At 37.7% G+C, this 71,763-nt stretch overlaps 9 protein-coding genes and 1 long non-coding RNA gene across 13 annotated transcripts in view; 4 read left to right on the plus strand and 6 right to left on the minus strand.

The window, feature by feature from the left end:
• Positions 1 to 4,128: 4,128 nt before the first annotated feature.
• Positions 4,129 to 4,845, minus strand: LOC136264705 (uncharacterized). The gene has a single exon (XM_066059482.1). It carries the CDS (start codon positions 4,843 to 4,845, stop codon positions 4,129 to 4,131), a length of 717 nt encoding a protein of 238 aa, XP_065915554.1.
• A 2,689-nt stretch (positions 4,846 to 7,534) lies between these two features.
• On the plus strand, positions 7,535 to 10,670 carry LOC136263623 (palmitoyltransferase ZDHHC11-like). Of its 2 annotated transcripts, none has more exons than XM_066058253.1 (7): positions 7,535 to 7,631; positions 7,678 to 7,787; positions 7,848 to 9,147; positions 9,741 to 9,842; positions 9,899 to 10,164; positions 10,209 to 10,297; positions 10,353 to 10,670. In XM_066058253.1, the coding sequence occupies exons 3-7, from the start codon at positions 9,071 to 9,073 to the stop codon at positions 10,554 to 10,556; spliced, it is 738 nt and encodes a 245-aa protein (XP_065914325.1). In that variant the 5' UTR covers positions 7,535 to 7,631; positions 7,678 to 7,787; positions 7,848 to 9,070; the 3' UTR covers positions 10,557 to 10,670. The 2 variants fall into 2 exon arrangements, with proteins under 2 accessions (XP_065914325.1, XP_065914327.1); XM_066058255.1 differs by having other exon boundaries at positions 7,852 to 9,147.
• LOC136263622 (uncharacterized) lies at positions 10,579 to 14,083 on the minus strand. 3 transcript variants are annotated; one of them, XM_066058251.1, is made up of 7 exons: positions 13,946 to 14,083; positions 13,767 to 13,856; positions 13,654 to 13,716; positions 12,888 to 12,954; positions 11,997 to 12,067; positions 11,282 to 11,400; positions 10,579 to 10,847 (listed from the first exon to the last, which is right to left on the minus strand). In XM_066058251.1, exons 1-7 carry the CDS (start codon positions 14,018 to 14,020, stop codon positions 10,595 to 10,597), a joined length of 738 nt encoding a protein of 245 aa, XP_065914323.1. In that variant the 5' UTR covers positions 14,021 to 14,083; the 3' UTR covers positions 10,579 to 10,594. The 3 variants fall into 3 exon arrangements, with proteins under 3 accessions (XP_065914323.1, XP_065914322.1, XP_065914324.1); XM_066058250.1 differs by having other exon boundaries at positions 13,654 to 13,719; XM_066058252.1 differs by lacking the exon at positions 13,654 to 13,716.
• A 9,603-nt stretch (positions 14,084 to 23,686) lies between these two features.
• Positions 23,687 to 24,391, minus strand: LOC136264706 (uncharacterized). Its single transcript, XM_066059483.1, has one exon. It carries the CDS (start codon positions 24,389 to 24,391, stop codon positions 23,687 to 23,689), a length of 705 nt encoding a protein of 234 aa, XP_065915555.1.
• A 3,776-nt stretch (positions 24,392 to 28,167) lies between these two features.
• On the minus strand, positions 28,168 to 28,863 carry LOC136264707 (uncharacterized). The gene has a single exon (XM_066059484.1). The coding sequence runs from the start codon at positions 28,861 to 28,863 to the stop codon at positions 28,168 to 28,170; it is 696 nt and encodes a 231-aa protein (XP_065915556.1).
• A 4,868-nt stretch (positions 28,864 to 33,731) lies between these two features.
• LOC136264708 (uncharacterized) lies at positions 33,732 to 34,427 on the minus strand. The gene has a single exon (XM_066059485.1). It carries the CDS (start codon positions 34,425 to 34,427, stop codon positions 33,732 to 33,734), a length of 696 nt encoding a protein of 231 aa, XP_065915557.1.
• Positions 34,428 to 52,776: 18,349 nt separating this feature from the next.
• LOC136263333 (uncharacterized) lies at positions 52,777 to 53,877 on the plus strand. The gene has a single exon (XM_066057850.1). The coding sequence runs from the start codon at positions 52,814 to 52,816 to the stop codon at positions 53,558 to 53,560; it is 747 nt and encodes a 248-aa protein (XP_065913922.1). The 5' UTR covers positions 52,777 to 52,813; the 3' UTR covers positions 53,561 to 53,877.
• Positions 53,878 to 56,590: 2,713 nt separating this feature from the next.
• Positions 56,591 to 57,664, plus strand: LOC136263027 (mammalian ependymin-related protein 1-like). Its single transcript, XM_066057470.1, has 5 exons — positions 56,591 to 56,751; positions 56,822 to 57,009; positions 57,068 to 57,248; positions 57,313 to 57,406; positions 57,461 to 57,664. The coding sequence occupies exons 1-5, from the start codon at positions 56,691 to 56,693 to the stop codon at positions 57,525 to 57,527; spliced, it is 591 nt and encodes a 196-aa protein (XP_065913542.1). The 5' UTR covers positions 56,591 to 56,690; the 3' UTR covers positions 57,528 to 57,664.
• Positions 57,665 to 57,717: 53 nt separating this feature from the next.
• Positions 57,718 to 58,747, plus strand: LOC136263028 (mammalian ependymin-related protein 1-like). The gene is made up of 6 exons (XM_066057471.1): positions 57,718 to 57,859; positions 57,937 to 57,971; positions 58,029 to 58,166; positions 58,219 to 58,399; positions 58,449 to 58,548; positions 58,601 to 58,747. Exons 1-6 carry the CDS (start codon positions 57,793 to 57,795, stop codon positions 58,665 to 58,667), a joined length of 588 nt encoding a protein of 195 aa, XP_065913543.1. The 5' UTR covers positions 57,718 to 57,792; the 3' UTR covers positions 58,668 to 58,747.
• An 11,673-nt stretch (positions 58,748 to 70,420) lies between these two features.
• LOC136264687 (uncharacterized) overlaps positions 70,421 to 71,763 on the minus strand; it is a 1,536-nt gene continuing 193 nt past the window's right edge. Inside the window, exons 1-3 of the long non-coding RNA XR_010705275.1 lie at positions 71,760 to 71,763; positions 71,610 to 71,664; positions 70,421 to 70,595 (exon numbers count right to left, since the gene is read on the minus strand). The exon at positions 71,760 to 71,763 is cut by the window's right edge and continues 193 nt beyond it. This is a non-coding gene — a long non-coding RNA (uncharacterized lncRNA). The remainder of the gene's footprint in view (positions 70,596 to 71,609; positions 71,665 to 71,759) is intronic.

Here is a 71,763-nt window from a genome sequence, read left to right on the forward strand (position 1 = left end):
CCATGGTATACCCCATGAAATGACTTTCATAGTACATTCCTTGGGTACCATTTGAAATTTCATGGCAAAACATTTCACGGTAAAAGCATTGACATTTCATGGTATATACTTCTCTGGCATTGTATTCTCACTCACCCCTGACTATCACTTCACATGTACAGATATTAAACACAACTATTCTGCAACATATACTTCTACATGTTGCAAGTCACCAGTGAATCACTGCTATCTCAACTGATCATTTTAATGGCTTTCCTACCACAACTTCTATTATACTCCTTTCATATGGTCACTTTAAACCAGGTTAACGCTCGGGTTGAACTCAGTTTATGGCTTCAAAAGTGAGTTGCGGTTTTTAATGAATACATAAAATGCACAGAAGACAATTATCACTCAATGAATACCATCATGTGATGATTGCTTGTGAACAGAAACTGGGTTGAATGTGGGTTACTTAACCGGGATGAACCCACTTTTGGGTGGCCATATGAAAAGGGTATTAGTTGTTGCTAGGTGATAACTATCACAGTTATCACTGTATCTGTGCCTACTTGTGTACTTGTGGCCTTCAATAAAGTGTGTACATTAATGAATCGATGGCCTTGTGTACATCAATGGCCTTCATCATGAATTTCTAATCCTGCTGCTGTCTGAAGGGAACTATGCACAGCGTGTCAGTACTCATTGATTATTGTGCAATCTGCCCTCCTTTTAAGAATTACTCATGGTAAAGAATTCTTTATTCACAGTGTGCTTTAGTTATTGATAAGGAAACCTGGTGGAACACAAAGGCCAACTTAGACAATGAAATTTACCCAGTTGAGTTCAAACATGCAACATAATACGTGGATATTATTCCTTGGGGTCTGGGAGCTTGGCCACGGCTCCCCTAGCTCCATTTCAACCTCCTAAGAAACCTACATCCCCTGAAATAGATATGACTTTAATGAGCACATGTATGCTCTATTAGAGTAGTTGACTACTTTGTTCAATTTTCAAAAGTGAAGTAAAACCACTACCCCTAAAATAAAGACAGTGGAAGAGCTCTAGCCTACCTCCCTTCTGCGATGTTATTGGATGTTGGTTCTTTGCAGTTAGCATACAAAAGAATCTAGGATATGTAGCTACAATAATTACATTAATATAGTGTGCTCCAAATCTTTAAAAGAGGAAAATTTATATATTGTGTGTGGAGCTAAGTATAGAATGTGTAGCAGAGGATCTGGGGGGCTGTGGCTGTTACAGGCTGTATAGCCCTAGCTATTAGCTTTAAAAATAACAATTCACGTTTTAGTTGCAATGGGTGGGTGGCATTTCAACTGAAGCATCAAGTTTGTAGCTATAATATACTCATGGCCAGGTTGATATTGATGCTCTAGCCACATGGCTATATGCTGCCTCACACCATACACACACACACACACACACACACACACACACACACACACACACACACACACACACACACACACACACACACACACACACACACACACATACACACACACAACACTCGTACAGTATACACACACATGCATACATACATCCACAGGTTTTGGTGTTTGTTAGTATGGTACCTAACTGGTAAAGAAGCATGTAAGCACTCTCTTCAGTATAATATGTTATGCAGAATACATCCACATATATGCTTGTATACACTTTAAACAGATTTTGACAGGGGTGTGCTTGCAGAAAAGATATACTTGCATACCATGTTGATCCTTGCATGTATTTTAATAATTAACTGCCAAATAGCTTAAGGGTATTTACAAGAAGTGTAGGTCTAGTGAGTGTGAAGTGAATAGGAAACATTAAGTAGGGTCTTTTAGCATTGCCAAAAACCCTTATTCAGTATACTACCTCTGTATTACTAAATTATTGCCCTTGAATGGATACTGTACAAGAAAACACTGATCACAAATAAATGGAAACATACGCAGTAAGTGGCAAGGCAATAAAGGAAACATTTACACTCAGCTACCCCTAATGTAAACGTGCAGTATATTATGATGCCATTATATAGTCGGTATTTTCAATATTTCAGTATCACGGTTTTGATTTTGGGCCTCAATATATAAGTACTGTGGCTTTGTTAATACTATGGTATGACTAAATGTATGTAGGTGTGTTGCAGAGCTCTAACAACAAGTCAACTTTTATAAAATAAACTTAAGTTTCATTTCCACTACAAGGAAATCTGTCTGTGGACTTTTCGGGAATAAATGAATGCTGCGCAGCCTTCCTTACTATTTATATGTCCTTCTCCATGTCCATTACATAAGTGTGCATCACAATGATAACAACCGTAGTCCTAAAGTTGGACTAATGTTATTGGTTTGTACTTGTGAGAAGCTATGCAAATCTGGAGCCTCAAGTTTATGCATTATTATTCCTCTGGTCTGTTCACATTTATGCAAATGTTCATTTGAAAACTCTATCATGCAAGAGTTTATAATATACAATTATGAACTCTTGCTAATACCAAATTCATGAGCAGCAATGTTGCTGCTTACCATTTCTTGTGCAGTGATCCGTCATGCTGCAAGTGGTTCCCCGCCACAACAGTCTGGCCAGACTAAGTAGCATGTCTCAAGTAGTCGGACCAGACAATGTAAGGTTGCTGCAGGTGGTCTACTCTGCCATAATTAGTCCCCCTATTAAAGCCTCCACAATCAGCCTTCAAATATTCCTCCTTCTAAGTTAATAGTAGGGTTGAAGGTAAATAACAAGACTATGGCATACACCAGTCCATACTGCAGTGGAGCAAATGCCTTTGATGCACGTTCAAAGGCCATGGCACTTTGCAAATCTTTCAGTTTACACAAAATCTCTCAATCCAGCAGTTAGTGCGACAGCATGCATGCAAACAGTGACTGACATATACATGCATCAGTATGTGAGCTAAACCTACAGGTAAATTGCACTGGCTAATTCTGACAGAGCAGCATGTAGCTACATACCTGTAGGTAATAGTCTAATAGTGTCTATTGAGGGAACCACAATCATTTATGGAAGAGGGGACAAATTGTGGTGCCACAATTTGTATGGGGAGGGGGGGGGGACAAGGGGACTAACTACTGTTGCTGTAACTGGCCCAGGGGGACTGATTCTATGGAGATCAATTGTAGCATGACAGATCGCTTATACGCTGACAAAATCTGCATGCATATGGCATGTGGTGTCATAAAATTTCTACACTTGAGTGTCTAACACGTTTTCCCATAACTGAATTACATACATAAGGAAAAAAATCTTGAAACATGGGAATAAAGATTGATAATAGTCAAACAAGTCAGCATCAGGAGCTCATCGAGTCCTGTCAGCATGTTAAACTGTTATTGAAATACAATTGAGCATGTCAGTCAAATCCTTCTAAAACTGAATACTTGAAAATGTCTCTCCCAGATCTCTAATTGGATTTAATGGAAAAGGCAACTAGCTTTACCATAAAAGTATATGGCATTGTGTAGCATTAATCTCTGGATATGTACTCATCTCTAAATACTGAATAATCTGATCTCTGAATCCCAATCAGTGTTTTACATGATTACAAATAGGTTAATCATATCCAGCATCATCGATCGAAACATTTTCAAGTGTTAGATATATGTATGGCACACAGTATGCATATATGCATGTGATCAGTTCAGTACTAAACAGCTGTATATTACACAGACACTTGCTACATAAATACATACGGGTAAGTCTTTTTGAAGACTGTTAATCGCGAGGTTAATCGGCACCTCCACATGATGACCCCTGGGCAGTGTTTGTTTTGCAAACACTGGCTAAAGCCGACTAAGGCTCTAAGGATCTAATTTCTTGTGGTTTCTCATACTGATTTAATCAGTGGCCACTTGAATCTTTGGAGCCTTGCACTACAGTGGTGTGGCGAGCCCTTAGTGTTTTCCATCACAACTTCGCTTCAGAAGCTGCGTGTCACATTATATACACCAGCACAACAATATGCTATACACACCACATATTACAGACACACTGTACACACACATGCAGAACTAAAGAGCTCACATAGCTACTGGTAGCTATATCTGCCACACATATAGCTATTTATGAGAAGGGAAAAATTTCATTACATGATAGGCTTGAAACTATACATAGGTCTGTGTTTTACTGTTTTAAGTAATCATCATAATAACTAGTCCACTCAGAGTCTTCAAAACTACGAGTGCTACCTTCCAGTGGATCTACTCCGCTCTTTGTATCATGGAGGAATGACTTCAACACATTCCAGTATTGTGGAGCTGTCTTGTGAATCATTTCAGCACTTACCCATGTAAAATCATGAAAGTCAAAACCTGGTGCTACAGCTTCTCCTATCAAAGTGTACATGTTCTTCTTTGTTTCTTCATCAGATGATTCAGGAATTAACATACGACCACACTTCCATGTTCCACCTTTTACTGGCAGTTGAAACACTTGTCCATCCATCACATCTCCTCCTAGTACCACTCTACTTAACTCTCCACTGGTTGGGTCAAACAAGATGAACTCAAATGGGACACCTCCATGATAGTAATGTACATCATCAGACAAGTTAATTGATAGGTTTAAAATTGGAAAGTGTCCTCTTGGCATCCAGTAAATAGATGTAAGAGCATTTCGACGACCATCTCTGTCTTGTCTCTGACCAGTACGATTTGTCATCACAAGGTCTTGTTCTGGTACAGTTAAATCAGTTTCTCCTCTGGCGATCATTGGCCGCTCACTTCCTGAACGATGAGTCTCCAAGAAGAAACCACCTTCTGGATGGGCTATGAGCCCTAATTTATTGACCAACATTTCCACTATCCCGCTATTTACTTGATTTATTGCTGCAAGTGCCATTATAGCCTGATATTCGTCTAGGCATGTAATTAATTAGCTATTAAAGCCAAGTGCTATATTGGCACCTCCGAGATTGTAAAGTGGGCGCGCGACAACGAACTAATTAGCTTGTGCGCAGTAACTAATCGCGCAGCCCGTCCATTTTTGCACCCTTCAGTGAGAGGCGTAGGAGTGGATTCAGTGAGAGCCTGGATTCAATGGTGTGCATACATGAAAAAGGACTTTAATACATATATCTAGACAGACTACAGAGTAGCTACACTGTAAAAAATGGGGTGTTCCATTACACCCCACTGGAGGTATTATATATACACCCACGCCTCAAAAGGTGCTTGTGTACACCGACAGAGTGTTTAGATACACCCAAGGGTGTTATGTAAAAATTGTCCTACAGGAGTCGTTTAATAGGCACTGTTAGGGTGTAATCTGAAGTAGGCTCTCATACACTTTGGTGTTAATTATTGTGAGATAAGAGTAAACATAATGTGGGAATTATGCTCCTTATGACATTATTTGTGTTACTTCACCTCTTCAGTAAATTTGCCTTCTTGTATTTAAACCCACAATTGAAAGTGGTATTTGTTGGCTACGATATATATACAAATCCAGAATCTTTAAAAGACAAGGAAGCCATCGCTGGAGAGAATTGTAGTATGTAAGTTATACCTGTGCCAAAAACAGCCCAGCTGTAAAAAAAGGCGAGGCCAAGAATGCACAACTACATGTTCATGGAGTAACCAAAAGACGTGATATCAAAATCTGGCCAATAAAGCATTTACAGTATAGGCACTTTTGTGCATTCATTTTCTATATGCTTCACATTATCACATCCAGCTAGCTGTACATGTGTGCTTGCAATATAAACAATACTACTGAGATGATAAAAGATATTACACTGCATTGTTACCAAAATTAATTTAACTAAAAATTTACAATTGGTTTCTACTTGGCCATCTTTTTGCACTGTATATGCTTTCTTGGCCAGATTTTGATATCATGTCTTTTGGTTACTCCATGAACATGTAGTTGTGCATTCTTGGCCTCGCCTTTTTTTTACAGCTGGGCTGTTTTTGGCACAGGATATCACTACTTTTTGTTGACTAGAGAACATACAGCTAGGTATTATATTATACATACACTGTAAATCCAGAAGTGTGAAGGTCACACTGTTGGTATGACTCCTGCGGTCGCTTAGTGCTATAGGAGACACTGCTAGAGGTGTACCGATATGGGTTTTTGGCATGTACCTATATCCGATATTGATGCAACCAAAGAAGCCGATAACCGATAGTCGATCCGATATTTGAATCAATATTTTAAGTATACACGAAAATGTACAATTACCTACCCTATGTACAACATGTGCATGTATTCATTGCTAGCTATACTGTACCTGTGGTGGTATACAGTTTGAGTTTCTGTTGTGCAATCCAGACAATTAGGCACCCACAAATATTTTTATGTATACTCCCATGAAGCCTAAAACGGATATATCTGCATTACTCCGCATTCTAATGGCTTGTGAGGAAGTAGTCTGGCGCCGCCCGCCCCTTCGCAAAAAGTAAGGGTCTGGTGAAATACAAATACCTAATCATTTCAAAAGGAATTCAATTAGACAGTGCACGTAATGCTTGTTACGTCAGATGATTGCACTTCAATTCGAACAAAAGCATTGTGTTGCCAAGGCGATTTCTGTTTGAACGTCATTGGCATGCACTAATTGGCTAGCGCCGAATCTGGGCGCTAGAAATGATTTAGTATCTGTATTTCACCAGACCCTTACTTTATGCGAAGGGGCGGGCGGCGCCAGACTAGTGAGGAAGCTGATCACAGTAAGTTTCCTTGGTTATCCTGTGACCCTTCTTTTATTACAAAGGTACTCTATAACTGCTTCATTTGTAAAGACCGAACACTAGAATCGCGTGCATTTATATGGCTTCTCGTAGCGTAGCGCTTGTTGCAGAGTGAACAATAAGCCACTGGCACTAAGGCCAATGAAACTTGATTACCAGTTTCTCGCTCAGATTTTTGAAAAATTGATGCGGGCGGGCGGTTATTATTCATTATTCATTATTTTCTAAAAGCACAACACCCACCCCAAACATGAAGATTTCTGCCAAAAAAAACAGGGAGATCTACATTGCATTAAATTGTTAAAGTACGTTACTAATCCATATAAGAATATTCAGCTATCTAAACAAGTGATTTTCCCATTAGAGCTGATTGCTCTATTAAAGTAAAAATGACTGCTCTATTAGAGTATTTCGATCAAAATTACCAATAATGAAATTCCATGCGGGTATATAAACAGTATGCGGGCGATGACGCGAAACTACTAATCAAGTTTCATTGGCCTAATGAACCTCATGAATAACGTAGAAAACCAATGCACAATCCGTTTATGTACAAACCATTGCTACTGTATAAATATCGGTAGCGATATCGGTCCTCCTGCTGTTCTGTACCGATACGGATATTGGTAAAAAATGCCATATCGGTGGCCGATATTGTAGCCGATCCGATTATCGGTACACCTCTAGACACTGCATGCATGCATGCATAATAACAGCTTCAGCAACAGATTAGCTAGCTAAATTAGTAGCAAAAGCTTCCAAGTTCAGTGTTTAGAAGCACTAATAAAAGTGACTTGTTCAGAGAAAATTCATTCAAACTGAAAATAATGTTCAAATTCCCACAAGGACTCACGTGATATCTCGCGTGATGTTTCACGTAAGATAAGAACCGGCAAAGTCGAGGCTACAGTCTTAACTGTTCTTGCTGAAGCAGTGGGTTGGTGATATAACTAGTGTAGTCAAAATCTGTGCGTGGCAGGTGGAGCCGAATCAGCGGCGAGTTGTTGCTGAATGTATACCTCGGACTGAATGGACATGAAACCTGACGGCACTGAATGCATCACGCTATTCTCCCAGCAAATTTCCCGGGTAAGTTCGTGTATAGTTAAGTCATTGTAAATGGCTATATAACTACCGTCGTATTTTTAGACAGGAATCTCCCATGCCATAGTAGCTTCCTGGGATTATATACTATCAAGAGTTAATAATATGCTTGTGCATGTAGGCCAGAGCAAGGGGGTGTCACTCGGGCTCTTGCTGTAGGTCGATCTGCGACCGCGGTCAAACTCTAAGGGGTATCGCTCTTTTCACCCTATTTCATAACCCTACAGAACTTAGAAAAATAACGGTGAACCAAAAAGGCGAAAAAAAAAGTGCGGTATTGAAGAGGGATCGAACCCAGGATCCCAGTGTGATGGTCCAGTGTGCTACCAATTATGCTACCGCTGCTAGCTCCCTTGATTCCCTTCCTTTGTATCTTATAAATGTGACTAACGAAATAAGCTGTATATAGTAAGAAGAACCTAACCCTAAAGGTGAAGAAGAAACCAAAGCTGAACTCTAACGCTAACACTACTAGACGCTTCCCCTAAAGTCTACTACTCGTGGCAACTACTGGACGCTTCCCCTAAAGTCGACTACTCGCGGCAACTACTGGACGCATCCCCTAAAGTCGACTGCTCGCGGCAACTACTAGATGCGTGCCCTAAAGTTGAAGAGAGAGAGCAACAACTACAGTAGGAAGTCTGGATGCTTTTGAGCTTAATATTACGTAAGGGTTATGAAAGGTGGTGAAAAGAGTAAAACCCAACTCGAAGTCAACGGTCAAGGCCACAAAATAGCTCTTACAGTGGGTCAAGAGTCAAGACGATACGGAAGATTTGAAACACACAATCAAAAACTATACGTAGCTACTATCAAGTTTACGGAATTATACGTAACTCACAAGAAGTAAGGATCTCCAAGAAGATGTTTTATTGGTCCAACAGGCATTTCGCCGTAATTATAATGATTTTTCTCTCCCAGCTGCTGGTAGCACGCACTAAGAAAGTATCATACTAGGTTACAAGTGCAGGTGTGTATAGGAAAATAGAGAAATAAGTGGAGGTCAAAAGTTCAACAAGAAACCCTCAAGTCACGATGATAAATGCTGCAAGTCAAAGGTCAAGGTGAAAATTGGTCAAGACTTTAACCGCGGTCGCAGATCTACCTACAGCGTGAGCCGACGTGACACCCCCTTGCCAGAGCCTCGTAGCTGGCTTGTTCTAGCCGCGTGGGTCAGACTGCAAACAAGTTGAGCTGAACTCTAAGAAAACAGCTAAAAATGAAAGAGGATATTTTCTCAACATTTCAACCAACCAAGATGGTTGGTGATGACAACAAAGATGGTTGGTGATGACAACAAAGATGTCAAGAGCAAACAAGTGTTTCCACCAACAGTTCAGGAAAGGTTAATAGGCTATATCCTATAATGTATGGTGAAAGCTTTGGCTATAAATAATGTGTTAGGCATTTGAATGATTAGTGGGTAAGTCAATACTACAAATGAGTTAATATTTTTGAGGATTCAACTCAATGCGTACATACAGTAGGCCGTAATTACTATGCATCAATTGATTGATGTGATAACAATATAAGCAGATCTGAGACAACCATGGACCCTACTATATAGTAACTGGGCAGATATATAGAGTTATGTATACTCTGATATAATTGTTGAGTGTTGTAGTTTACCAATATTCAAAGCTAAATTAACCATTTTAGACAGCTTTTTGTGATGTTGAAGGTGTAATGAATAAATTTTTCCTGCACCACAAAAAACAGTGAATTTTCAGAAAATGCTGTTCTACTGAACTAAAGTGGCTAGAGACATTTACTTTTACATGGATTTGAGTACACTACATTCTACACTGATATTGTTTGTGTATGTAATGATCAGGAGTCCATAAGCATCACTTTTTTTTGTGTTCCTGACACAATAGAAAGGCATTTTGTATTTCTTGTACAACTCTTACTGTCTAGTTAGTGACATACTGTGTGTAGTCTTGTAGATACAAAGCACTGCAGAATATGTAACAAATGTATTGATGGATTTGATCATCACTGTGTGTGGCTGAATAACTGTATTGCAGCCCGCAATTATCGGTTAGTACACATTACCTATTCTGTCTGTTAAGTGTGTGTGTGTTCTTTTTGAACAGACCATTCTTGGTAACACTATCAACCGGATTTATCATTGTAACACTTTTTACTATTTTCATGTTCGTTTTGTTTGTGATGTTCTTTGCTGCTCGAGATCAACTTTGTTACTTGGACTGTTCATCGTCTAACTCTACTGAACACCTGAGGTTATTTGGAGCAAGAGTATCCGATCCAGTTTTCCCCATCATAACAGGTATAATAATTCTACCATCAGTGATAGTTGATGCGTTACTGGGACACCTGCTGGGCTTTCATATCTACTTCAGTAAGTTAAACACATTACAGAATAGTAACCATGGTATCTTGTAGTTACCAAGGGTATTACCACTTACGACCATTTTGTGAGGATAAAAAGCCAGAACCAGAAACATCCATTCTTATTTTGTATCTGTCCTAAGGTACACAAAGAATACAAGGGTGTTCTGCGTTATTTGTGTTGTGTTTGTTATGCAGAAAAGTAATAAAATAGCTCCAGCAGAAAATGATCTACAAAATGGAGATGGGTGGCTGGCAACATTGGACAATCACCTTATGGGATCACAAGATTTAATATCACCATCACATGATCCTGATACCAGATCACATGATCCTGATACCAGATCACATGATCTAGAATCTGCATCACATGATCCAGCTGATGAATCACATCACACTTGATTACATAACCCCATACCCAATCCATTGTTACATGATAATTATTTAACTGTCGATAACTCATTTAATGCCCACTGTTTGTGTGCTATTTCTGCTAACAGTTGTTGATATTCTTGAGCCAGGTTGGTGAACTGTGATCCGCCCACACTGTCATACATTGCCAACATCTGGGAAGCTGTACTGATTTCGTTCTGCAGTTGCTTCTTGACTGCAGCCAAACTGGCTTGAATTTCCTTCAATGCCATCACTTGTAACTGTTGGTAGGTCATCAACAGTACTTCAGTAGCCAGTAAACTACAAAAGAGCATAAGTGAATACAATCTGATTGTGTTTACCTGATTACCTAGTTTGTTTCTTAATAACTTCAAGTATTTGCTAAAGCAATTAAATTAAGTAACACCGCCAGAATTTATTATTTAAAAGTACTACAGTGGACCCTCAGTTATCCAAACCCCAATGTGTTTATGGTAAAAGTGTTCAGATAAGTGAATTTTTCAAGCCTAAAATTTATATACTGTACAGAACTCTGTTGAAATACTCTAATAGAACATACACCTGTACAAAATTCTCTAATAGAACGGTCATTTTCAATTTTGGATAACTGAGGGTCTACTATATCATATGAACAAGAACGAAATCAATGAGTTCTGAGGCTTCAAATTAATCTTCCATTAAAGAACAAAACCATTAGAGAACACAATTCAGCACAGGTGAATGTAGACACCTACTTCATTTTTAAGACAATGGCATCATTATGACTGCTGGCATATTTTCGTTCGACAAAGTCTTCCTTTAACTGGTGTTCATCAATTAGAACTTGTATGGAGTTGATGGTATCCATTAGCAACTAACAACAAATCATCATAGATGATATAGTATAAAAAGGGTTCACAACAGTGATGTCGCTATGGACAATCCTTGTTACGGGTTTGACTTGTCTTGGCTACGGGTTTAGTAGTTGACAGCAGTTCATGAAATATATCTTTTATACAAATCTTCAATCACTGTGGACTTAGTTAATGTAGAAGACACAGATAAGTCCATGAAGCATCCATCGTTATGCCAAAAGGCACCTGTCAGGCTGAAGCAGTGTTAACAGTTCTTGTACCTTGTCAGGGTCCTTAGTAATAGCACCTCAAAAACAATTGGTGTCATGCCTGACAACCATAATGATGAAGTTCGAGAGTCAATCGAAACAAACTAGCTCTGTACTGCATGATTTAATAACATCACCCGATGTAATAGTGAAGAAGAAACTGTCAAGGTAAATTCACAAAGAACCAAAGTAGAATTATGGCCACTCAAAGTCCAGATCCACAACAAGGATTGCCTGGACATAAAACTGTTAGTTTCTATGGGAATGATGTCACTATTGCGAATCCTTATTTATGCTATGAAATCATGTACATGTAGTGAGTGTAGTTTCAGCTATAGTGGACATACCTGATTATACTGGGATTGAAATGAAGTTGCATTAGATGACTGGTCAGATATAGCAGGGAGACCTTTTGTCACTAAAAGGACATGAAAATTGAATCATACAAAATAGCATTTTGGCGAAGTGGACATTAGAGGTGTGAACAAAATCATTGGTTTTTAATCATTTGGAAAAAAGTGGTTGTGAGATGGTGGATTCATCTATTCTAGACACTTTAGGATCATCCTTATTAAGTGAGGTATCCTGATTATCAAGGTGTCCTTACTGGTGAGGTGTCCTGATTTCAGGGGTCTAAATGTGTGTACACTAATACAAATGGGACTGTGGACAAGTGTCCTGATTATCAAGGTGTCCTTATTAGTATGTTTCATGGACTTTTTACCCTTTAGTAGTGACCCGGCAGATTGTATAACTATTTAGGTATAACATTCAACTGTAGCTACTCTGACTGTTTTATTAGAGTATATACAGTGGGACCTGTCTAAGACTGTCACCTGGCCAAGTAGATTTTTAAATAGTTCATACAGGGAATTCGTAAGTGGTTGTTTTAGAGAAATGGTCTTTTCTATACAGGTGGCCGTTAAGACAGGTTCCACTGTATGATTATTCTATCAGATCAGTCATATTGTACTGTATCTCAATCTTTATAGGTGCAGGAGCTAACATCATTCTGAAAAAAATGTAAAGAAGGTTTTTTCCCATTTCTAGCTAAACCTATGACTACTTGCACAAGTTTACATTAGTGCTCTTGAAGTAATCATGGTCTGGTCATATCCACATTTCAGGGTGTTCTTTTGAAGGGCACACTATAGCTTCACACAGACACACCCACCCACCCACGCATGCACACACACACACGCACGCACTACACACACACACTACAATATATGACTCACCTGTGTTGACCTTGTGCCACAATTGAAGAAGACTGTCACAGATTTTGTGGACAATTTCAACTTTGCTCTGTCATACACAATACAGAAATAAGGTACAGATAATCTATGAATAAGGCCACTTCAAACAAGATCTTAGTTTGTGTGTTCGGATTATTTTACAATAAAATGGGTCAGTCGGTGGGGCTAAAAAAACCTTTATGTTAGTTTCAGACATGTTTATGATTTCTGGTCACAAAAATAGATCAGTAGGTCAGATTAAAAAATTAGTATGCAGACATGTCAAATAGCTAGAAAATAAACACAGCTAGTTACATACATAACTCAGGATTCAGCCCAGAAATTCCTGAGTGATGGCCTAAAGTTAACATGAACTGATATGCTGTGTGTTATATTAGGGTATATTGTATGCGTATCAGTGGTATATGTAAGACTTGTACTGGGTGATTTCAGAGGGTACTGGTCGGTTTTTAGAGGTACTGGTTGCTTTGAACCACTGCTGACCAGTGTGGGCAGAACCCTGATAAGTCAATGAGCTATAGATGGCATGGTATAGATTATCTTAGCCAGCGGTGGGAGACACTCGATCTACACCTACAGAAAACATTACTTTTGAAGCCAATTTTACCCACAGACTGTTCTATTAGAGTATCTCAATTAAAATTCACAAATTAATTCCCAGGTGACGTGTGCAAAATTGGGTCAGTCGGGTCTGAGCAACAACTTATAGCCTTATCAGTCATCCATTCATATGCAAAACTACGCATACCTGATGTGCCAGTGGAGTTCGATAGCTATGAGACAATAGTGGCCCTACCAGTGACAACTCCATCTGCTTTTAGTAGCATATGTGGCATTGTACAAGACTGCAGTGTACTATACCTCACTGGATAAGACTGTCTCTTGTATAATCGTGTTGAATAGGTGTTCTTTAAGGTAAGCACATTGTGCTTGTCTGCACTCTCCACTTGCCTAAGGAACAAGCGAAGGATTAATACAAGTGCATTAATGACGTCCCTAAAAATCGGCTATTGGTTGTCGGAGCTTAGACCTTGACTTACTTGTGAGAGAATGGCTTTGTTCTTCACTCTACACACATCCTTAGCTAAGGTAACCAATTCCATGCCTCGTTCCATGCCTTCGTTGCAATTTGCCTACATTTTTTGAGGAGTAAGTTGCGCGCCAATATAAATTCCAAGATAATTCTTTTCTAAGGCGTTAAGTGTAAGCATAAAAATTGCTAATCAGTTATTAGCTTTAGCAAAATGAAGGTGTGCATTGGCAGGATGGTAAAAGCCTTCAACAAACTGTTGATCAGCATTACCTATATAGAATTTTCTGCAGATAGCTAAGTGCAACCATAGAATATATTATCTATGCCGACTATGGTGCAACTGACTGACAAACCACTGAGTCAAAGTGGGCCCCATCCAGAAGCTGATTTCTTCTTGGAGACTCATCGTTCATGAAGTGACCAGCCAATGAGAGGAGAAACTGATTTATGTAGTTAGCTGCAGAGAAAGATATCGTAACGACAGATTGTACTGGTCCGGCAGAGACCAAGACAGTCAAAATGCCCTAAACTATTGGGTACCAAATGGAGACTCTCCAATTTTATACATTGCAGTATAGTAGACCTGTCAGATCATGTACATTACTATCATGGAGGTGTCCCATTTGAGTTCATCTTGTTTGACTCTACCGTGGAGAGTTGAGTAGAGCCGGTGGTACTATGAGGAGATGTGATGGGTGGACAGGCATTTCAGTTACCTGGAAAAGTGGTCACATGTTACTTCCTCAATGAGCCAATGAAGAATCAAAGAAGGACATGTACACTTTGATAGGAGAAGCTGTAAGTTAGCATCAGGTTTTGATTTGATTTGATTATAACTTTACAGTACTGCATGCAGGTGTACGATAATTGCAATAATAGGTATTGGGGGTACAGTACTGAAGGTCCGCTAGCTCTGGGCTAGCAGCCAAGACTTTTTAATGATTTTACATGTGTAACTGCTGAATCATTCACAAGATGGTTTATTAATAGTGGAATTTGCTGAAGCCATTTCTCCATGATGTAAATAAACATCAAAACACTTGCATGGTTTTGAGGACTGTGAGTGGACCAATTACTATAATAGTTAGGCCGTAGCTACCTATTTGAAAAGTTAGTGTTTCTCTTGAATTTATTTCACAACAAAATGGGTGTCAGTACTCAGTAGGCAAAAAAAAACCAAAAAAAAAACAGTTAGTTTCAGAGTTTTCTGCCATATTATATTAGCTATTTCAAAAATAGATTAGTTAGATGAAGCATTTATATTGTATTGTATGCATACAAGCCACATAGTTTTTATAAATACAGCTACAAAATGAGATATGGGATTTTTTTCTGCATTCTTCAATGTTTTAGTTATGTGCATGTTTCTGACTCCCTGTATTCACAGGCTTCAGCCTTCTCACAGGTCACCAGTGGGATAGCATTCACAGACAGATGCTAGAGATCCCACTGATTGTTCTATTAGATTATCTCGATCAAATAATTTCCAGGTGTCTAATTTTTTCTTTTTCTTAATTGAAATCTGTGTAAAATTCAGTTGGTCGGATCTAAGCAACAACTTTTATAATAGGTATGGCCTTACTTGGTCTAAGCAAATAAAAAGTTTTCATTATACTATTGTCAATTACTGTAATTTGCTTTTTTTTTTGTAAAATAGTTCTTGTATGCAAAACTTGTACCAAAATTTCTTACATGAAAATTTTTACATAAGATCAAACTACTCTAATAGAGCAGTCATTCATGCACATAAATCATTTTTACATGAAACTTTTTGTATGAAAATATAGCAAACTACGGTAGCTAACTTCTTCAAGACATAGCTAGCTAAAGACCCTTACATCATTGGTCTGTTATTTAATTTTCTTCTTTTACTGCTTGATGTTGTTTGAAGGAAAAACGCACATACATCTTTAAACAGAACCATGCAGGTATCCTACAGACATTCATCACTTGCAAAGCCTTAATAAATAAACAAATAAACAAATGTGTTGAAGTTAAAATTTGAGCATATAAACTTAGGTATGACTGTGAATACCAGTAGTTTTCAAACTATGCACCGTGAACTTAATTCAGTTAAAAATTATGGCAAGCTTGTCATAGATATGCACAAATTACACATGTCACGTTGATTAATTAAGGTTGTCTGATCAGTGGGCTCATAAGCATGCATGCAGCCCAAGCTATAAAGTTCCTATTGCTTGTTCTAGCAGAATAAAGTTGTAAATAATAAATTAAAGTACTTTAAATTTGCCACAGAATTCAGAGTATGTGTGCATGCAAGCAGATGAGGAAGAAATTTTAATCAGTGATCTGCAGATCCAGTAGTTTAGAAAGGGGGAGGGGTTACTAACAGGTGCTTAAGTTTAAAGTGGGGGGGGGGGGGGGGGGGGGGCTGAGCAACATGCATGTGGAGCATGCTCTATTAAGTGGGGCCCCCCACGCAGGAAAAAAGTTGACTCAAAAATTTAGCCTTCTGAGATTGCAATTAAATTTGACAACGATGTTGACTGAACTTTATTGCTCCAAATAAATTCTCTGTTTCCCGTCCACCGCCCGCATCTGGTTACTGCCAGCTCTAAATATTCCATTATTCCGTATTCTTCCATTATTTTCCGGTTATTCTTGCATACTGATAGGTTCAGTAAAAGCTATCTTGAAAGTGTCAGCTCACGTGTCAGCAGTGCTATCAAGTCAGCACAAACTTCACGTTTGTGTTATTTTTGCAACTACAAAGGAAGGAACAAGTTTAAGCATACCCTTTTTGGCTGTGCCAGGCAAATAATGGCTTGAAAATCTAGCCAATCTTATAATGAAATAATGGAAATGGACCGCCCGCCCGCATGCAAATATGCTTGAGTCCAGGATGGGAAACAGAGAATTTATTTGGAGTGGCCTAAGCATATGTATACATAACGAGTCACTTCATGATCATCAGTCTCCAGCAGTGGTAATGGATACTGCTAATAAGCTATCATATAAAAAACTCTGTATATATTCAGTGGCAGATCTATAGGTGGGTTTCTGTGGTTTTGACAGAAATCCCCTTTTAAAAGTAGCTCAGTGGAAGTCTTACTACCTTTATAATTGCTGCATTTTGTCATAGCAAACACTGAATTTCAGTAACATGCATGCAATTGCACTTAACTAACACCATTTATAGCTACTAAACCCTCAGCAGTACTTTGCATGCTTTTCACCTCCCACTGCATTAAAAATGATTGAGGTACTCTAATAGAAATTATACTACTTCCAGCAATCAAAGCTACAGTTTAGTCACAAGTTATACAGTCAATGTTTACAGTTGAATTTACAGTAATTATTAACCTGGCTAAATCTGATTTCAGAGCTTGTATAATCTCAAAATTTTTCTGGAGAAATGTCCTCAGATGTCTTATTTTTCAGCTATGTCAACTGTCTTAGATCTGCTACTGATATTTATATAGAAGAATGGTCTTTCAGGAAATAAATTATAATTGATTGTTTTAATTAGTTTCACAGGATGTTTGGCATAATGGTAGTATGCACATGTCAAGTTTAATTGCAGCTCACACACTTTCCCCCTTATGAAATCATTTTGGATGTTCTATTTAAAACATTTCAATTTTAGCAGCTTCAATTGAATCCTTAATTGCTCCTAAATAAAATTTTGATCATTGATACTTATATCAGAATAGATGTGTCCATTCTTCTGTGAAACTTTGATGGCTGATTAAATTAAGTAAGTGGACACAATGTCATTCCAATGTGCCATTGTACACCTGAAAGCAGGGGACTAAACAGGGGATAGTTGTGGCCAAGGCTATATAGTTATATAGCTATATATTAGTCATAAATGATGATGGGGATATTAATTATTATTATTAACACTTTATTTATACAGTGACCAGCACTGAAGGTCTGACAGCAACATGTGCTGCAGCCTTATAGGATTACCTAACCTAATTTCAAGGACTTAGACTTAATGACTTGACTTGATGACTTGACTTAATGACTGATAAGGTGTAACAGAAAAGGGGCCAAAGTAAGGAAAAAAATCCCAGGATTCAAACTGCAGGTCACCCATACAATGTCTAGTCGGGGCCACACTCAGTCTTCCTCTAGGAGGGATGGATTTTCTTCCTTAAGTCTAAAGTATTTATTATTAACACTTTACAATGACCAGCACTGAAGATATAGTTGTATATAAGTCAGCCTGTTTATTTTGGATGTCTCTGATTGGAGGCGCAGGGCATCAATTTTCCAGCTACATGCACGGCCTGCAGGCCGGGTGCATCACCGAAAGTGTAGGCTACAAATAAACCAAAGAAAGATAACTTTTTGAGATGTAGTACTAAAAAAGTTTGAGTAAAAATATTTTCGTGGGTTGTCTACACCCACAAAAATATTTTTACTCGAAAATTTCTGAAACAAAAATATTTTTACATAAAAATTTCTCTGCCTACGGTATATATATATATTATATACTCCTGCTAATGTTAGGTTAGCCAATGAACAAATACATATAATTTGCGCTAGTTGGTGCAACACATGCAGACTCAAGCAACTGAAGCAAGGGAGGATTTAGGGGGTGGGAGAGGGAGTGCTTTGGGGGTCTGAAGCATCCTTCCATTCACAAAATGTTCTCTGGAAATGCTAGCTAAGCATAGGTATAGCAAAATAAGTAGAATAGAAAGAGTAACTGAGAAGTACAATTAAATTTTACTGATATGATTGTATGTGACTGCTCTATTAGAGTATATTAATTTTCATGATCAGGCCCAAAATCCAGCTACCTTTGACAGAAAAAAGGTTTCAGTGTAATGTAAAGTAGCTAACAGATTTGTGGTAAAATGCAGTCCTATGATGAGTATGCTGTAATCAATCCTATATGTTGCGCTGTATAGTTGACACAGATACTTTGTCACTGACAGGGAGGGACATTCAAGCCATGCGACATGATATAAGAAAAGTCATTTTAATAGCATTAGTATACTCATATATACAGTGCAGACCATTGAATATTGCTGTGGTCATGAGGTGGTGCCAATGTTGATTTTATGGACCTTGTGGGCAACTCCAATCACATGCCATGAATAGTATGTAGACTGCTTATTATTATTATTATTATTATTATTATTATTTAATGGGCTTGTAGATGCCAAGGCAAGCTAACTTGCCAGGCTAGGCCGCAGGCCTTTGAAGGTGCCCATATCTAGATTTGCTTCCAAAAATTATCCAAGCGCAGCTTGAAGGTTGCAACTGTTGGTGCTGAAATGATAAAGTCAGGTAAGGAGTTCCATAGATTGACTATTCTATTTGTAAAAAAGTTCTGTCTAACAAGTAATCTTGATCTTTCTTTAAAAAGCTTAAGAGAGTGGCCCCTGGTGGTAGCAGTATTTAAAGTAAAAAATGTAGATGGGTCCAAGTCATAATGTTGTTTAAGTATCTTATATGTTTCAATCATATCACCCCTTTGACGTCTGCAATACAGAGAATAGAGATCCAGAATTTCAAGACGGCTTTCATAAGTCAAGTGGGCTAATCCGCGAAGGTGTTTAGTTGCACGTCTCTGAACCTTTTCAAGGGTGTCGATGTCTCTAGCCAAGTACGGACTCCAAGATTGCACACAATATTCCAAATGCGGTCGAACATACATCTTATACAGAAATATAAACATATCAGTAGCTTTATTTGATTATCTTTATTATTCATTTTTCTGTTGTAGTTTATTAACTATACCTGGTTATATAAATCAGAGAGAGGTGCATAGGGTATATACTGTGGGAAGGACCATATCACACACTGTATGTATGACTTTCGTCCCTGTTGGCTAGTGACATACAGTCTGTCTTGTGCTTAAGGTGACAAGACTCTATCTTTCACCATTAAAATACTACAGTCATATAATATTCACTTAGAGTTTGTCTCTCTTGCTGTAGTGGCTGGTAGCCAAATGAGTTGGTGGGTAGCCAACTCAAGGCAGTTTATAATGATTTTATGGTTTCCATTCAGCGATATTGTGGGGTACAGTAGTCTTCATGTTACTATTTGAAGTCTATTCAGTAATTATGAGAGACATTTGTAGTAGCATATGCATGACCCCACTCAGCTGCTTATAACAATGAGGGAATGGAATTGAATAGATAGAAGCATGCTGTGAATGAACACTTGCACTTGTATATATAAGTCATACATTATGTACCTAATTTGCTGCATAATTAATATTTGCCTGCCTAAGTTTATGTCAACCACCTTGATGTTCCTCTGAAAATCCCTGCATGACAAATACAGCCAAGCAGTTAATTGTATTCTCTTTTCTATTTCATATAGCACTGGTGTTGTATGGTGAAGACAAGACAGATACCTAAATGTAAATACATTGTATGACATTGACTATTACTAGTCTTACCCCCAGACCATCACTTCATATGAGCAGACATTAAACACAACTTTTCTGAAACTTACTTCTACATGTTGTATGTCAGTGAATCACTGCTGTCTGGACTGATCAGTTTAATGGCCTTAGCTTCCTACCACAACTTCTTGCTCCATTAATTTATCACTCTGTGTATACTTGTGTGCTTGTGGCCTTCGATAAAGTGTGTACATTGAAGTATTTCAGTGGTAACTAATCCTTTTACCCCTTATTGTGCCATACTCCAAACTGAACATCTACGTTAACCACCTCATTGGACAGGTATGATCAATTAAGAGTTCATAAGTTAAGAGAGTGTGCCCAAAGTCTGTATTCACTGAGCAAAATTGACTTTTTAGATGTTGAGTATGGAGACACCTTGCACAATAATAGAACGCACTTATATAAGGTGGTGATTACTCAGTATGTTTGCTGAATATACTCCAGTTTGTACTAATTATTATGAACTGTTGGTATGATTTTGGGTTATTATGGCAATGATTATATTTACATTGTGGGTTTGGTTTTTACTGTAGTAATTGTGGTTGGCTTGGGTGTATTACCTGGAGTTTCAAGGCCCCGTGTTTGCTAAAGTTATTATACAAATTAAGATCAGAAAGAAACGTCAATGATATGGTTTTGAGGATTCTGAGCAGCCAATTTCTGTGATGGTTATATCAGTGACATTATAAGTAAAATCATGTGGCTTCGTATACCCATCATATATTACAGCAAGTAATTTTTTTGATGCCTTAAAAAACTTATAGCATTAAATTTTATTCATTACTCTGTAGTTTTACTGATGATGTAATTATTGTTTTATTCCAGTGATTTGTGGTTGTGTGTCACATTAATTATAGCTAAAATAGCTTTCAGCCTTATTGCAGGGTGCTAAATAATTATTATGATTATATACTAGCACCATTGCAAACAGTCTCTGCTCTTCTATCACACTATACTAATTGAGCCTGAAAGGATAAGCTTCTATGGATTGCCCTTAACTTCTAAGAAAGTAAAGGTTTACTTACATTTTAGACCAATACATGTAGCTAATGAGCTATACTGTGATATTGAAGAAAAGCCTGTGATGCAGCTTCTCATATAGTGATGCAGCTTCTCATATAGTGATGCAGGGGTGAAGCCTATTGGCTGTTCAGTTCAATTAAAGTGGAGAGTTTAACAACTTGGATGTAAAAAGGAAGGTCAAGCTAGAAAGCACATGCAAACTTCCTCTGCGGATCTAAGAATGAAATGTACAAATTTGCTACAGAATTCAGAGCATGTATACAGATGAAGAAAGTACCTAAAAGCTGTTATAGTCAGCAGCCTTAGCTACAGTGCACAACTGCATGTATTATGCATATTGTACTTATTAATTGGCTAACTTCAAATACTGCTGAGTCATTGCTGACTATACCAAATAAATCACATTTTGTGCACTCAAATTCTTGAAGAGAAAAAGTTAGCATGTGGAGGTTGATCAAGTGTAGATGTGTGGTAGTAGAGGACACAGTCTCCAGGTGCTGTATAACCCTAGCTGCAAGCTCAGTTCAAAAGAGAATTTACTATAATGTTTTACCGATACAGCGCTTAACAATTGCCTCAAAATGTCAGCATAATCCCTGATTCCCACACATATCTATACCTATTGTTTCCAAACTTATGCCAGCATAATTGCCACATCCTTACCCCTCAAAAGATGACCATCTTTCATTGATTTTTAAAAGAGAATAGTCCTTTCTATCTTTTCATTGTTTGTGCTTAATTAATAGCTTCTACTATGGCTTCCTACATACAATGAGGATGCATGTGTATTATAACACAGTACTGCATCAAAGGTCTGCTTCTACTATATTTCAGGCTTATAGGTACAACAAAAGAGCAGGATATTTATTTCATGGGGAAGAGCCGGACTTAACGTCCTGATCAGTTTATGCCATTTACAGTACTACTGCACCTGACACATATCACAAAATTTTTTGCAATTAAAAGCTGTGAACAGACATAATGGCCAGAAAGGATGAAGTGTATGGCTTACTGTGCTAGGGTTTAATTTGTGTCATCTCATAGATGACTTATAGCTGGCTTGTCATCGGCAAGCATGCTGTTAGGTAATACTGTGACTTGTAACTGTAAAGAAGCATAATAATGGTCATGATTATAGCTATGCATGCAATCTTTTCCCGCGGCTGTGAGCTCCTGTATGGATTACATTCATGCATGTATTGCTGGCCACAGAGAAGTCACCATGCACCATGCAAGTGAAACCGTAATTTTCATTGTAGCCATGCATGCTGTAATCATAATGTCTGCAAGTTGTGTTTGTATAAATTAAATGTTTTGCATGTTCACACTATTATCAGCTAGTAGTTGTTCCAGACATCATACAAGCTCACAACTTTTGTGGATTCTCAATGTCATGCATGATGCCAAGCGGTTATCATTTCAATTACTATGTGACTTAAAAGTGAAGATTGACCTGGAGAGGCCATGGGAATAATATGGGTGTAGTTAGATGTGGCTCCAGTATAGCCATTCTGACATGCCTGACCCATGGAGCTGAAAGACAAAGAAAGCAGCCCACATGGAAGTGTGATGGGGACATTTTACTGTAGCTGGTTAGTTGGCTGTAACAAAAGTAACATAGATACTTTTCATGGAAGAACAGTAACTCTGATCATGATAATAATCTACAACAAATAAATACATTGGCAGTTATAGCTATGAAGAGTGGTGGATGGGACAATACATGGGTGTGGCAGGAAAGAGGGCATACAGACAAGAGTAATACAGGTAACCTAGGAGTGGTCTAACTGTGCAATTCATTTATCCAGTTACATCTACTTGATGGTTTCACTAGTACAAATGTGACAATCATATAAACATTTGAATCATGTAAAAGCCACATAGGTGAATACCAGCTAAATGACAAATAGAATCAGTGCAGGTGACCATGTAGGTATGTATGAGTACAAGAGTGTATGTGTGTACATACGTGTGTGAATGTATGTATGCATGCATGTACAGTACATAGTACATACACACATACATTCAGTTGAGGTGTTTTAATTATGGTACCTAACTGGTAAAGATGCATGCAAACACTCTCTTCAGTACATGTATGTCTGGTGTACTACCATTATACACTTTTAACACATGTAGCTACAGGTCATGCAGAAAAGGTATGCTTGCATACCATGCCGATTCTCGTATATACATTTTCACCTTCTGCTCAAAACAAAGCTTAAGAAAGTCATGTCCAAGTGTAGGTCTCACCACACTATACCCACACATAGATAGTATATAGCTAGTTTTAGGAATTCATTACATGATGAAACCATTCATAAGTCATAGTTAAGTGTGTTTTTGCTGTTTCAAATAGTTATCATAATAATTAGTCCATTCAGAGTCTTCAAAACCACAAGCGTTTCTTTCTAGTGACTCTGTTCTCTTTGTATCATGGAGGAATGACTTCAACACATCCCAGTATTGTGGAGCTGCAGTCTTGTGAATCATTTCAGCAGTTACCCATGTAAAATCATGAAAGTCAAAACCTGGTGCTACAGCTTCTCCTATCAAAGTGTACATGTCCTTCTTTGATTCTTCATCGGCTGATTCAGGAAGTAACATACGACCACACTTCCATGTTCCACTTTTTACTGGTAGTTGAAACACTTGTCCACCCATCACATCTCCTCCTAGTACCACTCTACTCAACTCTCCACTAGTTGGATCAAACAAGATGTACTCAAATGGAACACCTCCATGATAGTGATGTACAATATCAGACAAGTTCATTGTAAGAGATAAAATTGTAGAGTCTCCTGTTGGCATCCAATAAATAGAAGTGAGAGCATTTCGATGACCATCTTGATCTTTTCCCTGACCAGTACGATCTGTCATCCCGAGACCTTTGTCTGGTACATTCAAATCAGTTTCTCCTCTTGTGCTCATTGGCTGGTCACTTCCTGAGCGATGAGTCTCCAAGAAGAGTCCACCTTCTGGATGAGCTATCAACCCTAGTTTGTTGATCAACATCTCCGCTGTTAACTTTACCATGACTATAGATTGAATATAGATGAAATGTGCAGGTTGCTGCATTTTATGTGTTATGGATTTGATGATGTCACTGCTTGAAGTTCTTAGTTTACTAATTTGTTAAGCCACTTTACTGTAGTTGTACCCAGTTATACTGATAGTAAAATGTCAGTAACTTTAAGTATATGGAATATAATTGTTTTACTAAGTTTTAAACTCTCAGTAAATCATCAGTGAATGCGGATTTACTGAAAAACTACTAAAATAACAAACAATTAACTGTTCCATATACTGGGGATATACCACTCTAGTAAACTAAGAAATCAAGCAGTGTGTCCTATTACTATGTAATTTGATGATGTCACAATAGGTCATAGTCTATTACTCCAATGTAATTAATGTACCAGTCTATTACTCCAACTAATTAATGTACCACATTCTGACATCAGTAACACCTGATCATGTTGTATCCTAGCTACGCTGTGTTAAACCCTTTCAGTTATGATAACCTGCATGCCAACACATTAAGGTTTCCCGCAGTATTCATAGATACATATGTTGCAGTGAAAAGTATATAATTATTGCATACATGATTATAGGGGAGACACTGCAAGAACAGTGGAGAAATTTCATACAATATATGCGGTATAGATTGGCATTGTATTTTTAAAACCATTTTAAAACCTTAAAATTGTAAAGACACTTCTAGCTGAGTGCTCACCTATACTAAAGCTACAATGTCCCCTGTATGTAGCTAAGCAATGTGCAGCTGATACATACACAAATTTTAACAAATGCTAAATCAGAAAAATATACAAGTGATGATCTTTTAACAGAGGCATATACATTTGCATGAACAATAAGGTGCCATTTTTGAGGGCGAAAATGTATGTGCTCTATGCTATGGCATATACAACAATAATAACTATATGTGATTAGTGGGCTGTGGCGAGTGTAGCTTATAGTCAATAAGTATGGTGTGTGGTGTGGTGTAATGCGTATAAGTGTATACATGCACTGTGCCATGTATGTTAGGATCAGCCTACTGCAATGGTATAGGCTGACAAAATATAGCATACTACACAGTCAACATTATCCTTACAGGGTGTGGTATTATAAGACCAGACTGCATATTCATTTTACCATAATGTCATGTACAGAGTTCATAAGTATTGTGTATTCTAGCTGAGGCATATTCAGCATGCAGTTTACTGTGCAGAGTAAAGTCTCAGCCGGTGTGTTAAATACAAAGTGCAAAGGCTTCACTTCATTCAATACTATATAATTAATTTGATCAAAGTTTGAAGTATAAGTGAATTTGTAAAGGCTAGATTGACATTATGCACTCTACCCCACTTCTCAAACTTCAGTAGATGTCAACTCACAATTCTGCAGGTATATACGTACGTACAGATGAAGCATATGCATCTTTGAAGTTTTGTCCTGTATGCTGCTATGTACTATAATTATACATCAGCAGCTTCAGGTTTCTGACTACCTGTTTCACAGGTACCTAGAGGATATATAATTGACTAATTAATAAATAAAATCTTGGATTTGTTTTCCATCATAATAGATAGAAATCATTTGTAACAAAAACAAGTGACACTGGTGAGTCTGTGTTGAACCTATTCTACTTGATTCAGCTTTCTGATGTACGTATAGGTGTGGGTGCCAGATTGTAGCAGCACATTCCAATATTGGTTTCACTGAGCATGTGCCCGTAACATTTGCTTTAACTTATGCAAGACAACGGAGGAGATTTTAACTTTACCAACATAATTGATATATGTTCCTTCCATGTTAATAGGTGTTCATCGTCGCAATTCCAAGATCACAAATTACTGACCATATAGAGATCAGATATAGACCATGTTTGTTGCTATGCATGGCTATGGCTAGGTATATACATTTAGCAGAGTTGAACTTCATCTGCCATGCATGTGTTTACCCAGTGAGAAAATTATTTTGAAAGCATGTGGTATATCAGTTTCAGTCTAAATACTCATGTATATTATAGAGCGTCATCATTGCCATAACTGAAGTCAGTGATGTCATATATATTTATATATTTATATATACAATTGTATAGATGAGGAATAAAAGTGGTACTCAGTAATTATAGCCTTGAGTACTAAAAGAATAGGGCTCCATAGTGTAACATGATCTGTGTGACGAGAAACCGCTTAAGAAATTAAAATCTAATAAAATATTAGTTTCAGCATTGAAATTATGTAGTTATATCACAGCTGCAAGAGATTTTGCTGATATATGTACCCAACCCCCAAGGGCATACATCGGAACCCCAAGGACCGCAGGTCTGAGGGGTAAGGGTGTATATATCAGCAAAATCCTGATGCAGTCACAGTTTAAGTGATATACTCACTCAGAGCATATACTAATAATCTAAACTTAACGACTACACTGAGCATTTGACTAATGTGTAAACAATAAAATGCTCCATGTCGCTCAATAAAATGAGTCAAAGTACATCGTAACTTTGAACTGGTTGGGCATCAAAGCCATGAGCAAATTGCATTCCCAAGATATTACCCAGTGAATATACGAGTTAAACCCCAAGCGGTACCTTTGAATGCCCACACTAAAGTGATATATATTTGGTTAAAATTGTTTATAGCTCCTAGCACATAATCAACCCCATGATAATTTTTCTTAAGATGTTAGCTATGCCATAGCTGACATCTTAAGAAAAATTATCATGGGTCTGATCAAGTGAGAACTAATAATGAAAGAATAAAATGATATGCTGTAGTATTTTGCTAGCTATATACAAGCACTGCATAATTACATAACATAGGCCAGTATAGTCAGTTTGCTGGTTTTGTTTTCTTTTCAGATTGTTGTGATGTTCGCTGGCATGGTTTGCATTTATTAGGCAGTAGCTTGGACAAGTGAGGACTGAAAAATAAAGTGGAGACAGGATATCCCTGCTGTTTCCTTTAGTGATGAGAAAAATACCATCTACTCAATCTTTACAAGACACCATTGATTTTAAGCATTAGCTGTGAGATGATTTGGCTTGTTGGAAACTGATACACAGCAAAAATAATGTTCCATGCAATGCTACCTACACTAACTCCAGTATTGAAACAAAAAAGTCCCTATAACAACAGAAAACCTGTAAATGATTCCAATGCTATTCAGTATTGTTATGCCTGTGGTGTGATTTTGTCTGAGCATAGGTAAAATTTGTTCCAACACCAAAACATAGAAAAAATTATTTATTAAGGCTTTACAGCACAAACACTGAATTATGCGGTGATAATCTCCACTACACATAAAATGCAATATTTAAACCACTGAACACACCAATCACATAGGGGGAGATTACAGTTTCATGATATAGTGCTGAAGTTACTTTGAATTGTTAGTTAATTACATACTGTCTTAAGATTGCATGAATAGTGCATGCTGTTGGGTACAACATATTCATATATAGAACATGATATGTATCTAACTGTTGTCTGGGAACGGTACTAGTGTGTCAACATAAAAACTGCATATGGCATATGATAAATGAAAAGGCACTGATTTTACAGCCAATGCATTAATTGATTTCTCAACAATGTTTGATACATGTGACTACACAATTGCTCTTCATTATACAACAACAGTTAAGTAATTACATACAATTCAATTGCAATTAAAAAGGTATACTAGAAAACATATACAAACTGAATTTATAAAAATCAGTAGCTTTATGCAGAAAAGTTAATGACATGAAAGCTTTTGCTACACAGACATACACATGATACCAGCATACAATGTTGTGAGGGTTACACTACTGTTAAATAATCATCATAATAATTAGTCCATTTAGAGTCTTTAAAACCACGAGTGTTTCTTTCTAGTGAATCTGTTCTCTTTGTATCATGGAGGAATGACTTCAACACATTCCAGTATTGTGGAGCTGCAGTCTTGTGAATCATTTCAGCAGTTACCCATGTAAAATCATGAAAGTCAAAACCTGGTGCTACAGCTTCTCCTATCAAAGTGTACATGTCCTTCTTTGATTCTTCATCGGCTGATTCAGGAAGTAACATACGACCACACTTCCATGTTCCACCTTTTACTGGTAGTTGAAACATTTGTCCATCCATCACATCTCCTCCTAGTATCACTCTACTCAACTCTCCACTAGTTGGGTCAAACAAGATGTACTCAAATGGAACACCTCCATGATAGTAATGTACATGATCAGACAAGTTAATTGTTAGGGATAAAATTGTAGAGTCTCCTGTTGGCATCCAATAAATAGAAGTGAGAGCATTTCGATGACCATCTTGATCTTTTCCCTGACCAGTACGATCTGTCATCACAAGATCTTTGTCTGGTACATTCAAATCAGTTTCTCCTCTTGTGCTCATTGGCTGGTCACTTCCTGAGCGATGAGTCTCCAAGAAGAATCCACCTTCTGGATGAGCTATCAATCCTAGTTTGTTGATCAACATCTCCGCTGTTAACTTTGCCATGACTATAGATTGAATATAGAACAAATGTGCAGGTTGCTGCTTTTATATGTTATGGATTTGATGATGTCCTATTACTATGTAATTTGATGATGTCACAAATGGTCATAGTCTTATTACTCCGACGTAATTAATGTACCACATCCTGCATGACATCAGTAACACCTGATCACCCTATGTACACTGTAAATTCAAATGGATACAAATGACCCAAATTTTTGGGTTGTTTTACCTGCAATTCAAACGACCGATTTTTTGGTAGTAATGACCCAAGGATGTATTGGTTTATTTTAACTTTGTAAGATACAGTCATATTACCCAGATGCTCTATAGTCTCTTCAACCTCTAGCCAGGTGTTTGAAATAACCTTGCCATCATGGTCATTTTAACCATCTGTGGTAAAATTAACCCATGTCACAAGATTTGTTTATTTGTTTTTTTGCATTAATTAACAAGTCAGTCATCATTAGTAATAACATACATTAATCTATCTACGACAATAATTGTTACATACTGCATTTTAATACTTTAAACATACCTGGTCTTATAGAGTTTTCAAATTGTATTTAAAACCTATGTTCTCCATGTTCACTTTTGATTGTGGGATGTAACACACTGTTATAACGGCCAGTGTACTGTAAATTTAACCATGTAGCTGGTCATCTAAACTTTACCATAGTAGACTTGACAATTCACACTCAAATCACCAAAATATGTTATTTCAACATCTTAAGTGAACAGTTGTATTGACCTTCCCTGGTTATTTTGACTGATTTAGTTCAAGTACCTACTCGGGTTACAACCACTTTTAGATGGTCATTTTAACCAAAACTTCTGCAGTTTAAATTTACCCATGTAGGTCAAATTGATCCATTTGAATTTACTGTGTAGCTATGCTTTGTTAAACACTTTCAGTTATGATAACCTGTATGCCAATACATTAAGGTTTCCCAAAGTATTCATAGATACATAGTTATGTATACACTCTATAAACAAAAAACTCCATGACTATGGGAGCACTCAAATCTTCATAGCAGATAAAAACATTAGGTGGAGGGGTGCCATGCACTTGATTTCAACCTCATGCATGGTGTATGGTGTTAGCTACTTGTTGATGGACTCATATGCCTCTTGTGTTTTCATGATAAACTGGTAATCTGGGCCATGCATGCTGATATTAAACTCTAAGAGTTGCCTTCTCTCTGGAAGGGGTTGTTGGACAGTTCCAGATTCAGGCATGATGTCATCATTATACATTGTAAGATCAGTTTCTCCCTGTCGCATGTGTTCAGTCATTATGGGGAGCCAGATCATCTCAGAGGTGCTCACTACCTTTTGGAGCTCTTGATGCCTGCAGGAGGATCAAGAGACCCCTGATCTTGATTGTAACCAGATTTTAAGTGTTATCAATTAATTTGCAACTGAATGCGTATGATGATCATTATGTGATCATGCATGGTGTTAGCGATATTATGTAATTTGATGATGTCACAATAGGTCATAGTCTATTACTCCAATGTAATTAATGTACCAGTCTATTACTCCAACTAATTAATGTACCACATTCTGACATCAGTAACACCTGATCATGTTGTATCCTAGCTACGCTGTGTTAAACCCTTTCAGTTATGATAACCTGCATGCCAACACATTAAGGTTTCCCGCAGTATTCATAGATACATATGTTGCAGTGAAAAGTATATAATTATTGCATACATGATTATAGGGGAGACACTGCAAAAACAGTGGAGAAATTTCATACAATATATGCGGTATAGATTGGCATTGTATTTTTAAAACCATTTTAAAACCTTAAAATTGTAAAGACACTTCTAGCTGAGTGCTCACCTATACTAAAGCTACAATGTCCCCTGTATGTAGCTAAGCAATGTGCAGCTGATACATACACAAATTTTAACAAATGCTAAATCAGAAAAATATACAAGTGATGACCTCTTTACAGAGGCATATGCATTCGCATGAACAATAAGGTGCCATTTTTGAGGGCGAAAATGTATGTGCTCTATGCTATGGCATATACAACAATAATAACTATATGTGATTAGTGGGCTGTGGTGGGTGTAGCTTATAGTCAATAAGTATGATGTGTGGTGTAGTGCAATGCGTATAAGTGTATACATGCACACATATCGTACTGTGCCATGTATATTAGGATCAGCCTACTGCAATGGTAGGGCTGACAAAATATAGCATACTACACAGTCAACATTATCCTTACAGGGTGTGGTATTATAAGACCAGACTGCATATTCATTTTACCATAATGTCATGTACAGAGTTCATAAGTATTGTGTATTCTAGCTGAGGCATATTCAGCATGCAGTTTACTGTGCAGAATAAAGTCTCAGTGTGTTAAATACAAAGTGCAAAGGCTTCACTTCATTCAATACTTTATAATTAATTTGATCAAAGTTTGAAGTAAAAGTGAATTTGTAAAGGCTAGATTGACATTATGCACTCTACCCCACTTCTCAAACTTCAGTAGATGTCAACTCACAATTCTGCAGGTATATACGTACGTACAGATGAAGCATATGCATCTTTGAAGTTTTGTCCTGTATGCTGCTATGTACTATAATTATACATCAGCAGCTTCAGGTTTCTGACTACCTGTTTCACAGGTACCTAGAGGATATATATAATTGACTAATTAATAAATAAAATCTTGGATTTGTTTTCCATCATAATAGATAGAAATCATTTGTAACAAAAACAAGTGACACTGGTGAGTCTGTGTTGAACCTATTCTACTTGATTCAGCTTTCTGATGTACGTATAGGTGTGGGTGCCAGATTGTAGCAGCACATTCCAATATTGGTTTCACTGAGCATGTGTAACATTTGCTTTAACTTATGCAAGACAACGGAGGAGATTTTAACTTTACCAACATAATTGATATATGTTCCTTCCATGTTAATAGGTGTTCATCGTCGCAATTCCAAGATCTCAAATTTACTGACCATAGAGATCAGATATAGACCATTTTTGTTGCTATGCATGGCTATGGCTAGGTGTATACATTTAGCAGAGTTGAACTTCATCTGCCATGCATGTGTTTACCCAGTGAGAAAATTATTTTGAAAGCATGTGGTATATCAGTTTCAGTCTAAATACTCATGTATATTATAGAGCGTCATCATTGCCATAACTGAAGTCAGTGATGTCATATATATTTATATATACAAGTGTATAGATGAGGAATAAAAGTGGTACTCAGTAATTATAGCCTTGAGTACTAAAAGAATAGGGCTCCATAGTGTAACATGATCTGTGTGACGAGAAACCGCTTAAGAAATTAAAATCTAATAAAATATTAGTTTCAGCATTGAAATTATGTAGTTATATCACAGCTGCAAGAGATTTTGCTGATATATGTACCCAACCCCCAAGGGCATACATCGGAACCCCAAGGACCGCAGGCCTGAGGGGTAAGGGTGTATATATCAGCAAAATCCTGATGCAGTCACAGTACAAGTGATATACTCACTCAGGGCATATACTAATAATCTAAACTTAACAACTACACTGAGCATTTGACTAATGTGTAAACAAATGCTCCATGTCGCTCAATAAAATGAGTCAAAGTACATCGTAACTTTGAACTGGTTGGGCATCAAAGCCATGAGCAAATTGCATTCCCAAGATATTACCCAGTGAATATACGAGTTAAACCCCAAGCGGTACCTTTGAATGCCCACACTAAAGTGATATATATTTGGTTAAAGCTCCTAGCACATAATCAACCCCATGATAATTTTTCTTAAAATGTTAGCTATGTCTGATCAAGTGAGAACTAAAAATGAAATAATAAAATGATATGCTGTAGTATTTTGCTAGCTATATACAAGCACTGCATAATTACATAACATAGGCCAGTATAGTCAGTTTGCTGGTTTTGTTTTCTTTTCAGATTGTTGTGATGTTCGCTGGCATGGTTTGCATTTATTAGGCAGTAGCTTGGACAAGTGAGGACTGAAAAATAAAGTGGAGACAGGATATCCCTGCTGTTTCCTTTAGTGATGAGAAAAATACCATCTACTCAATCTTTACAAGACACCATTGATTTTAAGCATTAGCTGTGAGATGATTTGGCTTGTTGGAAACTGATACACAGCAAAAATAATGTTCCATGCAATGCTACCTACACTAACTCCAGTATTGAAACAAAAAAGTCCCTATAACAACAGAAAACCTGTAAATGATTCCAATGCTATTCAGTATTGTTATGCCTGTGGTGTGATTTTGTCTGAGCATAGGTAAAATTTGTTCCAACACCAAAACATAGAAAAAATTATTTATTAAGGCTTTACAGCACAAACACTGAATTATGCGGTGATAATCTCCACTACACATAAAATGCAATATTTAAACCACTGAACACACCAATCACATAGGGGGAGATTACAGTTTCATGATATAGTGCTGAAGTTACTTTGAATTGTTAGTTAATTACATACTGTCTTAAGATTGCATGAATAGTGTATGCTGTTGGGTACAACATATTCATATATAGAACATGATATGTATCTAACTGTTGTCTGGGAACAGTACTAGTGTGTCAACATAAAAACTGCATATGGCATATGATAAATGAAAAGGCACTGATTTTACAGCCAATGCATTAATTGATTTCTCAACAATGTTTGATACATGTGACTACACAATTGCTCTTCATTATACAACAACAGTTAAGTAATTACATACAATTCAATTGCAATTAAAAAGGTATACTAGAAAACATATACAAACTGAATTTATAAAAATCAGTAGCTTTATGCAGAAAAGTTAATGACATGAAAGCTTTTGCTACACAGACATACACATGATACCAGCATACAATGTTGTGAGGGTTACACTACTGTTAAATAATCATCATAATAATTAGTCCATTTAGAGTCTTCAAAACCACGAGTGTTTCTTTCTAGTGAATCTGTTCTCTTTGTATCATGGAGGAATGACTTCAACACATTCCAGTATTGTGGAGCTGCAGTCTTGTGAATCATTTCAGCAGTTACCCATGTAAAATCATGAAAGTCAAAACCTGGTGCTACAGCTTCTCCTATCAAAGTATACATGTCCTTCTTTGATTCTTCATCGGCTAATTCAGGAAGTAACATACGACCACACTTCCATGTTCCACCTTTTACTGGTAGTTGAAACACTTGTCCATCCATCACATCTCCTCCTAGTATCACTCTACTCAACTCTCCACTAGTTGGGTCAAACAAGATGTACTCAAATGGAACACCTCCATGATAGTAATGTACATGATCAGACAAGTTAATTGTTAGGGATAAAATTGGAGAGTCTCCTGTTGGCATCCAATAAATAGAAGTGAGAGCATTTCGATGACCATCTTGATCTTTTCCCTGACCAGTACGATCTGTCATCACAAGATCTTTGTCTGGTACATTCAAATCAGTTTCTCCTCTTGTGCTCATTGGCTGGTCACTTCCTGAGCGATGAGTCTCCAAGAAGAATCCACCTTCTGGATGAGCTATCAATCCTAGTTTGTTGATCAACATCTCCGCTGTTAACTTTGCCATGACTATAGATTGAATATAGAACAAATGTGCAGGTTGCTGCTTTTATATGTTATGGATTTGATGATGTCCTATTACTATGTAATTTGATGATGTCACAAATGGTCATAGTCTTATTACTCTGACGTAATTAATGTACCACATCCTGCATGACATCAGTAACACCTGATCACCCTATGTAGCTATGCTTTGTTAAACTCTTTCAGTTATGATAACCTGCATGCCAACACATTAAGGTTTCCCAAAAGTATTCATAGATACATAGTTATGTATACACTCTATAAACAAAAAACTCCATGACTATGGGAGCACTCAAATCTTCATAGCAGATAAAAACATTAGGTGGAGGGGTGCCATGCACTTGATTTCAACCTCATGCATGGTGTATGGTGTTAGCTACTTGTTGATGGACTCATATGCCTCTTGTGTTTTCATGATAAACTGGTGATCTGGGCCATGCATGCTGATATTAAACTCTAAGAGTTGCCTTCTCTCTGGAAGGGGTTGTTGGACAGTTCCAGATTAAGGCATGATGTCATCATTATACATTGTAAGATCAGTTTCTCCCTGTCGCATGTGTTCAGTCATTATGGGGAGCCAGATCATCTCAGAGGTGCTCACTACCTTTTGGAGCTCTTGATGCCTGCTGGAGGATCAAGAGACCCCTGATCTTGATTGTAACCAGATTTTAAGTGTTATCAATTAATTTGCAACTGAATGCGTATGATGATCATTATGTGATCATGCATGGTGTTAGCTATGTTATGCAGTTTAGGTCTATAACATGTAATCTTTGCCTACATGATTACCTGCATAGCTGCAATATCCTGGACCACCCACCTTGTAGCAACTTTTGACACTGAAGCCACCACTAGTTACATGTGATGAACAACTGCAACAATAAATGTAACGATAAACTATCAATCACACACAACAAGCTATCAGCTAGCTATGCTACATGTGTGTAATGTGTTAATTTACTTGTTCTGCATGTTCACATTGTTATGAGTGATTGTCCCAGACATCATATGAATACACAATGTTCATAGATCCTCAGAGCCACCAGCAATGTTAGTTACCTTCATCCTTTTCAACTATCACTGACTTGAAAGTGATGTCCTACTTGTAGTGGCCTATGTAGCTATGTATGATGTACTTATGTGTTGCATTTCAAGTTACACCCCAAATTTTTGATGATTTCACCAGTGTAGATGTGACAGTATAATCATATACTGAAAGCCACATATGTTAACTAGGGCAAACAGAGTCAATATGTTTGACTACAGTGAAGCCATAGCATCTCTCAATGAGAGAATACAAGGGTACCATTGTAGCAACCCATCCGTGGATGCAGGTCACTCCCCATGTACCTGGGGTTAGTTCTAACTAGCAAGCTACTACTCATGTAGTGTATTTATTTATTTTATTTATTTATTTATTAATGCTTTACAGCACAAGTGCTGAAGGTCTGTAGGACACCTGGTCCTACAGCCTGCTCAAAGACTTTAGCTACTTAGACTTTAACTACTTAAGGTGTGTTTGAAAAGTTGGAGAAAGGAGAAAAAATCCATGACTGGACCTAGGTAGCCTCGAACCTGCAGCCATCCGATTTACGCTCGAACGCTTACAGGAGTCTACCAGGTGGTCAGTATGTTTTCTCCTTGTTATTTTCATGTAATTATATCCATAGGAATTCTAGTAACTGATATAGCTAATTACTGTCTGCTACTAAGAAGCTGCAGTTTTTAGTATATATTATTATTACAGTGCCATGCGCACAGTAGTTTTATTTGAAATATGCAATAATCGAATTGGTAAAATCGGTATCAGCTCTTTTAGGTACAAACTAATTGAAATATGGTACAGCTAAAAAATCCTTATCAGTACGTGTCTAGTATATAGCTACATCATGAGACACTTCTACTTCATTTCAAAAGCCGCCTAGCTACTGAGGTTTTTAAGATATCATGATGCTTTACAATTGAATACAAATATTAAATATTAAGAAATAACACATATACACTGTATTTCAGTATTATACTGTATATAGAATATTCAATTATTCGTTCTTGACTAAAAACATTTGTTCACTTTCATTTAGAATATTTGTTTTAGGCCTACCCTAAATATAGTGATGTTATATGTGAGGTGTTAAGACCTGTACCCTTTTATAAACTATAAACTTAGATCTAGAGATTGGGACTTCTCCTTTGTAGTGGGGGAGTGTTACATGCACACCTAAATTATAGTAATTTTATGTGATGTAGAGGTTATACTTGAGTGGAGTGAACTGTGAACGCATGCTAGTCTAAGCCAAGTGACACAACCATAACAGTATAGCCAGTACTGCATAGTATGCTGGTGTCTGTAGTGAGCTAACCACATGAAGTTACTCTATATATGACAGTTTTCAGTTTTGGTATAGTGCAAGTCATCAAGAATGTCCAAATATTTATCGCACAGTAATCCACCAAGAATCGGTAACTCTATCTTTTTCGCGAGTCGTAGGCGCTACTGTGATGAAGTCACGTATCAATTTTGACGTCAATTGAGCAAACGGTTGCTAATATATCACCTGTTTTATTTTAGCCAATCAGATCGCAAGCGGCGTCTTTGATATTTGTGGTTGCCATAGCACAACCAAGAGTACATAATAATAGAAGAGGGAGGAGAGTGTCTAACTGCTATAGATTCGCCAAACACACAGCGCTCAGACATTACGCAATCATCTATAGCCACCAAAGGTGACAAACGGCGCTGCTATCTCGATTATAGGCGCTGCCCTCTGAAGTAGGCTTCAGCATTATACTGCTTCAATCAACAGATATTAACAGTCTTCTGTTCACAAAAAGGTATTGATATATGGCTAGCTGTTCTATGGATTGAAGTAGGAGGGTTTGAGCGCAGTGCGTTTGTACAGCCTATATTGAGAGTTAGACACTCTCCTCCCTCTTCTATTATTATGTACTCTTGGCACAACCATGCGCATTGCATCACAACAATAAATATTTCGCACCTTTTGTTGCTTCCTGTCGAAAGCGCAAGGTGTCCCTAAGGGAAAGGATGAATAAGCTAAAGTTGAGAAGCGTGAGGTCTGGTGAGGTTTCCTGTGAGGAGGTCAGAGCTGGAACGTCAGAAGAGATGAGAGAAGATACCAGAGAAGGCACTAGTGCTGTCGACACCGTTCCATTTGAAGATTTGCCGGCACCTTTAGAAGAAAATAGTAGTGATGAGGAAGCCAATGAAGATGAAGATTACGAAGGTTCGATTGCTGAAGACGAAATTCACGCTATATTTGAGGACTGGGTTAGTGACATGAAGCGCACAGATAAGCAGAAGGTAACGATGATAGTTTATGACAACTACATCCAGAGGTTTGGGTTAACCAAGACAGGAGCTGCAAAGGAAACTGGGCTACTTTTAGAGTGAATGAGAAGACAATAAGAAGGTGGAGAAAAGATTTTCTGAGCAACAGTGGAGAATTTACTGAAGATTCCAGAGGAAGACATAGTCTGGCGGCGCCCTCCCCTTCGCATAGAGTAAGGGTCTGGTATGCTTAGTATCACCGAGTTGTTCTGGAGGAATTTAATTTGAATGTAATGACGTAACGAAAATGGCCTTAACGGAAGTGCCTCACCCAAAACTGTGGCAGAGATATTGAACTTTCTTCGCCTTTACACAGGCGAAAGTGGATTGGTCTACTTTTATAAAAGACACATGTCTCCCTACCTAGGAAATCAGAGCGTAACATGGTTTTTTCGCGTATCAAACAAGGCGAAAAGCCCTTCCCGATATAACACTTTCTTCTCTTTGTTCTTTATTAGCTAACTCCTTTTGTTTCTTCAGTACTGTTAGGGCATTTGATTCCTTCTTTTGACGTAACATACACAAAAATGCGCTGATTAAACGTGGAGCGTTCTGATTGGTTGCACCAGTTTTTGGTAATCCGGTACAACTCCACTATACTAAGCATACCAGACCCTTACTCTATGCGAAGGGGCGGGCGCCGCCAGACTAAGGAAGACACAATAGGTACCATGTGATGATGGACGAGCAATATCGAGATCTTACTTTAGAATGAGTTCGTGGACATGCATCTGTGAAGGGTATACCGAACATGACTGCTCGTGATTTTTGTAATTGGGCAAATGGGACCCTGTTGCCTTTGGTAAGGGAGCACCATCCTAGCATACCAGCCAATGTTAGTTTGAGTACAGCTTGTAGGTGGCTCCACAAGCTAGGGTTTCAGCCCTCCAACACCAAAAAGGGTGTCTACATTGATGGGCATGAGAGGAAAGATGTAGTCGAATACAGAACCCTTTATTTGAGGCGTTTAGAAATTTTGTCCGGTACTCATGCACCCCCACCTCTATGTACAGATGAAGTGTCAGAGCCTTTTATCGGGCCCCAATGTAGACACTTAGTTTTGCTTTTTCATGACGAGAGCACATATCATTCAAACAAGGATCAGGGCTGGATGTGGGCTGAGAAGGAAAACCAGTTAATTATACCTAAAGGGCAAGGTTGAGGGATAATGGTAAGCGATTTTGTTGATGAATTCAATGGCTTGTTGAGGTTAACGATGGAAGAGTTCGAAAGAGGTAAATTAGAGTAAAGCAGACAGCCCATGTGCTACTGAAGTATGGGGCTGAGGGTAAAGGTTACTGGAACAGTGACAAATTTATTGCCCAAGTTGAACATGTTATTAAAATTGTTAAAGTTAAGTATCCCAGAGAGTTGTATGATGTGATTAGGCTTTTTGACCATAGTTCTGGTCACACAGCTTTTGCTGATGATGCCCTAAATGTAAACGGAATGAATGTACGTTCTGGTGGGGCACAAACAAAGATGCGGGATACTATGTGGAGGGGTAGGGTACAAAAAAAATGGTACTCCCTGATGGTACGCCTAAAGGGATGAAGAAAGTTTTGATTGAGAGGGGAATTAATGTGACTAAAATGATAGCTGAACAGATGAGAAATGAACTTCAAAAAATGCCAGATTTCAAGTACGAGAAAACCAGGGTTGAAACATTATTGCATTCAAACAATTTTAAGGGTTATTTTATTCCAAAATTCCACTGTGAATTAAACCCCATAGAACAAGTATGGGGACAAAGCAAAAAGTTTACCAGAGCTCATTGTGATTATTCATTTAAGGGGTTAGAAAATATGCTGGACGAATCATTAGATACCATTCCACTGAACACCATAAGGAGATTTTTTAGGAAAATGAGGGACTACTTAGCAGCCTATAGAGAAGGGTTAACTTTGGGTCCACAAATGGAAGCTGCCATAAAGCAGTACAAGTCACACCGTAAAGTCTGAGAATAGATAATTGAACTTTTAAAACTTCTTGTAAATTCATTACACTAACTAATTTTGAACTTTTTTTCAGTGCAATTTTTATATTTATCATGTTCTAATTATAATTCAAGTTTTGTAACGTAGAGTACAGATAAATTGTAATTTATATATGTAAAAAAGCTGGCATAACTTCATGCCATCATTAAAAATCAATATTATTTTTCAGTGGAAAGTTCCTCCTATCCATAGCTTGGTGGCACTCAAATGTTAAGCTGGCATCTAGTACATCTGTTGAGAAAAATTGAAATATGCATATAATTAGATATTCATGGTTATTACATCATGGAGGTGGTTGATGATGTCACAAATGTTCCAACTTCCTGCTGTGTGTAGAGTAGCTGTTATATTACCACATTTCCAAATTTGAAACCTGTAAGTGTTTCAGTGGTGGACTTATGGTCATTAAACTGTCATAGGCCATAAACCACTAATTTTGGACATTTATAATGACTCACACCGTACACACCATACACATTTGTATTACACAGTCAACATTATCCTCAAGTGATGTATGTACAGGAAAATTATATACCATAATATTGAAGCATATTCAGCAAGTTTACTATGTTAGAATCTCAGTCAGTAGAGTGCAAATTGAAGGCTTTACTGCTTTAATTTGATCAAATGTTTAACTTATAAGTGAATATGTAGAGGCTAGATTGTCGGCAGTTGCAGGTAGAGAGATGAAGTCCCCTGAAATTTTGTCCTCATTGTATGCTGCTAAGGTATAATTATATCAAATCTACTTCCAATAATTCATTTATATGCTGCAGTGAAAAGTATATAATTATTTGCATACGTGATTATAGGGGAGACTGCAAAAACAGTGGAGAAATTTCATATGCAGTATAGATTGGCATTACATTTTTTGAGGCCTTAAAATTGTAAAGACACTTCTAGCTGAGTGCTTGCCTATACTAAAGCTACAGTGACCCTTGTATATTAATTGTCAGCCTATACCATTGCAGTAGGCTGATCCTAACATACATGGCACAGTATATGTGTGCATGTATACACTTATACACATTACACTACACCACACATCATACTTATTGACTATAAGCTACACCCGCCACAGCCCACTGACCACATATAGTTATTATTGTTATATATGCCATAGCATAAAGCGCATACATTTTTGCCTTCAAAATGGCACCTTATTGTGCATACAAATGTATGCCTCTATAAAAAGATCTTCTGATTTACCATTTGTTAGAATTTGTGTATATATCAGTTGCACATTGCTTAACTACATATATAGGTATCTGATTTACCCCCGTCTTACACTAAAACAACTCACTCTGTTCAGCTCCTTATATGCCGTTTCTGTTCTCCATGCATGCATGCCCTAGTTGTCTAGGATATCTTCACTTCTTATCTTCGTAATATTATGTTTACTTCAGCTCTACATAGATAGGGTACTTATGATGTCAGCATTTTTTGTCAGTGACCTGTGCATGTGTCACTTGCTACTGAGGTTATGATTATGACAAGGAGTGACTGACCATGTATGGAACCTATCTAATATAAACCAGTTGCCATTTTATAGTTAATTTGTTGGTTTAGAAATGCAGCCCTTCTGTGCCAGCAGATGGCTGTCAAGATATGCTCCACTGCACTGTCCTTAGCAGTAGGCACACCATGCAACTTCCCAGGAAATCACCAAAGTAACGTACTGCCTCTAATACCCTCTATATCTATAGTTACTATATGTGCATATGATTCATGAATTTATATACATACAGTCATGTTTCACATTTTAAATAAACGTTATTGTGTTAATTGTGTAATGTATAACACTGTGATACACATGCATGCATACAGCTAGTTGTATAATATCTATACCAAAACAGCCAAGCTGTGAAGAGCCAGGGTGAAAAAAAGATGAGAAATCAAAGGAGGCAGCCAAGAATGCAATGATGTTCGTATTCTTAATGATAATTGTGATCATCAAAATGATTGGCATTAACATCATTGAAGCTATTTCTTTGCCCCCACCTTTTCTCACCCTGGATCTTTTGGGGGCTGCAATCTTTTTCATAGTTTAGCTGTTTTAATAGTTGTAATGGCATACCCTAAGCCAGCCAATAACCAGCTTTAGGGCTCCCTTTTTACTTGTCTTTGTTTTCTAAAGCGGTGCAGATGTTTTATTTGTGATCTAAATGTTCAGAACTCTCTAACAGGGTGATGTGTTTGTAGTAGTTGAGCTCTCTACAGATTGACTTTTAACCTAGCTGAACTCTCTACAGAGAGACTTTTAACATAGCTGATCTCTTTGACAGGGTGACATTATTGTGGCTTAATTCACTACGGGTGACTGTTAACGTATGTAACTGAACTTTCTATAGGGTAACTAGTTTGTAATGCTAGCTAAACTCTCTATATGCAGGGTAATTTGTTTCTAGCTGCTCTACAGAACAACTTGTAGCACATAGCTGAAATCTCTGTAGGGCAACTTTTTTGTAACTGAACTCTCTACAGGGTGACTTGATATGTAGCTAAGCTCTCTACAAGATTACTTGTAACATAACTGAACGCTTTAGTAGAGTGACTTTTTACATATGTAGCTGACTGCTCTAATTGGGTAACTGCATATCAGAGTATCTTGATCGTTCATTTTGGTGCATGTATTGGGTTATACATATAATTCAATGGTTTTAATTCATCTAATCCACTAAAAGGCTTTTCTGTGACAATTAGTTTACTGGTTTAGTGGCTCATTCCTTTAAGTGGTTTCAGTACCCAAAACTTAATTGCATAAATATCACACACTATTGGTTTTCATGCTATGGTCTTTAATTTGATTTCTTCCAAACTGCAAAAGATTTGAGGTTTGATAGTTAACTTATGCACATACCAATTTCAAGGGGCATAGCCAGGATTTTTGAAGGGGGGTTCTAGCACCAGCATTAAGTTACTAGAAGCAGGGGTCTGGGGGCACAGCCCCCAGCCGCTGAGAGACTTTCAATATTTTAATAAATCAAAACTCAGCAAATTGCTACATTTTATGTAAAAAGTACATTAATTATGATGCATTAAGTGCCCCTGGGATGAAGCTAGTACTAGATAAAGTGACCTAGTGGAAACAGACAGCATAACACATAGAGACACATATAGTAATCTGTAAGTGATGGTTATATCTCACTGTGGTATAGGAGCCATGAATCCACTGATACAAATGACAATCAAAACAATATAACTGTACAAATATGCATAGCATGAATTCATTTTGCATAACACAAGTGATAAATTACTGGAGCTCTATATCTTTAAACACTGCACACCAAAACTATAGCAGTATAAGGTCATGCTAAGTTTTGCATTTAATGTTGGAATGTCTGAAAAACTTCATATGGACATGGATATTTACATGCATGTTCTATTAGAGTATACCTGACTGCTTTATTAGAGTATATACCTGACTGCTCTATTAGAGTATATCGATCTTTTTAACAAGTTTTGAAGAGGGCTCATGTTACCTCTGTAAATCCTTCCCTGAGAGATGAATGTAAGTTTTATCAAGTGTTGTGCTGTGCCATTACACTATATTGCTCACTCATTTTGTCCTGCCACACTATTAGGCCAATGAAACTTGATTACCAGTTTCTCGCTCAGATTTTTGAAAAATTGATGCGGGCGGGCGGTTATTATTCATTATTCATTATTTTCTAAAAGCACAACACCCACCCCAAACATGAAGATTTCTGCCAAAAAAAACAGGGAGATCTACATTGCATTAAATTGTTAAAGTACGTTACTAATCCATATAAGAATATTCAGCTATCTAAACAAGTGATTTTCCCATTAGAGCTGATTGCTCTATTAAAGTAAAAATGACTGCTCTATTAGAGTATTTCGATCAAAATTACCAATAATGAAATTCCATGCGGGTATATAAACAGTATGCGGGCGATGACGCGAAACTACTAATCAAGTTTCATTGGCCTAAATGGTGTGTTAGGATCCTGCTTGCAGAAGTCGAAATTTTACAGGGGGGTTCCTGAACCCCCCCCTCCCTACGCCCCTGGTCATTTTCAGCTTCTTCCCATAAGCAGTTTACACTGTAGGCATGACAATAACATATTGGCGATATTTTCTATGAACAATCACTAATAATTAAATAACTCTGTGACTACCGGTTTATCGTATTTAAACTAAAATTGGTACCAAGATTTGCATTTAAACCCTGCACTAAATTTTAAAGAAATTGGATAACTTTTTTTTGTGTTTCATGGCAGTTTTTGTAAGTGTACAACTAAAATTGGTTAAGGTTTTCATTTAAACCCTGCTTTTGTGTGCTAAATTTTAAGGCAATTGGATAAATTTTTTGTGGTTTATGACAGTTTTTGTATGTGTACAAAGAGATAAATAAAAATAAGAAGGAAAAAATTAAGAAATTAAGCCAATTTTTGAAGGCTCTGGCTCATATCTCGGGAGTGATTTTGGTATTTGGACTACTGAAGGTGGAGGGGACATTTCCATAGAAAGAATTGTCTTGTTTCATAAAGACAGCTATGTATACGTACATATAAATTGCCATTCTGCTTCCTGCCAATACTGTCAATAACACGTGTGCTGGTATGGTGCACCAGCTTCTTGAGCTATATGACACACTACCATTTGTCTTGTGGAGTAAGGATAAAAATCATAGCTGTACTATTGGTAATGCATTAGTTGATATCTCTACATTTTTGACATAATATGTGATTGTCCATTGGAAAAGTAATGCAAAAAATACTTTAAGATATTATACAACAACACTGAAGTACTGAATTACATGCAATTCAATCGCAATTGCTAGAAAACATAAATAAATTTGTAATTACATAAAAATAACTTTATACAAAAAAGTTAATGACATGAGAACTGAAGTTTTTGCTACACAGACATGCACATGATACCAGCATACAATGTTGTGAGGGTTACACTGCTGTTAAATAGTTATCATAATAATTAGTCCATTCAGAGTCTTCAAAACCACGAGTGTTTCTTTCTAGTGAATCTGTTCTCCTTGTATCATGGAGGAACGACTTCAACACATTCCAATATTGTGGAACTGTCTTGTGAATCATTTCAGTGGTTACCCATGTAAAATCATGAAAGTCCAAACTATGCAGGTGCTACTGCTTCTCCTATTAAAGTGTACATGATTCAGCTTCATCACTGAGCTGATTCAGGAAGTAACATACGACCACACTTCCATGTTCCACCTTTTACTGGTAGCTGAAACACTTGTCCATCTATCTCATCTCCTACTCTACTCAACTCTCCACTGGTTGGGTCAAACAAGATGAACTCAAATGGAACACCTCCATGATAGTAATGTATATACAATATCACACAAATTAATTGTTGGAGATAAAATTGGAGAGTCTCCTGTTGGCATCTAGTAAATAGAAGTGAAAGCATTTTGATGACTTTTCTGTGACCAGTAGATCTGTCATCGCAAGATCTTTGTCTGATACATTAAAATCAGTTTCTCCTCTTGTGTTCATTGGCTGGTCACTTCCTGAACGATGGGTCTCCAAGAAGAATCCACCTACTGGACGGGCTAACAACCCTAGTTTGTTGATCAACATTTCTGCTGTTAGCTTTGCCATGACTATAGAACAAATGTGCAGAGATGTTCCAGTTTGGTGCCTTGTATGTTATGGATTTGATAGTCACAAGTGGTCACTCCCTTAATAATAGTGGTACTACTATTATTAACTCTTGCTCCAACAAAATTAATTGATGTACTGCATCCTGACATAAGTAACACCTGACCATTTTGTATCCTAGCTACATTGTGCTAAACTAATTATGGAATCTCTTAGTTATGATAATCCATGGTTACCTACATGCCAACACATTATGGCTTCCATATACATAGAGAAAAGGCTTCTATGTATGTATACACTTCATAAACAGAAACCTTGCATGACTATGAGAGCACTCAAAACCTTCATAGTGTTAAGTGGAGGGGTGCAATGTACTTGACTTCAACGTCATACATGGTCCGTGGTGTTAGCGGACTCATTATGCCTATTGTGTTTACATCAACTGGTGATCTGTAGCTGGGCCATGCGTGTTGATGTTGAATTCTATGGGTTGCCTTTCCCTCATAGAAGGGGTTGTTGTACAGTTCCATGATCAGGCACGATGTCATTGTTACACAAGTTTCTCCCTATCGCATGTGTTCAGTCATTATGTGCTTACAAGGGGAGCCAGAGCTAAGGGTCAAGAGACCCCTGCTCTTGATTATAACATTGTCTTGCTATTCTAAGAACCTACAGTAGAACTGTATCTTAAAAACAGGTAGCTACAGCCACCCAGATTTTGTGTGCTGTCAGTTAATTTGTACACAATTGCAACTATTAAACAATGATCATTATGTAATCGTGGTGTCAGTTTAGGGTCATTAACATGTACAAGAATACCTGCATAGCTGCAATATCCTGGACCACTTACCTCAGTGAGTCATTTTTGTAACAACTGGTTACAGAGAGGCCACTGCCAGCTACACTGTGATGAACAAGCACAACATTTAATGTAACAGTATTTTATTAATTATGCACAACTATATTTTCAGCTATGGTAGCTATATATGCATGCGTGTATGTTTGCTTTTCTATAAATGTTCACATTGTTGATAGTGATTGTCCCAGACATCAATGCTCAAGGCCACCAGCAATGCTACTTACCTTCATCCTTTTCAACTATCATGTGACCTGAAAGTGAGGTTTTACTTGTGGTGGCCTGTTATGACTGATGTTCAGTAGTTATGTGTTGCTACTCATTTACCCAGCTACACCCAAACACTTGATGGCTTCACAACAATAATATCATATTGAAAGCCACATATGTATTAGAATAACTAGAGTCAATATGTTTAACTACAGTAAAACCATGTTATGTCCACTGTAGTTTCCATTGGCAGCAGACTAGGGGTTACCATGCATTGCAGCCCATGCCCACTCATGGATGTAAGTCGACACCACTCCCCATGTCCCTGCATGGAGTTGGTTAATGGGTGTGCTGTCACATATGTCTATATTATATAAATACACCATTTTCCAACTAGCTAGCTACTCCGTATAGTATAACTAAATTAGCACACTCACTAACCTGGTTTTGTTGTGGTCACATGTGACCGAGGACTTGCTCATGTGATTTGTCTCATCACTGTCTGCTATTAATTAAGAAGCTCATTTGTTAGTTGCTAGTAATATCACATGTGCACCCTGAATATCATGATGCATATGAGGTGTTAAGACTTGCACCCTTTTTATAAGCTGAGCTTAGATCTAGAAATTGGCACCTCTCTAGAGGAAGGGAGTTATGTGCACACCCAAAATTATGTGATGTAGTGGTGGTAATACTTAAGTAGAGTGAATTGTGAATGCATGTTAGTCTAAGTCACCTAGGCCAAGCAGACCCAACCATAACTAGTGTAGCCATGCAGTATTGCACGGTATATGCTGTCGTAAGTGGTGTAGCCTCTCAGAGAATATTTATTGCAGTGAGTGGTTATCTCCAGACCTGAACTGACCTAAATGGCATATTTTTATTTTTCACTCCTTGCCATGCCCACATGGGTGTTTATTTAATGCTGCTCATGTGACAGAGGACCACATTCATATACCCCTTTTACTGTGGTTCATAGTAGAGATTGCTTATGTTGTAATTCTAATTCTAATAGAACACTCACCTAAACACCAACTTAGAAAGCTCCTCCAACTGTAAAAGAAACCTTAGAAGTTAATTAGGAAGAAGTTTAGGTCCAGTAGTAAATATGAAGTCAATAGGACCTGATAAAACAGGGGCAGGTGCTTGGGCACTCATAAATACTTCTAACCAGAGTCATCTTTCCTTTTCTAACTTGTCAGTGATTCCATTTGCCTTGATCTGGCTTCAACCACAGTCCATAGACATAATAGCCTGAGAATACAGATCTCCACTCATCAAATATTGAGATACTCTAATAGAGCAGTCATATACCAGAATAAAACAGTCAAGAGTATAGCATTATTATAAGCACTCGTTTAATTGTTTATCAGTTAATATCAATATTCTAAACAGAGTTGTTGATTCCACCCTTCAGTAGCTATACCATTTTTAATCAGTGTGGCTAGGAATTCTTTGAAGATGAAAATCAAGTTGATCTTAAGTTAAATATCTTCCTACTTCCCAAAGTACTTTTTAAAGAACTAAAATCTGCCATTTTGTTCATCTTATTATTGTTATTATTTTTTCCTACAGGCCTACAGCAAACTCTTGGAGGTAAAAACCACAGAACCTCATGTTAAGTCTTTCTTCATGTCCATGACCTATTTTAAAATGTATATTGCAATGTTAATATCCACTTTGAAGCAAATTTAGGTTCACTTTACCATTGATCTTCTGACTTAGTCTCTGCAAGGGTTACTAATGTGTTAATATGTGTTAGTAAGTATCCAATCTACTCACATTAGCATGTTCATTTGGAAACCCTATATCATTGCTTATATTAACCATAGTATATTAATTTCATACCAGAGCAGCAATGTTGTCGTGTACCACTGCAAGTGTACTTTACTTGATCACATAGCTGCACAAGTGTGCAAATCAAAAGCCATACTTTTTCTGACCACAGCATGCAATACACTGACTATACAGTTGGATATATCAAAGCTGTATAGTACAAAGTAAGAAAACAATACACCAGTGTTTGTTAAATCTGATAATATCTTAACAGCTATACTGTACATGATGACTATAACTTCAGGGCCGCCCAGAGAAATTAAGGGGCCCAGGGCAGAGGCGGATCTAGGATTTCAGAAGGGGGGGTGCTAACATAATGGTTAGTTGGCTAGCTTACTTGGCTAAGAAAAGTTACAACTGGTCAATACAACTAGCTATAGTGTGCGAAGCACACTCAGCATGAGGAGCATGCTCTATCTAGGGGGTCTGGGGGCATCCCCCACAGAAAGATTTTGCAAATTTAGCCTATTTAATATTTGGACTCAAATAAATAAACATTAGATTTATACAGAAGCATTCTCAGTACTTATCTGCTCCTGCATGGCACTGTGAAAAAAGTGGGATATAAGATGGTATTTCCAGTGGCTTATTGAATACAAATAAGCCTTAATATAAACCCTGTATTATACTCATGTTATACTTTAGTATAATGCATACTATACTATTACATATATGGTTTCATTTTATTTATCACATTACTTAAAATATCTTGTATCAAATATAATGCCCACACTATACCATCACATATATGGTTTCAGTATGTTTAACACATTAACTAAAGCCTTACATGTGATTGTTAGTGTACTACAGGTTATATCAAGCTTTTTTGTATTCAATAAGCCACTGGAAATACCATCTTATATCCCTCTTTTTTCACAGTGTGGTTTATTGAAAATATATTAATTTGTTTTTCCTTGGTCTTTACCATACAAATAGAGATCCATGTGAGTTTAACATGCATGCTGGCTTGTTTGACTATTAAATTTTTTTTCAGCAATTTCTATTACCATATTTTAAAAATTATTTTATATACATTCTCTCATTGTATCAATGATGGTATCAATTAATCACACACAAACAATACTTGTATACATACATACAAAGGAAAGAAGGCAAAAGCGTCAAGCAGAATTTCATTGCACATGCACTTGAACATGGTTGGATACAGTTCTAATGATTACTGAAGTTTCAATTCTGGCCAGCTAAGTTGAGTTATCAAGTGATGATGTAAAGTGACTGAATATCACAGATTGCCACGAAAGCTAGCATGCATGTAAGCACCAGCTTTTTATGCTGGCATAATTATGTAACATTCAGTAACTCTAACAGAGCATGAGACACTTTGAAAAGCTGTTAATTAAATTTTCCACAGACAACAATACTTTTACTTCACTGTGCTCACCAGTATGCAATAGCTAGTTATTATCCAGTCAATAGGTGCAAATTATTAGCAAAACATAAAATTGCTGAACGCAGTAGGCAAAACTTTTGAGCACTGCAGCATAGCATAATGGATTAAAGTTAAAGCATAGTAAGCTGGAGCCCACTGCCAGGTAATCCTTAGTTTGTTATGCAACATATATTAAATTGCAACTGAAGGATGATCATTATGTGATCATGCATGGTGTTAGCTAGTTATTAAGGGCCATAACATGTAATCTCTATATAACTAATCAGTTTGTGCATGGTAACTATTCGCACAGCCAGCCCATTTTCACACCCTTCAGTAAGAGATGTAGGAGTGGATTCAGCGAGAGTCTGTCGGAGGCTGATGTGCATACATGAAAGGGACTTACATAAATCTATAGCTAGTTGCTACAGACAGACACCACCAGCTTGCAGATAGCTACCAGTATAGTGTGTACTCGCTGGGTGGCAATAGCTAGCTGTGTTTTGCACAGCTGCTGTAGTAGGTTGCTTGTGTGTGCATGTGTGTTGTGTGTGTGTGTGTGTGTGTGTGTGTGTGTGTGTGTGTGTGTGTGTGTGTGTGTGTGTCACGGGAAGGGGAGCTCTTACAATATTATAGCATAGACTCTTGATATAATAATGTGTGCAAGCATGAACCTGGACCTTTTAGCTACCAGGCTGGTGCTAATGCCATTATACGCCTCGCTTCACTCACTCAGCCATGATCACTCACTCCCCTCCACCAACTCATGATCACTCACTCACTTATACCATAGATTATCGCTCGATAATCTATGCTTAGCCTGCGTGGGTTCGGTCGGGTATACATGACGTCACCGAGGTGCATGTGGGCAGGCGTTCGCACGCCGATTCTACGTAAACGCACTAGCTAAGTCAGTGCAACTATAAGCATAAGCAGGGGGTAGGACATGTTGTCATAATGCATACAACTGATTTTTGCGTAATGTAATTGAATTCCAATTATAATTGCATGATGAAAAACTAATGTACTAGCTACGTGCATCATTGTAGATGCCAAAGTCGATTGCATTTACTACTAGTGACTAAGAATACAGCGAACAATAACACAGGTACCTGAAAATAAGATTAGATTTTATTCTAAATAACGCTTTATTGCAAAGTTCATCGTAAAATCGCTGGAGCTCAATGAAGCTCATCACATGAAACGATTTATACACTAGTGAATTACTATTTCTGACAATAAATCCAGCGCTAAACTTCACAGTTTATTAGAACTATTAGTCTCGCATGGCCAGACCGCTTTTTTCCCTTTGTCCATATTAAGACATTTTGGAAATTTGCTGTACTTTGTTCTGTGGCAAAAATGACAGCTGTTACAGGCATGTCCAATACATTCGCATCGGAAAAACTATTTAAAATGAAACAAATTATTGTGTACCGGCTACCTCGAGTCCGATTAACAATTTTCACGGTGTGATACGTGTAGAGCAACTCTCTGCGAGTTAAATGATACCAGAAGAATTCCAATTCACGGAAATTTTGGTGTGTCAAAATAGCCTAAACCGACCCAGTGTAGCAAATTTCCCCATACATTTTGTATTGGGCGATTCGGGGTCATGTAATATATGACGTGATAACCTGTGACACGTGATAGATACATCAGATTCATGGCTAGATTTCGAAAGAGCAGTGAATGGCGATTTAAATGAGATATAGTATAAGGTTTTCAGAAGAACTATCACCCGTCATTTTAAGGTTGAAAATCACTTTCTTGTTCTATGGCAAAATGAATGGCGGATATTTGTAACGGAACGCTCCAGTGGCATTCCGATGTTTTGACACCCATTATTCCACAGAACATTAGTGATTCAAAGAAACAAAAGCATTGAGAAATCACTCTGCTGGTTGGTTTGTGAAATTCAGTGTTATTTGTAAGGTAGTTGCTCAAATCGTATATTTCCTTTTTCAGCCTCAATGTCTTGATATGCATTGGGTAGGGAGAAAAAAGGGTCTGGAAAAGTTCGAATCCCACAATCGTCTTGACACGTCACGAGGCTACGTCATAAGTATGCAACCCATGCGCTTAAATTCCATTGTAACAAGAATAGTCTCGTGCCCAGACCGCTTTTTTTCTTTTTGTGTGGGGGCGGAGAAAAAAAAGGGTCTGGTGGATCTCCAATACATTTTTTGTGCAGCCGGATCTACAACTTTTGGGGATCGTTGATTAGTTGTGATGAATAGCAAAGGCTTGTTAACGAAGCGACAATAGTAAATAAGGCGCGCGTACCCAAGGATGCAGCCTTGCCAAGTAAACGCGCGCCGTGTTTCCTATTGTCGCTTCGTTAACAAACCTTTGCTATTCATCGCCACTAATCAACGATCCCCAAAAGTTGTAGATCCGGCTGCACAAAAAATGTATTGGAGATCCACCAGACCCTTTTTTTCTCCGCCCCCACACAAAGAAAAAAAAGCGGTCTGGGCACGAGACTATAACAAGAATGCCACAGCACAACAATAAACAAAGACTTAACTAACCTAAACAACTAACAATTTTTTTTTTACACGATAATGTAAACTATAGTTCATATTGAAAACTACACACATACTACTACTTATTACCTAACTATATACTTTACTAGCTACGTACTTAACTTAACTGACCAATGTCAAAGTCAGGAAATTCGTCCTCAGCAGTAAGCGAATACTGGCGGAGTATCATTTTCGCATTGTACCTCCACAAAGTCACAGACAGTTGCTGTAACAATTGATTCAATCTATTATCACCTCAAAGGTAGCTTTAGATGTTGATAGGTTTATAAATACGCGCTTGTAATTGATTGACGCAAGCGGCTACTATTTGAAAACGCATCACGTTTTTTTGGTTAACACCCCCAATTATCCGGGGAGTGCCAAGACGAGTGTGGGATTCGAACTGTTCCAGACCCTTTTTTCTCCCTACCCAATGAAAAAGAGAAAAAAAGCGGTCTGGCCACGCGAGACTATAGAACTATACCCTATGGCTATGCACTCTGTATACTCATGCTAAAAATGTACAATACGCAAACGTCACGCAATTATTGTGACGTCATGTCCTACCTCTGGTGTATAAGTGCGAGGCTTAGTGCTAACTGCATGGTTAGCTACATACAAACTGTGACCTGGATCCGTCATACAATGGCTGTTACAACAGTAAATAGTGGAACATCGGAGATGTTGATCAACAAACTAGGGTTGATAGCCCATCCAGAAGGTGGTTTCTTCTTAGAGACTCATCGTTCAGGAAGTGGGCGGCCAATGACCGTCAGAGGAGAAACTGATTTAAATGTACCAGAACAAGATCTTGTGATGACAAATCGTACTGGTCAGAGACAAGACAGGGATGGTCGTCGAAATGCTCTTACATCTATTTACTGGATGCCAACAGGAGACTCTCCAATTTTAAACCTATCAATTAACTTGTCTGATCATGTACATTACTATCATGGAGGTGTTCCATTTGAGTTCATCTTTTTTGACCCAACCAGTGGAGAGTTGAGTAGAGTGGTACTAGGAGGAGATGTGATGGGTGGACAAGTATTTCAGCTGCCAGTGAAAGGTGGAACATGGAAGTGTGGTCACATGATAGTTCCTGAATCAGCCGATGAAGAATCAAAGAAGGACATGTACACTTTGATAGGAGAAGCTGTAGCACCAGGTTTTGACTTTCATGATTTTACATGGGTAACTGCTGAATTGATTCACAAGATCGCTCCACAATACTGGAATGCGTTGAAGTCATTCCTCCATGATACAAAGAGAACAGATTCATTGGAGGGAAATGCTCGTGGTTTCAAAGACTCTGAATGGACTAATTATTATGATGATTACTTAAACCAGTAAAAACACATATAGCCATGACCTATGAATGGTTTCAAGGATAACTATAATGAAATTCCTAAGACCAATTTCCTTTTCCATGCATATATGGCAGATGTTGTATTCTGCAAGTGTGTGTAGCTTCTAATTGTGGTTGTGTATAGCTTATAATTGTAGTTTTATTATGGAGTCAAAGGTCTTCATGCATGCCAGTGTTATAGGACTGCTGGTATGTCCACCTGGGCTCAGTTCTATGGTTCAGTCATGCATTTGGCTAGACTAAAGTTACACTTATGAGGAGAACCATCATTGATGTGATGATGAAAATGGTTGTACAACATAAACTGGCTAATGCTCATGGCCACAAGCATTAGTTATGTAGTAGCTGATGAGTTAGTAACATGTAGAGCACTACATATTATATTACTGTGCATTAAGTAATTATTTACTTTTTTCTGGTATAGTTCTAGTGACATGGGTTACATTATCAGTCAGTACTAAGAAGAATGAAAAGTTATGATAATTTCAAACGTGCTAAAGGACTTGATGTAAGGAATGCAATTTTATCAAAACAGACATTGCATGTGTCATGCATGATGCATATATACATAGAATCATACACAGTAAAACTTGGGTGTACTGGTGCATCCATGTTGCCATGTTATACCCAAACACCCACACCTGCTATGGTGCAGCAGTAACACCCTTGGGTGTTTACAATGTAGATTTTGAACACTTTTTGGTGTATGTCAACACCCTTCAGTGTTTATGTACACCTTAAAGGTGGAAAATATAGCATAGACAGATTGAGTCCCTGCAAGTTTATGCACTACAAAAGCAGACAGCTATGAAGTAGGGCTGGGCGATAGTGGATTTTTCAATATCCGAACGATAGTAAGACACTGTTCACAATAGACGAAAGCACAATAGTGAAAATTCACCTATTTTCTACTTATCACCTTCAAGAGATATGCAAGTAGATATGTTACTTATGGTGTGTTTTCACAAAGAGACAAAACAACCTTCAGTTTTAGACTAATTTTTGCTCCCAAATATTATTTTTAAAAGCATTTTGCAGTAATATCTACATATTTTTACATGTTAATTACTGTCCGAAAGTAATTTTTCTAATGATAGGTGATACCGATACTATTCCGATATGTTCATACTATCCCCCAGCCCTACTATGAAGTTAATTATTCCATGGGTAGATGGAAACCTTTGCTTTCTGCTGGCTTCCTCATTGGCTGTATATATTTGTGCTGGAGTGGGATCATTCAAAAGCCTCTAAACTACATGAGAGATGCTCTCAGTAGGCCATGCAGATTAGGCTGTTTTTAATGTTTTTTTGTGACCAGAAATTCTAGAATGTCAGCCAAGAAATATAAGTCATTTGATTTACATCAATTTCATTTGTAAAATGTATTTGAAACTTTGTTCCTTTATAGTTATATTTGCTGTCACAAAACAGCTACTTGGAGCCCCAAGATATTTGTTCCTTATTTGCTCCTCTAAATACTTCATCCCCTAGCTTTATTGCAGAGTGCTTGTAATCTAGCTCTCATGGGAACCACTATGATCTTTGAACTGCTCATAAAAAGCTTAAGCCTGCAGCTGGTTTAGGCCTCAGGTGCTTATTCTTCTTGTGATCCAGCTGACAGCCAATTAATGCTGAGGGTCAGTCCAGCTAGCTTGGAAGAAAGCTTATTAGTATCTGCTTCAGTTCTTTTTCAGACAATAATTTGGATGCAAGGTCCAAATGTTTTGGTTCAAATAATCTAATTAGCAGTCCAAATAGTTATAAAGCTTAGAAATAGTTATATGTCTGGGGTCCAGTAGACAGTTCAGAAAGTAGGCTGAAGGTCTAAATATTTTAGTGTATACCCTGAAATAATAAATAAAACATGTGTTACAGTTTTCATGTGACAAATCTACTGAATTATCAGTTACACGAAAATGAATTGGGAGTCCAAATATTTATAGCTAATGACATAGGGTCAAAATATTTCAGAAAAGGTTAGAAACTGCAAGTGAGCTATAGCCATGCATAGTAGTTTATAAAGCTACCTGTATCAGTATTTCAAGTGATGAATCTACTGAAATATCAGTTCTGAAGAATAATTCAGGGGGTCAAAAATTCCAAATAAATGCATGATGGAGAAAACCACCATTATTGACAACATTTTTAGATACAAAAATAACTGGTAAGAGGATGAGTCCTCAGACAAACACAACCACGGCCGGATAAGGCAATAAAATGCCCCACAAATTGGTGTAGCAAGGAAAAAATACAGCAACAAAAAAAAACCCGTAACTACAAGAATTAAAGGCCAATGTTCATAATATACCCTGAAATATCATCAGTTTAGGGTAAAATTGATCCAAGGGGTCAAAATATTTTGAACTGATGTTTGATGAATAAAATTATATTTTTGGACCAGTAAAGGAGGGGGGTGGAGTAGACATATAACAGAACACAGTAACAACCACTTTATATTTTGCCATGCACTGAATTTAAACTCATCTTGCAACAGGTAATAATATACTTGAGGGAGCCAATGTAAAAACTGACAACCCGCATGTATGGATGGTAGTATTTTGTTTATTTCGTTGGCTTGATTTTTACACTGTTCAACGTCATTTCAGTCCAACAGGTGCCTTTTGGCATACCTTAATACATGCGATGCATGCATCATGGTGTTACCTTTATACTGAGCACACAGGACAATTTGTTATTTCCAGGGCACTACTGAAAAGAAAAGCATGGAGATTTTGCCTGCTTTGGCTTACCGAGGACATTTTTTAAAATTGATTGATTGATTAATTGATTGATTGATTGATTATTACTTTACAGTACTGCATACAAGTATAGAATAACGGATGTAGAATTAATAAAATCTTTAGGGTACAGTACTGATGGTCTGCTAGCTCAAGGCTACCAGTCATTAAAAATCAAGCATTTACTTACATTACTTATAAAAATTACACTTAAAGAGTTACATTAAAGGGGGCGGGGTGTGTTGGAACATCTACTACATGGGCATAAAAAATGAAATGTACAAGGGTTGTGATTATTTTAAAAACGAAATTGATCGCGTGATCACCCTCAGTTCTCCGGAAGATACTTGTCGATTTATTACATTTGCAAGACGGAATGAAGGCAATTGTGTTGGTGCTCTTTGTAGCCATTGTGACATCTCAGGCTCAACAGTGCAGTAAGCTACAGCAGCTCTGTTACTCTTTCTTATTAGCACTGCGCATCATTGTGCTTTTTTTTTAAAACAGCGACTCCACAACAATGGGAAGGTCAAATCTTCTCATTCTACAGCACGTCAGAAAGTACGGAGCCAACTGCCATACGCAGAGGAAAAGAAAGCTATGATGCGACAAACTTCCGCCGTCGTTTCATCGAGGAACTTGATACCTCTCGTACTGATAGGAATTACTATGACGAGCTCTATTTGCACAAAGAGGTGTAGATACACACTAGTTACTTACTACAACCACTATATATCCCATTAATATATACAGGGAGTGGGATACCGTCTGAACTTGAAAACCAGAGAGTGTGAGAAATTCCCACTGACGGAGCCCTGGCATCCAACTGAAGTACCAGAGAATACTACACTTGATGGAACTTACTATCTTGGTAGCACCAGTGTTCCCAACAACTATGTGGAGATGAACTTTTATCACGGATACACTGATCGAGGCAAGTATAGCTACAGTGTTTTGAAGGCATATGTTGATACTGACCTAACTTTCCATAATACCAGGTTATTACAGGGGTAGTTGGACTGTGAGAGATTGTCTCCCATTTGTCCACTCATATCTGATGACCCAACCAACTCCTAGCTACCATCGTACAACGTATGTTAGAACTATTTTGTGTGGAAGTATTGTTTGCTTGCATCTTTCTTATAGCCATTTAGACATCACCCCTGGATTGTCTGATCCGAATGTGTTCGTTCCTCCACAGGAGTGCCAATAGAGCACTTCTGTTTGGTGCAGACATTAGGCCTGCTGCATAGTATTGAATATAAACCTTTCTGTGGTGTAGCCATTCTGCATAGTCATCTGTTTTAGTGGTAAAATACCTCGTGATTTATCAAATATTTGTTGCAATAATTTGATATCTTATCGTCTCTGCCTCCTTGTGGTAAAAAACTCGTGACCATAAATGTCTAGGGACACAATATATACAATAAAAATGCGAAAATTTACGTAATAAAGCGTGACTTTTGCAGGGGTTAGAGATGCAGTTCGTCTTGGTGTTATTCGCTGCCTTTGTGCTTGCTAGCGCGCAAGAGCCTAAGCCTTGTGGTAAGTGTACAATGGCTAATGGTAAACAAAGGAATTATGCATTGTTTTAACTCGAAATTTTCCGTATCTGTTTGCAGAATCCCCCAGGCAATGGGAGGCAAGATATTTCGCTGTAAGTTTATCCAACATCGCTCATAAGCATAACATAACTTCGTCTGGTTCACTATAGTACGAGCGTGGGTCAGTGCGAGAGGAGGAAGGCAAGATAACGTATGATGAAGCTTATCAGAGGGTTCGATTCTTGGTGAGGGACACTGTGAATGATCAAACGATTGATGCTTATGAAATCCTAATCCTTCATGATAAGGTAGAATTTGCTGTCCCAACTTGCATTTGTGATGATGTTTTTTGTCTGCAAGGGAGTCGAATACCGCAATGACTTTACAACTAATCAGTGTACACAGAGGCAAATTACTCGACCATTCAGGCCATTTGGAGTCCCACCAAATGCTACATCATATGGATTGTACTATATTGGAACTTCAGCTTTTCCAGGGGCTGGTATGGAAGTATCAGTTTGGGGTGGAGAAGTCCGAGAAGGTAAATTCTAAGTTTTACTTTGAACACTTTATTTCATGTACCTATGCAGATGAACACTTTGAAACAACTGTTACTGCTGATGCATGCATACCCGTAAGTGATATATTTTTCAGCAGGGAAGAAGACAGTTTTAGAGAAAGAGTCACTGAGTAAGCTGATATTAATACTGTCTTATATTCACTCTTCTTTTTGTGCACATAGCTTTTATGATATTGTTGCTCCATACCCTGATTCGTCTGTGTTTGACATACCTTCGGAATGTCTGTAATCCTGTTGAACAGCTGTTATGCACATTAGCTTTTTGTTTGTTCGTATTATGCTGAAATCATGTTGATTTTTCAATGCAAATGTGTGATATGCTGGTTTGGTTTGTAAACATGGTTATGAACAGATTAGTGTTATTAGCTCATTGGTCTTGTGCTATAGTGATGTGAAGGAGTCACTTTAAGTACTGACATGACTCCTCACTGTTTATGATTGTCCTACTGGTTGAATATAGAATCATGTGGACCATGCAGATCCTGTATGTGTATGCACACATATAGTGAATTATAATTCATTGCTCTTATATGGACTAATGCATGCATGCATGGGCTTCATTTTGATGGTCTGGTTGTAATCAAATAACAGTAATTGCTTAATATCCCACCAATCCAATAGTGGTTTAGTGGGAGAGGATGCAAATTAATACTTGACCATGTGAAGCTGTTTGTAATTGTATATATAGAGCCAAGTCAGCAGACTGTTTATATGCATGGCATCACTGTAGCATGGTTCATTGCAAAAAAAAAAAAAACACTTGTCTCAGACTCTTGTGGAAACTACTGAACATGATTATTACAGTGTATATCTCATGCATTGTATTATTCATATTCAATTTCACTGTGCAATATACATGGGGGATTGCTGAAACTATTACATGTACACATTCATCGTCACATAATTTGCATGCAAACAATTCAGTTGTAGTATGTGTGGTATTTTTTTCATCAACAGCTACATGCTGTACATTACTGAAATTCTGGATCAACAGTGAAAAAAACAATATGGAATAGTGTGTATCAAGTGTGCATGCATACACCTGTATACCAGCCTGCGTGTCATGTGTACACTAACAATGCTGGCCTTAGGTAGGCAGCTACCTAGGGTTCCAGGCCTACCAGATCTACCCACAAGCTGCAGATGCAAACCTTAAAGAAAAAAACATCAATGTGTGTAATCCATGCACATGCATTGTGCACAATACCACATTAAGTTATGGCAATGAATTAACAAGGGTAGCTATATAGCATTTATGACCAAGCTACTAGCTTTAGATACTCTAATAGAACAGTCACCACATTAGTCGTGTCAGTTAATAATATGCAGCTGTACACCATCTAGCCAATATAAACATGTAGACTGGAAGTTACTAAAAGTAGTTTTCCAGTGGCATTGCGCATGCAAATATCAATAAATCATACAATACATGCAGAAGGCAAAACAATGGAAGCTATCATGTGACTCTACAGCTGATGTATCTCATGCATGCAGAGCCATATGTACATAAGATGTACAGTATACGAGTTGTGTACAGGTATTACTATATTAACCTGGAATATATTACACTGTCAGTATACCATTAAAACCTGACTTTCTTATGGCACTTATGTGATCCTGAAAAACTTTTTTTTCATAGCTTTAAACTGAAGCCCACAATTCTATAAGTGATGCTTACTCATTAGATTATAAATACAAACTGAAAAATATAAGAAGTAGGAAGAGTTGATAATACTGAATGTATGTATTGCTATCATATAAAATTTTTCTTGCTCTACCTCTCTTGGTGAGACCTCCTGTGGGTTACTAGCCCTGTCCCAGGAGATTTGCCTGCACAAGGCTCAAGGGCCTAAATGGTTCTCAGGCATCTCAGTGCTGGTTCTCTGGGCGACAATAGTGGGTTTCGCACAGCTGCCATAGGCTTCTCTGTGCATAATAGGGATTACCCATGTTTTCATAAAATCGTTATAGAGTATGCACATGCACCTTGCATGGAAAAACATATACTGTTTCCTTTACACTTGAAACTCACTAGTGGTCCTATGTATTCTAGCTTACAAAGCACCACGAGAAGGTTGTTTTGAGCTGAAAGATGCATTATTTCAGGCAAAACTACTAAACATTGCCATTTTGTTCATATTAATATTATTACTTATTCATATTCCTAAGTTTCACAGCCATAACAATGTTTACAAAGAGAATTCTGGGATAAAAAAAGTAGAAAGGTTTATTGAATAGGTGAGTGCATGTGTCTGTAGTGTGGCTTATTTTTAAAAGTCACATTGCAGCTCATATAAGGGACTTGTATACACATCATTCATCCTTTAGTCAAAATAGGGATTTGTGGTTTACCAGTAATGTAATTTCTTAGTAGTGTGTGCAGTTGCTGTAATAGGAAGTAACTGGTATGTAATATAGCTATTGCAATGTAATCATACAGTATGATAGTACTGTACATTAGAGACATCGAAGGTGTGGGGGCGATCCGTGATATACTATAACCCAAAAACCTGCCACATTTTTTTCCTCACAACGACATGACAGTATTGGTTGGGTAAAACCAATCAACCCGAAATGTTTGCGTCAAGTTGCTACAGAATTTAGAAAAAAACTATTCAACAGAATTTTCTACTGTCTGCCTGCCTGCCTCTCTGCCTGACGCCTTCAGTCAAGCATAGCAGAAAATTGGCTACAGCTACAGCCCTAATTTTTTTGCAGAAACGTTTCTAGTTCGCTTAAGAAAAAGCCTTTGGTATATTGATAAGCATGCAATGCTTGCGCTATTGTCTTACCTTTTATCCTTCTTTACCATGGCCATCAGTCAAGGTTCTACCACTGAGTGTTAATAGACTACAGTAGTACGGCTTCCATACCAGTGTACATTGCATCAAACTATTCAAATAAACGTGGTCGCCAGTTGCACCAAAAAACACACGTGTATGTGACTCGCTGTTGATATTGATCAGAGAGCAACTCATGGCGAGCTATATAGCAATGTGTAAGTCAATAAATATAGTTTATTTAGTAACAATGTTAAACTGAGTCAGGTCATCCAGGTCCTGCTTTATAGATTATTCAGGTCTGACCCCACATATTAATTTGGACATTACGTACTACTCCGATCCAGCTTGTTTCAGTACTTTTTATTGCAGCATTATACACTGTCCCTAATCTAATTTAAAATCCCAATTTTTTTCTTATACTTGTAGCTATTGCGATTTGGCTTCCAAGTAGTTACTATTCACATAATGTGATGATATACTTTTTAAAATGCCACATATAGCCAGTTACTACTAGTAACAAGAAAAGCAATATTTATATTAATACTTAGCAATAAGTAAAATGTTATTATGGGTGATATCCAATGATATCAATTTATATCTCAGTGTGTTTTGCCTTTGTTTGGGAATGGTGGAGTGGTATCATGTGGTACACAAGGGTTAAAGGGACAGTCAAAATGGCAAGGATAACTTCCAAATGATGGAGCCGATATAGCATTTCTGTTTTGCATTTTAAAACCCGGTTAATAATTGACACAGAGAAGAGTTAACCTCACTACATACTCGCCTGGTGTCTTATTAACACATGCTACATGTGTAAATAGGATGACCTGTTCTTGCTAACCACAAAAATCTAAGGACTTGTATATACATCATTCATCCTTTAGTCCAAAATATGGATTTGTGGTTTACATTAGATCCCAGTAATGTAATTTCTTAGTAGTGAGTGCAGTAAGTGTAATAGGAAGTAACTGTATGCAATAGCTATTGCAATTTGAGCTTCCAAGTAGTTACTATTCACATAATGTGATGATATACTTTTTAAAAAGCCATATATAGCCAGTTACTAGTAACAAGAAAAGCATTATTAATACTTATAACAATAAGTAAAATGTTATTGTGGGTAATGTACAATGATATCTTCCAGGTTTATATCTTAGTTTGCCTTTGTCTGGGATTGGTGGAGTGGTAATCATGTGGTACACAAGGGCTAAAGGAACAGTCAAAATGGCAAGGATAACTTCCAAATGATAGAACCAATATAGCATTTCCATTTTGTGTTTTAAAACCCGGTTAATAATTGACACAGAGAAGAATTAACCTCACTACATATACTCACCTGGTATCTTATTAACACATGCTGCATGTATAAAAAGGATGACCTGTTCTTGCTAAGTACAAAAATCTAAATTTTATTCTTATATTTGCTGTGATCGCAAACTTCCAAAGCGTTTTGTTCACATATTCACACTAACATTTTTTTGAGAACATCCATCTGTCAAGCGTAGAGCATTTCAAATCATCTTTAAGTAATTTATAGTCAATCATAGTGTATGTACTTTTGTACTCATATTTGTAAAATAATTAATACCCTGTAGTGGAGCCACTCAGACTAGTTCATAACATCATGACAGCCACAAATGGTATTACAATGGAACAAATTGCCAAATATGGAAATGTTAAAAAACACATCAGTATAGCACTTACATCCTTAAATCTTACAGTTAATTATTTATACAGTCACACTATACTGTTGCGATAGTTTAAACAAATGTCAAGAAACAGTCTGTGTTGATTGTAGGCCCAGCCATTATTTGGAATGAGTGTTATAAAATTGCTCTGTGGTCATTTCTACTAAATTTTAGCCTACATCATCAATATGTTACAGGGGCGGAGGAAGTAGTTGATATGAGGGGGAGGGGGGGGGGGGGGGGGGGCAGACTTCAGGGGAGGATCTAGGATTTATAAAGGGGGGGGGGGGCTAACTCAAGGTACTAATCTCTTGGGTAGAGATGTGTGAAGCACACTTCCCAGCATGACCAATGCACTTCATTGTATGCATAGGTGCAGGTAGATTTGGAAAAATTCTATAACAGAACTAACTACATGTTTCCAGTGAATGTTCTATTAGAGTAGTTAGCTGACTGCTCTATTAGAGTATCTCGATTTTGTACACCTCCAATGCTGATCCGAGTCCTTGTTGCATAAACTTTAGCATAAATCCACTGATAATACCTTGGAAAGATGTTTATAAGGTGGTTTTATGAGTATTTGTATTATTAGTGATCATATAATTATGCTAAGACAAAATTTCATTATAATACTCAGCATATTGATCAAGTAAAGCCTAAATATGAAGGGGGGGCTTCAGCCCCCAAAGCCCCCCCCTGGATCCGCTCCTGGACTTATGGAAATGATCTACATTGTCTCTGGTTTGGTAAGGTGAGACCAAAAAAAAAAAAGGTCACAACCAGCTGACAGTAGCTGCCCACCTCACCAGCTACGTATTTATAGCTGAAAACTACCTTACATAGCTCTGCTCTAAGACTGTGACTGCTTTATTAGAATGACTGCTCTATTAGAGTATCTCGATTTTACCGCGGTTTTCGGCCCCACTCCATGCCGAGGGGTCCGACACTTACTAAAATAGCGTACGAGATTTCGTACGATCGATATGATTTCTGATTTCGAAGGGCGATTTCAAGTGATTTCTGATTTCTAAGTTGATTTCCGATTTCTAAGTTGATTTCTGATTTCTTCGTGATTTCACGTATGAACTTGATTTCACAGTTGATTTCCGTGATTTCGCGACCGTTTTCTGTTGAATCAGTCACGTGAGTGTTGATATCCGCGCTAGCTTGGCGTGTAAAGAAGCTGGGGAAGTTGCCAGAAAGGAGATTTTAGTATCAGTAAGGGCACTGATAGAGTTGGAGTTCTTGGAATGGTCAGCCCTCGTGCCAATGGTAAGTGTGAAGATGTTGTGCCTCTCGTTGTGCATGCATTATAGCTACTGTAATAGCAATTAATTTCTGTAATTAAGAGAACGGAGAGGAATACATTGGGAAAATAAATGTCTCGAAATTCAACAAGAGACAAATGAAAAAGGGTTGACCTTTACAATAGTTTTTAGCACCAGTAAATGTGTTGAATTTCTTGATTAGTCACTACCCTATTAAAACCTGCTTACAAAGAAGTGCCCTATTGAAGCCTGCATACAAAGAAAGCTACTGAAATTATGTGTAGCAGGGAGTCAGAAACGTGACACCGACTTGATTGAAAGCAGACTAGACCAGGATCCATGGGCAGCTTGCAGTCTAGGCAAATGCCTATGGACCCACACAGCTTGGGACCCTGGATTGAAGCAGTACTTAAAAATTCTGACTTCTCGTGGCTGGCTATTATGTAGCTACCGTCCCACTGGGGACTCGCAAAGAAGGTTACTAAAAGCCTATGAAACAGAGAAATATCAGAAACTTGACCTTAACTCTGTAGAATGCAAAATCTCCATGAGCAAAGGGATAGTCATTTTTGTACTGTCTGTTGAAACATGAAGGGGAGCTAGGTTCGATCAATCAAACGACAAGGCTCTATTTTACAGACCATGCCACTACACTAGTAGCTAATTTACCCATGAAAGTACCCTATAAAGTACCCATGGTTTCTCTACTAATATGAATCTGTGTATTCATGTGATCTATGAAGTTTATTAATTTTATTTTCACTGATATACCATGGAAGTACCATTGGTAATTTATGGGGGCATTTTTCCTTCATTTCATTGTCAATTCATAATGATCCCTATGAAACAAACCTATATAAATGCTTCACAGGTACAATCACTGTAAATCCATGGCAAAATAAATTACCAGTGGTATATAGACCATATACTATTACAGAAACTACTTGTAGTGACAAAGTATGCATGCAGAAGGTATACAGTGATTAACTTATTATCTAATTATCATTCTATGGCTTTATAAGTTCACTGAAAGTTGTGTGATACGGTACCTTATTGTGAGCCATAAATCCACTTAATGCAAAATTGTTTGATGACATGTTGACATGCAGTTTCTTCTTAAGTAATGCCTTAATGACTAACTACATTTTTAATTTCCATTTATTAATACAGTTCTTTGAAGTAAAGAGCTATGGATGATAATTCAAGTGAACGTAACACCGAACTTAACACTGAAGAGCTAGTAGTGGTATCGAAAGAAGAAGAAGCTCATCTTGCATTGAAGGAGTTGCCCGATTATGTTGCTGATAGTTTTATGACTACTGGATATGACACATTGCAAGTAATTTCCAGAATGGATACTAGTAGAAACCCTGGAAATGCCTTGGAGGAAGTTGAATAATACATTTCAACAGAATTCATTGAAGACCCTCACTTTCGACGCGGTGTTACACACCGTGGCACTTCAAGTTTTTTCCAGGTCACCGACAAAGGATTATTGATTTTGTGGACAAAGTTAGAAAGAGCCTAGATCAAGAGGAAAAGGCTAAGCGGTTAAGTCTCAAACGGTCGGTGAGTAATGAATCTTCTTTAAACAGAGGAAGACTAAACTCAGTATGAATTTGATGGATAGTAGTACAAAACCTGATGATCTCCTAACTGAGGCCAAAGCGGTGGCAGTGGTACAGCAGCAGATTTGCAAGTGGCAAAAAAATGATAAAAATCCTCATCATTCAATAAAAAAGGATTTAAAAGAAATTAAAGATTTTGAGGTCAAATCTGAGGCTTTGGAAGGTAGTACTAGTTCTGGTCATCACTTCTGTGTGTATATTTACTGCAAGCTATGTAAAAAAAATCATACGTTTGGATGGAAGTGTAATTTTATTCAATTACAGTCGACATATTTCAAAATGTACTGAAAAAAACAAATTGATGTCCAGAGATAGTAAATTACAGTACATAACTTTTTTCCACCAAAGGCTATCACTAAAGCTAATTCTACACAAACAAAAGCGACAAGTAGTAGTCCTTTATCCAGTATCCTCCTAGATCAACAATGGATACCATAAGTCAAATAAATACAGATAATATCAAACTAATAACATCAGAAGAGTTCTCTTTTAATTCAAGCACCCTTTTAACCATCCAAAATATTTTCCGGGATGAAGTAAAGGATACATGTACTAACAGTAGAAACAATCCAATACTTGTTAATGATGACAACAGATTGGAGGCTGAAACACAACTCCAGTGGACAAAATGTGGTAGAATTATATTGACTAGCAAAGACAAGCAGTTGCATGATACTCAATGGAAGTAAACTAAAGGATAACCACATTAATGCATTTCACAACATAGCAAAGGTGCAATTTCCTCTCATTGGAGGGCTTCACAATAGTTTGTTACTCAATAAAACATTATTGAACTTGGAAGATTATGAGCAATCTTTGCAAATGCTGTTCATTCCTGATAGATCACACTGGGCAGTGTTACAAGTGGTGAAATGTGATGTTTACCTATATGACTCAATGTTTACATCACCTAGTAGGATACTCAAAGAATTATTGCACAACTAGTGCAGTCAAAAGACAAATATTTTAACATCACAGTTATGAATGTACAAAGGCAGACAAATTCTGTGGATTGTGGTCTTTATGCTACAGCTATGCTTGCCAGTTTGCTGTTAGGGCTAGATCCAACGACGATAGTATGTAATCAAGGAGAGCTACGCCTACATTTAAGAAAGTCCTAGAAGAAAAAAAACTTTGTTTCCAACAAGAAAAACCCGAAAGCTTGCCACAAGAATTGCTTGTATTGAGAAATGTAATGTTTATTGTATATGTAGATTACCAGATAGTGGTGGCGAGGATATGATCTGTTGTGATAATTTGGTTCCATTCTACATGTTTAAACATTAGTGTTTCTTTAGTTGGTGATAAGTGGTATTGTAATGATTGTGAAACAAAAACTAGAAAATGCTGATTATTTATTTTTGTTTTTTTGAAATTGTGTCATTCACATGCACCTGTATCAAGAGTTCATATATACCATATTAACATGTGTAAATATATATTTAGCATGCATGTGTAAATTATCTGAATTCAGTACTTATTATATGAGTATGTCACAAGTAATCTGGTAATAAGCAGCTATCAGTCTCTTTGATGTTATACAGCTGGGTGGGCTGCTTTCTTGCAGTTGACACCAGGTCCCCATTTAACAGCTGGGTAGAATGGAGCAACATGCACACACATAGTATGTATACATGAACAATGAGGTGAGATTAAATGGAGTAGCCAGTTCAGTAGCTACATATACAGAGCTAGCTATGAATTTCTCAAAGTAACTAAATCACATGAGTCGAGGTTGTATGAAAGCTAAGGGAAAAATATTGTAGCTCAGTATACTTCCAGCATTTTATTATTATTTTTTTATTTATTATTAGCGCTTTACAGTGACCAGCACTGAAGATCTGACAGCAACATGTGCTGCAGCCTTAGGATTACCTAACCTACAAGGACTTATACTTAGTGACTTGGACTTACTGACTGAATAAGGTGTAACAGAAAAGGGGCCAAAGTAAAGAAAAAAAAATCCCTCCAACCCCAGGATTCGAACTGCAGGTCACCCAATGTCTAGTCGGGGCCACACTCAGTCTTCCTCCAGGAGGGATGGATTTTCTTCCTTAAACCTAAAGTATTTATTATTAGCGCTTTACAGTGACCAGCACTGAAGGTCTGACAGCAACATGTGCTGCAGCCTTAGGATTACCTAACCTACAAGCAGGGCTGCCCACAGGGGGGGGGCAACTGGGGCATTTTGCCCCTGGCCCCAGCCCGAAAGGGGCCCCCTGAATACCTGTTTAAAAGATCGATATACTCTAATAGAGCAGTCAGATCTAAATACTCTAATAGAGCAGTCATAGTATTCTTCAGAGGAGCAGTATAGCAAGCTTATAGATAAGGAGATATGGTTGGTGATGGGTAGTTATTGTCATTGCCAGCAAGTTGTGACCTTTTTTTTTTGGTCTTCACCTTACAACTCGGGTCAAGGGCCCCACTTTCACTCTTTGCCCTGGGCCCCTTAATTTCTCTGGGCGGCCCTGCCTACAAGGACTTAGACTTAGTGACTTGGAGTTACTGACTGAATAAGGTGTAACAGAAAAGGGGCCAAAGTAAGGAAAAAAATTCCCTCCAACCCCAGGATTCGATAATAGTAGCTAACAAGTTGCTGTCAGAACCTCAGTGCTAGTCACTGTAAAGTGTTAATAATAATAACACCCACCCATGTATGCATGGGCTGAATTAGATAGTAACAACCGGGCATGATAATTATATATTATATTATAAGGGTAAAGGTGACAGCCACACCTGCATGGTATAGTATAGCTAAGATAGTAGTAATTCATGTAGTCAGGATGCATGCAGCAGGTGCAGTAGTTAGCCCTGCACACAAAGACTGAATTGCGAGCTGAATCTCGGAAACACTCGTTCATATGGAACGCCGTTTGTAACAAAAATATACCTGACTCCAGCTACATTATTATCGCCGATAATAAAACACCATCCTTATTATCGCCGATAATAACACTTATTATCGCCGATAATAAGACCTCACCTTATTATCGCCGATGATAAGACTACAGTTTTATTATATCGCCGATGATAAGACTACAGCTTATTGTCGCCGATGATAAGGACTCTAACTTATTATCGCCGATAATAGACCTTATTCATTTAGAACAGTAAGCGCCCTCTGATGTCACGCGAAGCCATACAAGGCACTCTATTTGCCATGGTGATGGTCTTTCGGACGCCATTTTGAGTTCTAAAACTGGGCGAGCACAACGGTTGCTATCATGTTACCATAGTTATGGTACTGCAAATGGCGAATTTAGCGGAGAATTGTGATGTTACTATGGTTTTGGTATTGCAAATGGCGAATATTGGCGGACAACTCCTTCGCAACGGGTTATAAGCGCTATGAAATTAATTCAGTGAATAAGGTCTATAAGACAGCGCTTATTTTCCTAGGATATAATTAAGACAGCGCTTAAATTATGTCCTCGGGCGGCGTGCCATACGGGCGCGTATATAGATCTATTAGCTTTTATTAACTAAGTCATGGCTGCTTCAGTGAATCATGGCATCATCAGTGACCAGCTGCAGTATGGAGTTGAACAAGGTCGTAGGCAGACACCAGCTGATCTAGTCAAAAATAATTATTTCGAGGGGCATTTCGAGGTTGAGCATTGTCGCTAAAAAATTTTTCGCGGATTTGCAAACACTCCCAAAATGTATTAGCTAGATTATATGGAGGTCTAGAATAAACTTCTCGCTGATAACTACCCCCATACAAAATCGCGAAAACTACTGATTTTCTTCTCAAAGTATTTGGTACAATACCTAACACATGCATCATATGCAACTATCCAAAATCATCAATGTTTATTAACAGATCATGTTATAAATGGTAGCTACATAACACACATGCAAAAATCATTAAAGTAATATACACAGCATCCTGGCTACAACTGGTGTACTGACAGTCAACAAGCATTCATGTCCCAAGCATAGTTATCATCAGCTAAAATGGCATTGAACTCTTTCTCAAACTCAAGATAGCCGAGATAGGAGATAGGTTGAAGGCAGTTCCAATTCACACCCACATGTATGGGCAGTAGGTCGCCAGGCGAATCCTGATAAGCTGTTAAAACCAACAGTTATATGTTGACCAATCAACACTAAACCATATCCAACAATTAAGCGACTTTTAATAAAAAAAATTTTATTGGCAAGATACACGCGTCTACACTGGAAGCAGGTTTTCAAGGCTCTGTTATGGAGCGTCAGATAACTTTTAATCCCTTTCCAGGTTCTAGCAGGAATGGCCAGCATGACATCTACTTTCACGTAAAATGTAACAGCTTAATACGGCCTTCTTCATGGTACAAAGTAGGGGATTTAACATTACACATAGAGCCATTGGCAATGAAAATATTTGCTCACCCCAACAATCCAGGCGCGAACTTTTTAACGATTCCAGGTTATACCAGGCTAGATCTATCCTTTCTTGAATACTTCAGCTAGCTATACCGTTCGTGACGAACGTTTTACACGGTACAAATAATTTTATAAAAATCACCATCTCAATCCAATAGTCGCATACCCTGGCTGAGTACTGATTATTAATGACGCGCGCGCTATATTGCGTGGGCGAGTTGCAATGGAGAAGTATTCCGTTCTTGAATGTTTAATTCATCAACTTTTCAATGGTCAATAGTCCTTGTACATCATGCTAATAACTTTTTTGATCACGTGATACATCTTTGTATTTTGTACATGTAATCAAATAAATATTTTGAAAAATGGTCATTATGAAAATTTCAAGTTATTTGTTTGCAGTTCTCCAACGTATAAACCTGTGGAAAAAACAGTCACATTTAAATTGGTAAATTTAAAAAAATCTTTATCACGCACACACTACACACACACACACTACACACACACACACACTACACACACACTCACACACACACACACACACACACACACACACACACTCACACACACACACACTACATACACACACACACACACACTCACACACACACTACACACACACACACTCACACACACACACACACACACACTCACACACACACACACACACACACACACACTCACACACACACACACACTCACACACACACACACACACACACACACACACACACACACACACACACACACACACACACACACACACACACACACACACACACACACACACACACTTCACTACATATTCACATAAAAATAAAACACTACAAGGTATGGTAATGGTTGTTTACATTGTTTAATTTTGTGGTGTGCCACATATAGCAACTAGGGAAATGTGTATCTGTGATCAAGAATTTAATTTAGTTTGTAATATCATAATTAGATGGTCACACTATCTTTGTCAACTAGAGATGAACTGGCTTTTGGTAAAAAGGGAGGGGTAGCCAATGCCTTGGGACTCTTGTATGCTATGTGAGAAATCCAATCAGAAAATACACAAATATATTAGAAACCAAATCCTAAATCCAAAATCATGTAAAAATAATGGAGAAAGTGAGTTTAACAAAGTAGACAATGATCGATCATGAATAACTAGAACAAGATGTAGATCAACAACTGTACAGATGGTTACTAGTTAGCAATATCTCTAAATGCTTTTAAAAATACATAAAGATTGGGAGTCTCGTACACGCCAGTTGGGTGCTTTGTGTGGGCATTGGCAACCCCTCTGGTACACCATTTCTGTGTTTTGCGTGGGCGTTGGCTACCCCTCGGGAAAAATAAAATAATGAAAGACTATACAGAAGCTGATCTGTACAGAAGATGAGCCCTACACAGCTACGTGGGCTTCTTTTTACAAAGCATACACTCACCTTATTTGCACATAGCCCAATCATCATCATGGACGTTTCCACCTCCCACCGTGCACTAAAGTAATAGAAACAAACATCATTAAATAATATAAGCATTAATAGTATTATAGCATAACACAGGAGCACAATATTACAGCATGATAAACAAACCAAA

The sequence above is a fragment of the Dysidea avara genome, chromosome 8, assembly GCF_963678975.1.
Source record: "Dysidea avara chromosome 8, odDysAvar1.4, whole genome shotgun sequence".
Lineage (NCBI taxonomy): Eukaryota > Metazoa > Porifera > Demospongiae > Dictyoceratida > Dysideidae > Dysidea > Dysidea avara.

Excerpts from the sequence above, each read along its gene's own strand:
- LOC136264705 (XM_066059482.1), bottom strand. The coding sequence starts at position 4,845 with ATGGCACTTGCAGCAATAAATCAAGTAAATAGCGGGATAGTGGAAATG.
- LOC136263623 (XM_066058253.1), top strand. The coding sequence starts at position 9,071 with ATGACAACAAAGATGGTTGGTGATGACAACAAAGATGTCAAGAGCAAA. Across the intron at positions 9,148-9,740 it reads CCACCAACAGTTCAGGAAAG|TCTTGTAGATACAAAGCACT; the intron begins GTTAATAGGCTA and ends TACTGTGTGTAG. Across the intron at positions 9,843-9,898 it reads ATTGCAGCCCGCAATTATCG|ACCATTCTTGGTAACACTAT; the intron begins GTTAGTACACAT and ends CTTTTTGAACAG.
- LOC136263622 (XM_066058250.1), bottom strand. The coding sequence starts at position 14,020 with ATGGAACGAGGCATGGAATTGGTTACCTTAGCTAAGGATGTGTGTAGA. Across the intron at positions 12,955-13,653 it reads GAACTCCACTGGCACATCAG|AGCAAAGTTGAAATTGTCCA; the intron begins GTATGCGTAGTT and ends TGTGTATGACAG. Across the intron at positions 12,068-12,887 it reads GTGGCACAAGGTCAACACAG|TGACAAAAGGTCTCCCTGCT; the intron begins GTGAGTCATATA and ends ATGTCCTTTTAG.
- LOC136264706 (XM_066059483.1), bottom strand. The coding sequence starts at position 24,391 with ATGGTAAAGTTAACAGCGGAGATGTTGATCAACAAACTAGGGTTGATA.
- LOC136264707 (XM_066059484.1), bottom strand. The coding sequence starts at position 28,863 with ATGGCAAAGTTAACAGCGGAGATGTTGATCAACAAACTAGGATTGATA.
- LOC136264708 (XM_066059485.1), bottom strand. The coding sequence starts at position 34,427 with ATGGCAAAGTTAACAGCGGAGATGTTGATCAACAAACTAGGATTGATA.
- LOC136263333 (XM_066057850.1), top strand. The coding sequence starts at position 52,814 with ATGGTTAGCTACATACAAACTGTGACCTGGATCCGTCATACAATGGCT.
- LOC136263027 (XM_066057470.1), top strand. The coding sequence starts at position 56,691 with ATGAAGGCAATTGTGTTGGTGCTCTTTGTAGCCATTGTGACATCTCAG. Across the intron at positions 56,752-56,821 it reads ATCTCAGGCTCAACAGTGCA|CGACTCCACAACAATGGGAA; the intron begins GTAAGCTACAGC and ends TTTTTAAAACAG. Across the intron at positions 57,249-57,312 it reads TCACGGATACACTGATCGAG|GTTATTACAGGGGTAGTTGG; the intron begins GCAAGTATAGCT and ends CCATAATACCAG.
- LOC136263028 (XM_066057471.1), top strand. The coding sequence starts at position 57,793 with ATGCAGTTCGTCTTGGTGTTATTCGCTGCCTTTGTGCTTGCTAGCGCG. Across the intron at positions 57,860-57,936 it reads GCAAGAGCCTAAGCCTTGTG|AATCCCCCAGGCAATGGGAG; the intron begins GTAAGTGTACAA and ends ATCTGTTTGCAG. Across the intron at positions 58,549-58,600 it reads TTTAGAGAAAGAGTCACTGA|CTTTTATGATATTGTTGCTC; the intron begins GTAAGCTGATAT and ends TTGTGCACATAG.